Source organism: Lemur catta, chromosome 6 (assembly GCF_020740605.2).
Source record: "Lemur catta isolate mLemCat1 chromosome 6, mLemCat1.pri, whole genome shotgun sequence".
Lineage (NCBI taxonomy): Eukaryota > Metazoa > Chordata > Mammalia > Primates > Lemuridae > Lemur > Lemur catta.
The window spans coordinates 9596316-9657580 of record NC_059133.1 but is presented as its reverse complement, the minus strand read 5'-3'; the positions used below and the strand labels follow the sequence as shown (position 1 = coordinate 9657580).

Here is a 61265-nt window from a genome sequence, read left to right as displayed (position 1 = left end):
TGGGCAGTTCTGTTCGTGTCTTTTTTGCGGTTGCTGTCAGATGGCAGTCGGGGCTGGGGTTATCTGAGGCTCCACTGGGCAGGACGTCCAACATGGCTTTTCACTCATGTCTGGTGCTTCAGATGGGATGGAATGGGATGCTTGCAAACCTGGGGGCTGGCTCGATGCTGCTCTCCCTTTCTCCTTGTGGCCACTGTATGGGGCTAGCTTGGGCTTCCTCCCAGCATGGCAGACTCGGGATAGTCTGTAGTCTGACTTCCTCCATGGTGGTTGACTCCCTTAGAAAGGGAGCTCAAGAGACCCAGGTGGAATCTACAAACATCTTACGAGTTATTCTTGGAAATGCTGAGCATCACTTCCATCACGTTAGTCAATAACAAGTCACAGAGCCAGCCCAGATTCAGTGGGAGGGGACAGCAGCAGGGCGTGAGCGTCAGAGGTGTGGCTCATTGGGAGCCATCTTTCTTCTGTGTTCCTTTCTTCTCCACCTGCTCTCCAGATCCTCCTGTGTCTCCTTTGTGGAATTCTCTTTCTTTCTATTTCTCTAATGTTGTGCTTCCCCAGGATCTGTCCTGAGCCCTCCTGTCTTCTTCTGTGTGCTCTCTTGCGATGACCTTGATCTCTCGACTTTGCCTTTTGTTATGATCTATGCTAACCACTCACATCTGTCTGTAGCCCAGACTTTACTCAGGAACTCCAGACCCGGACAGCCTCAATCTCAAGGCCACGATCAAGGCCTTGTCTTCCCTCCAACCTGTTCCTCTTCAGTGTGTGCTTGCCCCGTGTGTCAGCCTCTGGAGTAGGCCCTGGGGACATAACATGGCACCAAGCATCCTGGCTTCAGGATGTCTCAGTCTGGGAGGAAGGTGAAATTGGAATCAGGCAGTTAATTATAAGAAGCCATAATCGACACAGAGAATGTAGCCAACCCAACCTGAGAGATCAGGGGAGGCTTCTTGGAAGAGCAGGCTGGAATTAAGCAGGCATTAGCCAGGCTGGCAGGGTGGAGAGAGCATCAAAGGCTCAGCAGGGGCTGGGTGCGGTGGCTCACACCTGTCATCCTAGCACTCTGGGCGGCTGAGGCGGGAGGATTGCTTGAACTCAGGAGTTGGAGATCAGCTTGAGCAAGAGCAACCCTGCCTCTACAAAAAATAGAAAAATTAGCCAGGCATCATGGCATGCGCCTGTAGTCACAGCTACTTGGGAGGCTGAGGAAAGAGGATCGCTTGAACCCAGGAGTTTGAGGTTGCTGTGAGCTATGATGACACCATCACACTCTACCCAGGGCAACAGAGCCAGACTGTCTCAAAAAGAAAAAAAAAAAAAAAAAGGCTCAGGAGAGCCCAAAGTCTCTGAAAGGGCAGGAGCTTGGAGTGCACAGAGGGGTTGGCAGGCTGTAACTGGAATCTGATTTTGCGAGGACAGTGGGGGCCACGTGTCCAGGCTCTAGCTTCCTGCTTAATCCAGTGGGGAGCCACTGTGGCATTTTAGGTGGGCAGCGCCCTGGCTCCCTGGTGGAGACGGGGCCTGGGCATCATCAGCATCCGGGGGCGGGGGGCGTGCAGAGCAGAGGGAGGAGGGCAGGGACAGAACCCCAAGGAGGAACAGCAGCCCATAGAGCACCTGAGGGAATGGGGAAAGCTGGGACAGGCAGGTCCACAGCAGCCAGCGGAGCAGATGCCTCCTCACCATGACAGGGAAGACCCCAGGTGAGCGCCAGGCAGCCCTACATCTGTACCCTGTGCCCAGCTCTGCAACCTTGGGCAGATTACATAACCTCTCTGTGCCCCGGTTTCCTCATCTGTAAAGGGAGGATAGTAGCACCTCCCTCACAGAAGTGTTGTGAAGATTAAACATGAGCAAATGGGCCAGGCAGTAATCACACCTGCACTCTGGGAGGCCGAGGCAGGAGGATCGTTAAGGCCAGGAGTTCAAGGCCAGCCTGGGCAATATAGTGAGACCTCATCACTAAAAAAAAAGAAAAAGAAAAACTGAGCTAGTGCATGTTAAGTGCTAGGAAGAGTGCTGAGACCTAGCTAAGTGCAATGCAAATGTTAGCTATCGTTATTGTTGTGATGTTGCTATTGTTACGGGGTGTTGTGAAGATTAAATGAAGTGGTGTATGTAAAATTCATGGCACAGAGCCTGGAATACAGTAAGTATTTCAACAGTCAGCTGATGCCCCTGCCGCCTGCCATCCCTAGGAAATCTGGTTCAACCTGGTCCCAATCCCATGGCCTGTGAGAACCCAGACCTCTTCCTTCCCTTCTGGCACCTTCCCACATGTCACTTTTCAGGGCTTCCTGGGACTTCCTTTCTCCTGGGGTAGGACATGCTTCCAGGCACAAAGCCAGGCCCTTCGGCGGTTCTACAATAAATCGGCTTGCAGAATGTCCTTGTCAGGGCTCCTAACACCTTGCCACTGCACCATCTTGACCCCTGGCAGGTGGGGGCACCTGGCCACTGGTGCTGCCCGGCTCCTCCCACCGCCCCCAGCCCTGGCCACTGACCCCTTCTGTCTCTTAGTGCAGCTGCTTATCCTGGTCCCCGTGGCTGTGACCTGCTTCAGCCCCTTCCCTGGTTTCCAGACTCTGGTTTTCCCTCCTGTCCCATCCACACACCCCCAGCAGGGGCTCTTTAAAATAGGGAGCTACCCTGACCCCATGTTGCCCTTAGGACGAAGACCTGGCACGGGAGCCCCTCCGCCTGCCCCAGCCTCCTCTCCCTGTCCTTTCGGGGCCCTGGGCTCCAGGCTTCCACTGCGTGAAGCTCCCTGCAGGTCCCGAAGGGTCCCAGCCGCATCTGTCCTCGAGGCTCTCCTCCCATGTGCACTTCCCGCTCCCCACTCCCTCCCCCAGTGGACCCCCTAAGACTCAGGACTCAGACAGGTCATCATCTGCCACCTCCAGGAAGCCCTCCAAGATCCCCCAGATGGGGCTACATGCCTACTCTGGCTCCCAAAACACTTGGAACCTGACACGTTCTTTCCATTTGGCTCCTTAAGACTATGAGCCCCCTGAGACCAGGGACCACCTCTGATTCACTTCTTTGTTCCCAGTACCCAGCACAGAGCACACAGAGCCTCAGCTGGATGAGTGTTTGTTGATTGACTAACTGGAAATGAATGACCACTGAGCCAGGCACCCTAGAGGCAGGGCACAGCCACAGCCTCAGCCCCACGCCAAATGGCAAGGGGCTGGGTCTCCCCATAAACCCACTGAAGGGCTGGAGGCTAATGGCAGTTTCCGGTACATGAAAGGGCCAAGCTGTAACTCTGAGTCACCCCTGTCACCCCAGCGTCCTGTCTGCACTTTATGAGGGCCCTGCAGGCGCTGAGGCCCCGGGAGGGAGGAGCTGACTTTGATGGAGCTTCTGCGAGCGCGAACTTTGTAGACGGCATCCCTTCTGATGCTCACAGTGACCCTTTGAAGTACCTATTGCTCTCCCCATTTTACAGAGGAGGAAACTGAGCCTCAGAGAAGGCACATGACTCAGCCAAGGTCAAAAATTTAGTGACTCACATCTTAGCAGCTCTGGCTCCAGAGCCCAAGTCTCCTCTTACTCAGGCTGCCCCCGACGGCAATAATGTCTGCCTTTGCCGGGCGCCTGCCGTGGGCCGGAGCCCGGAGCACACATTTCACCTCGTTATCTCCTCTGGTCCCCAAACAGCCGGTGAGGGAGACACATGATTAGCCCTGGTTTACAGGTGAGGGGCCAGGACTCAGAGCAGCACAGTGAGTCGCCTGTCACAGGGCTGGGTCCAGGCCTGTCGGGCTCAAAGCCCAGGTGGCCTCCTGAGCTGACCAAGGTCTTCTCACTGGAGACTGCACTGAGACCAGGCACCGCGGGTCCCCCTGAGTCAGGGGAGGTCTGCGTGCACCTCTGTGGGGCTGACTTGGATGAGTCACCTGCACACTCCTGCCTCGGTTTCCCTAGTGAAGGGCAAGACCTTCCTCCAAAAGGGCACAGGAAGGCCGGAGGTCCCTGGCGACAGCAGGAGGGGGTTTCAGGGGTGCCTGCGTTGTTGGTGGCCCTTGTCCCTTCGCCGCCCCAAGTCTCCAGCCTCGCCATGTGTGTCGTGGGGGGTGCCGAGCACACGTTCTTCCCAGGGCACCTGAGCTCTCACACCTGTTCTCCCTCCCTGGAACCCCGCCGCACTCCCTGGGCTCCCAGGGCAGCCCCTCCCCTGCTCTGGCCACTCTGGCCCCAGTCCGGCCCCTCTGTAAGCTCCCCTGCAGGTCCTCAAGGCTAGACCAGGGGAGGGGGAAGAGCCTGCATCTTGAAGTTGGCCCCCTGGGCTGAGTCCTGGCGTGGCCACCACTGGCCCTGTGACCTCAACTGAGGCATCTCCAGAGCCACGTCCCAGCTGCCCCCACGTGGCTGTGTCCTCCCTCAGGAGCGGGGCAGCTGGCTGCTCTGGCCAAGTGTGTCTGAAAGGTGACTCACAGTGCTCTCGCCCCGCCAGCAGTGTGGCATGGCCCCATCGGTGAGGGGACGGGAGTGTGGCTGGCAGACCTTCATGCGGGTCCTGGCAGACCCTGGCCCTCTGGATGCAGCAGATTCTCACGATCTCCTTAGGAAGCCAGGTTCATAGATGCTGCCGGCTCCACACCCAGGGTACCCCCCAGCCAGGCCCCAAACTCATGCATTCTCTCACCGCCTCACTCATTCATTCATTGATCCATGCGTTCATCAAAAGTCTATATGCAAGGCATTCATTCCAGCACTGGAAGAAGGGATTGGCTAGAAAAGTTTGCCACCACGTGTGCCAGGCAGTCAGGAAAGCAGCAAGGCTGCTGTCCGTGTGCCGGTGCAGAGGGGCCTCCAAGACGCACTTGGAGAATATACGAGTAAAGCCAGGTGCGGGTGTGGGGGGTGAGCGTACTTGTGTAAAAGAAGGAAAATACTTCACGTACAGACTTGCATGTGTTTATATATACTGAAAACTTCTCTGGAAGGATTCACACACAGAAATGCACACACCTGTGCACACACCCACACATGTGCATGCACACCCGGAGTGAGGGACCCAGTTGTGAAGGGGCTCTGGACATGCCAGACCCTCGAAACAGCGGTTGCCTCCTCTGGGAGGGGGCCAGGAGACGGGACAGGCATGGTGGGACATCAATGTTAGATGCTTTCATACGTTTTGAGTCATTTCCCATGTGCATGTGATATCGATTCCAAAATAAATAAAAGTTCTGAAAAATAATAAAACAGCCCTGAATGGAGCAGGGTGTGGGAGTGGCAGGGCTAGAGCCAAGCTCAGGGTCACGGCGGGGCTCTGCCACGTACCCGCTCCAGTTACTTACCCTCCCTGAGAACTCACTTCCTCACCTGAGCTGAGATTAAGACGTGGGACTGAGGGCAGGAGCGTGGCCAGGCCCCTGAGTGACAGCTGTTACCGTTCCTGCTAATGTGCTGGTCAGGCCTGTTTCAGGCACCCAGGTGACAGGGACATGAAGGGACACGCCCCATCCCTGCCCTCACCCAAGGTCAAGGGGAGAGGCAACAACACCAGGGAGAGCTGATGACGCAACTGACCCGGCCAGAGGAACCAGGGAAGGCTGCACGGCAGAGGTGACGCCTGCGCTGAGCCTCCAAAGATAAACAGGCGTGACAGGAGACCAAAGGGAGAGGACTGCTCCAGGCCAGGGAGCTGAGCTGGCCAAGACTCGTGTAAAAACCCACCCTGGACACACCTATATCCACACCATACAAACAGACATGTAGACGCTGTCGGTCAGGAACACCTGTGCACACACCTGCCCGGTCCTGTACATGCCCTCTGCTCACCTAGTGAGCCCACGAGCATGCCTGCATGTGCCTCCACGGGCACGCAGGTGGACAGCCTGCTGGCTACCTGTGTGACTCTAGGCAACCCGCTCAACCTCTCTGGGCCTCCGTTCCCTCACTTCTAACAAGGGGATAACGACAGTCCCAAATTCATGGGGACGTGGCAAGGATTACATGAGACAGCACCTGTAGGGTACTGAGAACAATGCTCAACAGATGTTCATTGTTAATTTCTAATATGTATATTAACAATATAGCTAATGTATAGTAATGTCATTACACTATGTTCATATTTCATAGTATATGCTAATGTTTTAATAAATGCAGGCTTAATGTGCATATATATTATGTATCATATATACATGCAGATACACACACAAAGCCTATGTGCCCCCACTCACACATCTGTGCACATTTAGCTGCATGTGTGTACATTTATGTGTGCACAAACTATGCATACACATGCATACTCACTGCAACACCCACATGTATGCATACATGTACTCAGGCACATGTATGTGCCAACACACACATTCGCCCCATCTACATGGCCACCCGCCTCTGCACTCTCCTCCCAAACTGAACGTCCCCACAGGGCAGTGAGGAGGTGGCCTGAAATGGTGCCCTAATCTGAGCTGGGCCAGGCCCCGTGCCCCAGACTGCCCGCAGAGCAGAGCCAGACTGGTAGGGGACTAGGAACCACATCCTGGGGCCTCTGGGTCAGAGGCCGGCTGCTCTGGATGGAGAAGGCTTCGGGATCATGCGTGTGTGTTCTTAGCCTGGGAGCGACTTGAAGGCCAGCCACATCAGTGTCCCTGCACCCAGTGCAGCAGCTGGTGTTGAGTAGGAGGCCCAGTTCCCAGACAGAGTTGACTGACTGTGAACAAATGGATGCTTATTGTATGACATCAAAAAGAGACTTGCCCTGAGATTATCCGTTTCATCTTTGTCTCCCCTCAGGGCTATGAGTTTCATGCAGATAGGGCTCGTGTCTGATTTATCTTTTCTTGTTTTAATTTTTAGAGGCAAGGTCTCACTCTGTTGCCCACTCCAGGGTGCAGTGGCACGATCATAGCACTCACTGCAGCCTCGAACTCCTGGGCTCAAGCGATCCTTCTGCCTCAGTCTCATGAGCAGCTGGGACTACAGGTATGTGCCACCACACCTGGCTAATGATTTGTCTTTCCAGGACCCGGCCCAGGTTCGGTCATCACTGAGAGAATTAATTAGGATTTGTTTGGCTGTGACAGTAACAGTAGCTTAAACGAGAAAGATGTTTATTTACATTACCCAGAAAGGTGTGAAGGGGAAGAGCCGAGGCTGAGCCAGTGTCTAGGATCCAGACTCCTTATAGCTTTAGATCGAGGACCTGAGCTTCATCATGCACAGCCTCCATTCATAAATACACCTCATGGTCCAAGGTGGCTGTTCTAGTTCCAGTTAGCACGTCTGCATCCCAGACAGCAGGAAGGAGATATGGAATGAAAAAGAAGGGGCAAAGGGCCTATGCCAGGAAGCTATAGTACAACACTTCCATTTATATCCTTTTGGCCAGAACGTGGTCGCATGGCCACTCCTAGTTGCAAAAGAGGCTGGGAAAGGCAATCTCCACTTGGGTGGTCGTGTGCCCAAGCCAAACACCAGAGGCTGTATCACTGTGCTCCAAGGAATACACGGAGATTGGCTCCATCATTATAAATATTTGCTGAACTCAGCTGCCTAAGATTTAGAGCCCGTCTCAGGGGTTCTTTGTCGGGCTGGGGACACATACGCTGTACTGAGGAAAGAAGGACTCCAGCTGCACCCCGCACTATACAGCCCGTCCAGAGAGGTGCTGGCAGTAACTTCTTTTAGCCGGAGCCCAGAGCAGCGAGGCAGCACTGCCCAATGGTCAAGGACGTGCCCTTCAGCCTCCAACACGTTCGGATTCTGGTTCCAACACCCTTCACCGGTGTGACCTCGGGCACATCACTTAACTTCCCTAAGCCTCAGCTTCCTCGTCTATAAAATCCCCGTCTTAGAGGAAGGTCATGAAGGTGCCACGATGTCATGAACTCCAGGCACTTAGCACAGTGCTGGGCACAGGTGGAGACTTCAGAAAACTGCCCTCTTAGGAAGAGAGGGACACAGCCACCCGGTCCAGCCACACTCGAGGGAATCGTGCTGGGCTCCGGTTCAGCCATGAAGGGACCTGGGTTCTCCAAATACAGCAGGAACCAACCGGTTTGCCACCTCTCTTATACGCGCTTTTAGTGTAAAAAGATTGCTATTTATCATACAAGTGAGAGCTATGCTCATCATTGAAAACGAGAAAAAGCAGATGAGCTAAAAGAAAAAAAAATCATCAATAAATCCACATAAATCTCAGGCAACAGTGACGACATTAACACGGTCATGGGTCTCTGCCGCCTCGTTGTGGGTAAACACACTGTTTCTGTCCAGGTGTCTGTAATACCAACGATGACAACAACCGACACTTAACCTGCACTTACTCTGTGTCAGGGATAGTGAGCTGGATAATGACACATGTCACTTATTACATAGAGATCACACACATATTTGCACACATACATGTACATTCAGGGCTCCTGAAAACTCCATCAGGCAAGTGCCATTATTATCCCCAATCACTGTATTGCCCAGGGGAGGAAACTGAGCCACAGAAGGGCCAACTTGCCAATAGCCTCGTACCTCTGACTGGTATTTGGAATTTGAACCCAGATGACCTCTAGGCCTTGGGTCACCACTGTGCTAGACTCTGTGGACTTCTAAGGGACTTCAGTGTACAGGAAGGACTGCATGGGCCCAGAGAGGATGGTAAGCAAACTCCCTCGGGTCACACACAGCAGGTTGGGTGCTTCTCCCTCCAGCCCACGTTGCCTCCTAAGGTGTGTTTAACACCTTCAGTGCCCATGGGGAAGGGCCCTAAACGTTTCCAAAGAATCCCACTCTTCCCAGTCTCCTGGAGGACAGCTGAGCACAGCTGTCCACCCAGCCAACCCCAAAGCGTGTTAGAACACCTGCAGGGAACGATGCCAGCCCTTGCCAGAGAGCAGTCAGGCCGTGTGAGTGGGCATCCAGCCTCCACTCCAGGTCCCTTTGGCCCCCGGTACCAGTCCGGGCACCAGTGAGTGTATGTGAGAGTGCGGTACAGTATTTGCCCATCTGCCTGGCCACTTTCCAGCTACAAGAGATTGTGGGCTCTAATAGTTTGTATTTTAGAATTGTAACATAAGTGACAACAGATTTCTCAGATTCTGTAATTCTGTTATTCTGAATTCTTTGATTCTGTCAGTCATTGCCCTTCCTTCCCAAAAGCTGGGGCCCGGGAAAGCCATAGCTCCTCCCCTTGGGCCAGGACTCGGGCAGGAGGAGATCAGAGCCTTAGGGGCAGCTGGCTTAGGTCGCTCAGGGGGAAAGGACCACGACCTGTGTACCTCACCGTCTTTCCCTGGAGCTCTGGTTTTGCTCTGTGTTGCGTGTTGTTCTAGGTGCCTTAGTCCCCTGCCAGAGACCCCTCCTTATCTCCTGCTCCAGGCGGCTCTTGCTCACACAAGGGGCCCAAGGTCAAGCTCAGATGACTGTTTGGATAGCAGAGCACATGTGCTAAAGTCAGGAAAACAGCTAGTGCTGACGTTGGGTGTTACTGGTTTTTGTAAAAAACAAAAAACAAACGGCCCCCCACTATGTGTCCCGGGCTCCCCTGGGCACTCAACAGGAGGGCCTCCCCTGAGGGGCAGGGGCAGGGCCTTGGGTTTGGGGTGGGGCAGTCCAGGGGCTCTCCTGGGAGACCCTCACCTCCTGGGGCTTCTGTGACCTCCCTGGCTGTGGTGGCCCATCCACACACCTGCCCGTGGCTGGAAAAGACACAAACCGAGCGTGTTAGGGAGAGTGGACAGGCACTCCAGAGAGGGAACAGGCCCAGAGCAGGGCAAGGAGTCAGGCAAGATCACAGGCCCAGCTGGGACCGGGACCCTGTCTCCTGTCACAACCTGGGTGTGAGTGCCAGGCCCTGGCGCGGAGGTCTGGGTTTGGCCTTATCCTGCCTGATGTAGGATGAGGGATTGAGTGGAAGGGACTGGCTGAAGCAGTGGTCCCAGCCTCTTTGACACCAGGGACTGGTTTTGTGGAGGACAATTTTTCCACGGACAGGGACGGGGCAGGCCAGGGGTGCAGCAGAGCTCCGCAGCCCGATCCCTAACAGGCCATGGACTGGTACCGGTCCTCGGCCCAGGGGCTGGGGACTGCAGCTTTAGTGTACATCTCTCAAGTAAAAGGACATTCACCTACATGACTATAATCCAGTGAGCAGCACACTCAGGAAATGGAACCTCGACACACTGTCATCTGCTATATAATCCATATTCAAATTTCCTCAATGGTTCCAATAGTGTCCTTTTTTTTTTTTTTTTTTTTTTTTTTGAGACAGAGTCTCACTCTGTTGCCCGGGCTAGAGTGCTGTGGCATCAGCCTAGCTCCCAGCAACCTCAAACTCCTGGGCTCAAGCGATCTTTCTGCCTCAGCCTCCTGACTAGCTGGGACTACAGGCATGCGCCACCATGCCCGGCTAATTTTTTTTCTATATATATTTTTAGCTGTCCAAATCATTTCTTTCTATTTTTAGTAGAGATGGAGTCTCGCTTTTGCTCAGGCTGGTCTCGAACTCCTGAGCTCAAACAACCCACCCGTCTCAGCCTCCCAGAGTGCTAGGATTACAGGCGTGAGCCACTGTGCCCGGCCCAATAGTGTCCTTATAGAGCTTTTTTCTTTTTTAAATCAAAGATCCAATCAAAGATCCCACATTGCATTTGATTGGCAGGTCTGTTTTGTCTCCTTTTACCTGGAATCAATCCCCCTGCCTTTTGTAGTTTTTCATGACTTTCACATGTTTTGGAGGATCCAGGCCAATCATCTCGCAAACTGTCCCTACGTTTGGGTTTGTCCAGTTGTTTTCTCATGGTTAGATCCAGGCTGATTTGAATTTGAGGCTCGTGATTCCTAGTGGCAAACTGTTACCTGAGCACATTGATCTGAGGTGGCTCCTGTGGGCAGGGTGCGGGGGTACTTGTCTCATGACATTCTCGTTGTCACTATTATCCTTTCTAAAAATCTTAGTTAATATGAATGGTGAAAAATATGACATTGCTGTTTTTTAAAGCTGCGCACCTTTGCTTAGAAATGAGATCAAACTCGCAATTGGTATTTAGTTATCTGTAGATGATCTTTTTAGGAGATGATCTTTTCTCCAATTGGGGAATTACCATTTTTCTTTTAAGGATTTGTTACGGCGTTCTATATGCTAAGAATATTTTACATTCATCATATTTACTCTGAAAGTGTTTCCAAATTATATTTTGCCTTTTCATCATATGTATATTTCCAACATTATGAAATTTCTTTCATTAAGACAAAAGTAATATGTGCTTATTGTTTATTAAATTAAAACAATAAATAAGTGTACAAAGTAAAAGCCCACCATGATCCAGCTCCACTTCTCAGAGAAAATCATCACTAATAATGCGGAATGTACACGCGCATGCACACACACACACACACACAGACGTTCATGGCCCACTTGACCAGCTTGGAGAATGACCCCAGTCATAGTGTTATTTGGTTGTTTTTTTAACCAATCTCTCCTGCACCCTCATGCATCTATTGGTAAGAAGCCCAGGATCTCCCTCTTGAGGTCTCTTCCAGAATAGTCTTAAGAATCCCAGGGGCTCACTTGGTTCAAAGGAAGCCAGTGCTACTTTCCAAGGCCCAGTGCTGTGACAGGTGGGCCCCAAGGTTTCAGCCATCTCAGTCCATTCTGCAAGCTCAGCCCTTGCCCCTGAAGTGGGAATGGTGCCAAAGTGGGTGGGTCCAGCAGGGCTCCCAGCCCAAACCACGCATGGCATCTGCGTCCCTCACCAGTGCCTGGCCGCTGGCACTGAGCTTGGGTCACCTATCCACAATCCCCTTCCCGTGTTGTGGGTTATCTCCTTTGAGGCAGAGGTGTCCTGTCTGCCAGCTGACCTTGGTCAGGACTGTCCTGATGGGTCAGAGGGCAGCTAATCCCACCCACTGAGCCTCTCAAGGGCGGCACTGGGGCCCAATCTCATTCCTCCTGGGGCTGCCCAGGTTGGCCACAAATTTGCCCACCTCCTCCCCGGATTAAGAGAGGAGCAGTTTTGAGAGTTGGTTAAGAGCATGGAGTTAGACTGCTTTAGGTAAATTCCTTCCCTATCTGTCAAAGTAAGTGATAGTAATAACAAAAAATTAAATGCATTAATACCCACTGATAGATAGATCACTTAGCACAGTGCTGGGCACATAGTACACACAGTAACACATAGTGCTCAATAAATGTGAACTATCTTTTTACTTTATTTTATTTTTTAGAGATAGTGTCTCACTATGTTGCCCAGGCTGGTCTTGAACTCCTGGCTCAAGCTATCCTCCTGCCTGAGCCTCCCAAGTAGCTGGGACTATAGACACACACCACCACACTCGGCTCCCATGCACATCTTTCTTAACTTCCTTTCTCAATTAATATACCATAGACATTTTCCGTGTGTGCACACGCCGCCTCCTCTCCTGTACGAGAGCCGAGTGGCCTTCCAGAGGATGGTGTCCATGCGGGAGATTAAACTATCCTTGTAGGGTCAAAACCCTCAGCCCTTGCCTTGGCGATGTCTTCTGTTGCCTTAAAACTTGGAAATTAGTTAGGGTTCAGTTCAGTTAGATCAGTTAAAGTTTAACTGTCAGCCACATTTCACTTCTTTGTCTGGAAGCGAGTGTTTGCCTTTCTGTTCCTTTGACTCCCAACCCACACAGGATTGCGATTGTTTTCCTAACTTGGGTGAAGCGGGTGAGAGGTCGGCCCCCACGGGCCCAAGCTGCAAAGGATGAAGAGGGCCCAGAGAGCCACTGGTTAGGGCAGGAAAGGAAGAGGTGAGCCAAAGGAAGGGTGCTGGTGTCAGAGCAGGGTGGCCGTCACCATCTCTGAGTGACCCATCTTGGCTTCTGCCCCAGAAACCCAGGGGTCTGTCCAGGTGCTCCCTCACCTGCTGCAGCCAACCCGTCCTGCGGGTTTGTCCTCCATGTTTCTCCCGCTGGCCCCTTTGGTACCACCTGGCACCACTCTGGTTCGGTCCTTGACCACCGGGGCGGCCCCTGCCGGTCTTGCCTTCTGCTCTTCCCTGGTCCGTTGTCCATGTGGCGGCTGGAGCAGGGCACTTTGGAAAGCAGTTGGCACTGCCAGTAAAGCTGAAGTGGGTATTCTGACAGCTCCTTCTCCTTTGCACCGGACGTTTGCAGTCGAAAAGTCACACAGCAACATTGTCTGGAAAGCAAGAACCTGGCCACGACCCAAGTGCCCACCAATAGCAGTGGATTCGTTTCCTGTTGCTGCTACCGCAACCGAGTACCCCAAAGTCGGTGGCTGCAAACAGCCGGCACTGATTACCTTACAGACTCAGGGGTCAAAGTCCACAGTGGGTCTCACTGGACTAAGAGCAACGAGTCCATGGTTTGCATTCCTTCTGGAGGCTCTAGGGGAGAATCTGTTTTTTCCCTTTTCCAGCTTCCAGAAGCTGCCCATATTCCTTGGCTCACGGGGTCCTTCCATCTTAAAAGTCAGCAGTAGTCAGGCGGTTCTTTCTCTTGACGCCACCTCCCCGGTTCTGACTCTTCTGCACCCTCTGCCCCATTTAAGGATCTTGTGATCGCACTGGGCCACCAGATATTCTCTCATCTCAAGGTCGGCTGACGAGCAGCCTTGCTTCCATCTGCACCCCTTGCTCCCCCTGCCACCTCACAGCACATTTGAGCAGGTTCCAGGGATTAGGACGTGGACATCTTTGGGGGCCCTTCTACCACAGTGAGAATGGAGAATGGAGACGAACTGTGTTCTCCTCCTAGAGTGAAACACACCACATTCTGGGACACATTCACTGCAAAGCTGTCCACGCTGAAGCCTTGGGGTCGCTCCCTTGCCCAAGCCCCTTGCAAGCCCCTGAGAGGAACACTAGCAATATGGGTCAGAGAGTTAATTAACACAAATACTCGATTTCTGGATTTTGTGTCACTTGTGATATTTTTCAACTTTTAAAAAAATTTATAATTTGTTGTGAGTATATCTCATTATATCTCTTTCTGATATACATTTGTTGTTTACCTAATGTATTAAAATTTTGTGTTTTTTTAAAGGACCCCAAAATTGTATAAATGTTCCACAAAACCAATGTGTGCTCTGGCCATAGCAGCAAACATGAATGAACCACAACTACTTGTGCCAATGTGGATGACTCTCAAAAATATAGTATTGAAGTCAGGCGTGGTGCCACACGCCTGTAGTCCCAGCTACTCGGGGCTAAGACAGGAGGATCGCTTGAGCCCAGGAGTTCGAGGTTGCAGTGAGCTATGATTGTGCCACTGCACTCCAGCCTGGGTGACAGAATGAGACCCTCTATCCAAAATATATATATATATATTCATACACACACATATATATATATATTTTGTTTTTTTGAGTGAAAGCAGCAAGCCACACACACTCAAAAATACCCACAGTATGGCTGCATTTGTATGTGGTCCAAAAACAGGCAAAACTAAACAATAAACATATTGTGTGGGGATAAGTACATAGATGGTAACACTGTAAAGAAAAGCAAAGGGACTATTACCCCACTGCAGGGTAGCTGAGGAGGTGCAAGCAGGGAGGAGGAGGAAGGGGCCCCCGAGAGACTGGGGTGTTTCTTACGTTAACCTGAGTGACAGGGACACAGGCGCTTATTTCCATATCAGCTTTAGCATTGTACATATGTTGTATACTCTCTTCTGTGAATGATGTATGTCATACATAACATTTTATTTTTAAATAATTGAATTAATTATTTTATGAAGCTTAAAATTTTAAACTTAAAATCCCCCATTGGCTTCTCACTGCACTTAGAAAAAAATCCCAACCCCTTATGATGTGGCTCAAAGCCCCGTGTGCTCTGATGGCTCCCCTTCCATGTCCCCTCTCCAGCCACATGGCCTGGCACCTGATCTACATGAGCCACCTGCCACCCCCTCTCATAGCTCCTTGTTCTCTTCCTCCTTAGTGTTTGTCACAATCATATATTACAATGGTAGCAGTGCCCATCTCCCCCACTGGAGTCCAAGCCTCATGAGGCAAAGGGAGCAAGGCCCAAAGAAGGAGGGGTGGGGGAGGAGGGAGAAGGGGACCGGTGATGAATGGCTCCTCACTCAGGATGGGGGCTGCCATAACCGGGTGCTGGGCCCCTTGCTCTCAACTCAGTTCTGTGATTCCTCCATGTCTGAGGGCCTGCCAGACACAGGGGCTGCCCTTTACCCTTGCCTGGGTAAACTTGCACCTGGCGAGTTTCAGGTTTTTTTTTAGACAGTCTCATTTTGTTGCCTGGGCTAGAGTGAGTACCGTGGCGTCAGCCTAGCTCACAGCAACCTCAAACTCCTGGGCTTAAGCGATCCTACTGCCTCAGCCTCCCGAGTAGCTGAGACTGCAGGCATGTGCCACCATGCTCAGCTAATTTTTCTATTTTTAGTAGAGATGGGGTCTCACTCTTGGTCAGGCTAGTTTTGAACTCCTCAGCCTCCCAGAGTGCTAGGATTACAGGCATAAGCCACTGCACCGGCCCAAGGCCAGGAGTTTGAGATCAGCCTGGACAACATAGCAAGACCCTGTCTCTATAAAAAAATAGAAAAATTACCCAGGCATGGTGGTGCATGCCTGTAGTCCCAGTTACTCAGGAGACTGAGGCAGGAGGATCTCTTGAGCCCAGGAGTCTGAGGTTGTAATAAGCTATGATGACACCACTGTACTTTAACCCAGGGAAATAGAGCAAGATTCTGTCTCCAAAAAAAAAAAAAAAAAAACTTGAAAAGAGTTCTGGTTGCACAACAATGTGAATGTACTTAACACTGCTAAACTGTATGCTTAAAAATGGTTAAGATGAATCCTACCACTGGACGTATATCCAAAAGAAAGGAACTCAATACACTGAAGTGGTATCTGCATGCTCATGTTACTGCAGCACTGCTCACAATAGCCGAAATATGGAATCAACCAAAGTGCCCGTCAATGGACGATGCGTAAAGGAAACGTGGTATATTGATGCCATGAAGAATGAAATCCTGTCATTTGCAGCAACGTGCAACTGGAGGTCATTACATCAAGTGAAATAAGCCAGGCACAGAAAGATAAATATCACTGAAGCTGCTATGATCTTGTGTTACAAATATAAAAAGAAAGACAAACATCACATGTTCTCACTCATATGTGGGAGCTAAAAGTGGATCTATGAAGATAAGAGAGTAGATTGGCGGTTACCCGAGGCCAGGAAGCACAGGGGGTGGGGAGGACGGAGAGAAGTTGATTAACGGCTACGAATATATGGTTTGATAGAAGAAATCAGACTTAGTGTTGGGTAGATCAGTAGAGTTACTACAGTTAACAATAGCCTATTGTATACTTCAAAATAGCTAGAAAAGAATAGTTCAAATGTTCCCAGCATAAAGAAAAGATGAACGTTTAGGGTGATGGGTATCCCGATTAGCCTAATTTGATCATTATACATGAGTGTCTCAAAATATCACACATACCCTGGAAATATGCACATCTATTATGTATCAATTTTTTTTTTTTTGAGACAGAGTCTCGCTTTGATGCCTGGGCTAGAGTGCTGTAGCGTCAGCCTAGTTCACAGCAACCTCAAACTCCTGGGCTTAAGCAATCCTTCTGCCTCAGCCTCCCGAGTAGCTGGGAATACAGGCATGTGCCACCATGCCCGGCTAATTTTTTTTCTATGTATATTTTTAGCTGTCCAAATCATTTCTATTTTTAATTTTTTTGGGGGGGGACAGAGTCTTGCTCTGTTGCCCAGGCTAGAGTGCTGTGGCATCAGCCTAGCTCACAGCAACCTCAAACTCCTGGGTTCAAGCAATCCTTCTGCCTCAGCCTCCTGAGTAGCTGGGACTACAGGCATGAGCCACCATGCCCGGCTAATTTTTTCTATATATATATTTTTAGCTGTCCAGATCATTTCTTTCTATTTTTAGTAGAGACGGGGTCTTGCTCTTGCTCAGGCTGGTCTCCAACTCCTGACCTCGAGCAATCCTCCTGCTTCGGCCTCCCAGAGTGCTAGAATTATGGGCGTGAGCCACCGTGCCTGGCCTTGTATCAATTTTTTAAATGATTAAGATGATAGATTTTATGTGATGTGTATTTTACCACAATTTAAAAAATAAAAACGAAAGAACCTTGGAAAGCAGTGAGCATCATCTTAAACAAAGACAGATCTCCCACCAGGAAGAAAAATCTGCAGAGTTTCCCCCTGTGGTAATACGTGTGACCTGTTTGCCAGAAAGGGACACAGAGAGTCATTTGTTTATTCAGCAAAATTAAGTAAGGGGTCCCTCACCTAAGAACAATGGTGATCATTTATTAACTCCAAGCATTTCCAGAAGGAAAGACAGTCACAGAGCATGTTAAAGGGCCACTGTCCCCTGAGCCACTGGTCTGAGCAGCCATCTAACCCATATCCATTGCTGGTTTCCTTCTGCTTTTGTCCTTTACAAAGCAGCAGCGAGCAAAGCGGTTACTGGACTTTGTTGCCAGACATACCTTAGCGTGAAATCCAGCTCTGCCCCTTACAAGCTGTGTGGCTTTGGGCAAGTTACTTCACCTCTCTGCTTTAGTTTCCCCACCTGTAAATTGGGAATAATAAGTGTCCAGCCCTCATGATGGCTGGGAAGATTTCATGAGTCTTAAATTAGGCCTGTGCTTGGCATGAGCTGGCCATCCCAGGAGGAGGACTTAGCCAAGCTCGCCCTGTGTCAGCTACCATCCTCTGGGCATCTTTGATGCGAAAGCCCCTGTGCTTGGCATGGGGACCAGCAGAGGGCATGAGGCAGGATTCTCCACCCCTAGGGAACCCGGACTCCACAGGTTTTCTTTACACTTGGTTTCTCGGTTTCCCAACCCCAGCACTGTGGACATTTTGGGCCACATAACCGTTGGGGGTGCTGTCTGGCGCCCTGTAGGACGTTAAGCAGTATCTCAGGCCTCTATCCACTAGATGCCAGTAGCATCTCCCAGTTGTGACAATCAAAAATGTTTCCAGGCATTGTCAAATGTCCCCTGGGGGTACAACATTGCCCCCAGTTGAGACCACTGAGCTACACTGCAAGGCAAGGAGCTCTCGCTGAAGCACTAGGCCAGAGGCCGGGAAGTCCACAGGGCCTCAGGGAAGAGGTGGACCAGGGGCTGGGCTAGCTTGGCTAGCATTTCCAGACGGGCGGGGTAATCGCAGTGCTCTGGCTCTCTGCACACCTCCTCTCAGTTTCTTTCTTTCTTTCTTTTCCTTGCTTTCTTTTCTTCCTTTCTCCCTTTCTTCCCCTCCCCTACCCTCCTCTTCTCTCTTTTCTTTTCTTAGCTCCTGCCTGATCCTGAAATGCAGGGATCCTGGGGGCTCACAGTCCCTTCCCATTCTCTCCATACTTCCCTGGGACTCACTCCAAGGAGGGATGACCAATTCTGTGTTTCCTCAACTGCCTACTGGACGGACATCTCCCCCTAGAGCCCTCTCTGGGCTCTGCAAACCCAATGTGGCCAGAGTTGCCCCCTCTCCTTCCCCTGCATCACATCCTGACACCCCTGTGGACACCTGGAAGTCCAAGTCCATGAGCTTTCTCTCCCTCATCCTTCACTTCAAGACTTTTCCATTTGACCTCTTTGGTGTCTCTGAAACCCATTCCCTCCTCTCCACCCCACAGCTGGCTGCACCTCTGCACTAGGCTCGCCCTCTCAAGGCCACCTGTCCCACCACAGCAGAGATCCTTCTGAAATGCCAAGCCCACCGTGTCGCAAGCATTCCTGCCTCTGCACAAACCACCAGTGCCCCTTGGCCCACCTGCCAGGCCTGGCTCCCTCCCCATCAGGCCTCCTGCATGACTCTGGCCTCGGCCCCTTCAGTCACCTCACTCCTGCCAGCGAGGTAACCACCCATCTTCCCACAGCCACGCCTTTGCTCAGGCTCTTCTGTCGGGCTGGACCACCACGCCCACCATTCCCTGTGGAATTCTACTCGGCCTTTGGCCTTCAAAGCCCAGCTCCTGGCCCCCTTCTGGGAAACCTTCCCTCATCCGGCCAGCCCCTTGCCAAGGTTCTTGCTGCCTCTTGTCCCTAAAGGAAAGATGCTGAAAAGCTGGGGGCTGGCCCAGAGCTGGCCCTGCTGCCACCAACATGGAGACTTTGTACTGAGTCCCATTCTTAGTGCTCAAATGTCTCAACCTGAAGCTGAAGAAGCCGCCCTGGGTGAGCATGCCATTGGCTGTGACGGTGTATGCTCTGGTGATGGTGTCTTACTTCCTCAGCACGCGAGGAATAATTTAGGATGTTATTGTTGAACCTCCAAGTATTGCCTCTATGACGATGAACACGGGCATCAGAGGCCTGTAGCTTTCTTGGCCTGCAGAGTAAATGGACAATATATTATGGAAGGACTTGCATCAGCTTCCTGTTTACAACGAGAGGTTTAGGTTCATAATCCTGGACCCATCCAATGCACCAAATATTCCCAAAACTCAATAGATTTCTTCTTGTATTCACTGGATTCGTCTGTGTGCTACTGAGTTTTTTCATGGCTGGAGTATCCACGAGAATGAAACTGCCTGGCTATCTGATGGGTTAGAGTGCCTTTTGAGAAGAAATCAAAGGATACTGGATTTGCTCCCATTGATGAAGTTTTAAAAGCTGTACCAATCCTCTAATATGAAATGTGGAAAAGAATGAAGAGCAGCAGTAAAAGAAGTACCTGGTGAAGTGTATTAAAGCTTGGACTAGAATTTCTTCTCAGTATCAAACACAAGTTTATCACAGTATTTTTTCCTGCTGAACTATACTGATGTACCAAAGATGTTAAGTGGCGTTTTCTTAATTTTTCATTCTTAAAATATACTCCATGTCTACAACTATAATACTAAATAAAATGATTATTTTTACAACCCCCTTAACATTTTTTGGAGATGACATTTCCCATTTTGAGAAATGAATGTGAAATCAGGAAGCAAGAGGCATGAGCCAAGAACTTGGACAGCTGGTCAGCCTCACCTACGGTGCTTAGCCTCTGAACAGAGTGTGATGGTACATTATTTCACAGCTGTGTGCAAGACTGTTGCCTGAACAATAAGATGTATGAAAGCAGCAGAAATAAGTAGTTTTTATAACAAAAAAGAAAGAAAGAAAAGCTGGAGGCTGAACCCATGGCTCCAAGAGCCCTGCTTGCAAGTCCTGGAGAGCTGCAAGGGCTCTGGGACGTCCTCTGGTCAAACACCTTCATTTTCCAGATGAGGACAACCACTACTCCACAGGGATGGACCATGGTCCTTGCTGCCCTGGCCAGTGGCATTGGACAGAGTTGGCCTCTTCCTCCTCACTGGTTGCTCCTTCTTGATCTCCTTTGCTGGTGCCTCCACCTCATTCCCACCGTGTCATGTTGGTGTTCCCAGGCCCTGTCCTCCAACCTCTTTTGTTGGCTTCACTCTCTTTGATCATCATCTCCACTGCAGCCAGCTGGGCCACTCACCTCACCTCATCCAGTGTCTCTCACCTGGATGATGCAATGGCTTCAAAGCCTGTTCCCCCACCCCCTTTGCAGCCTCTTCTCCATACAGCAGCCAGAGTTGACCGTGGTTGACTGTTGACTGTGGGTCAGATCACATTCCCTCCTCTGCTTAAAACTCTCCAATGGCTCTCATCTCACTCAGAATAAAAGCCCAAAGTCCCTACAATGGGCCAAAAACCCTACATGAGGTGCACATCTCCTTCCATTGTCCTTGATTCAGCCACTCTGCACACTCCTGCCACAGCACCTTTGCACAGGCTATTCCCTCTGCTTGGAAGATTTTTCCTCTAAGACTCCCCCCCCCATTACTTCCTTCAAAGCTTTGCTTAAATGTCACCTTCTTGAGGCTTCTCTGTCCACCCTATTTAAAGTTGCAAAGCACCTCCACTCAGCACTGCCTCCAACCCCCTCCACCTCCACCCCACCCCTGCTGCAAGTGTTTCTTTGTAATGATCACCTTCCAACATACTGTCGCATTTACTTCTTTATGTAGTCTATTGTGTATCTGTCTTCTTCACTAGAATACCATCTCCACAAGGGCAGGGAGTGCTTGTGTCATTGATGGCCACATCCCAGTGCCTATACCAGTGTCTGGCACATAAAGAATATGTTAGAGTTCCAAAGCCCAGAATGAGCAGATGTCTTGCCAAAGTCTCATAAGACCACCGTGGTGCAATGGACAGGACATTGGCTAGGGAGCCTGTCAGTCCTGGGCGAGTCATTAAGTGTCCAGGGAGCCTCCTATCTGTAACATGGAGATGTCATGTGTCAAGGGTTCAGTAATGCTTATTCACACACACACACACACACACACACACACACACACACACAAACACACACACAGGTACGGACATGACTCCTGGCATTCTAATGCGATTTCTACTTTTCCACGCAAGATTTTGTTTCACCCTCACACTAACCCCAGAGGTAGAAGCCCCTTTTTGACAGGTTAGAAACTGAAGCCTATGATCGATGGAGAGCGGGGAGGCCTGAGCTGTCCGAAGCCCTCCCCGCGCCCAGGGCTCCCCAGGGTCGCGGGCTGGGGGCGCAGCGCGGGGCTCGGGGCCGGGGACTACATTTCCCAGGAGCAGTTGCCCGCGGCTCGCGGCGCCCGGGTTTTTAAGGGCCTCGCGTTAAACGGGGCGGGATGGGGGGAGTTCTGCCGTCTGCCCGCTGGAAAACCGTTCTGCGCTCGGCGGGGGCCGGGTAGGGCCAAGCCAGAGTCAAAAAGCGGCCCAGGCCCTGCAGTGTCCGCGGGGCGAGCCGAGGCCAAGCCAGTCTGGAGGCAGCCTTTCCTCATCTTGCCCCCCGCGGCCCCGGACTCAGCGCCCAAGCCCCGGGGAACCCCCTCCCTTCCCACCCAATTCCCTGAACAGAAGAAGGGGCGGTGAATCTCGCCGCCAGGAAGAAGAAGGGGTGCCCGCGGGCTGGAAGACCCCGCAACCCAAGGCGACCCCACCCCCCATTCGGGCTTCAGTTCCGGGAAGGAATTTACAGGTCGCGGGGATGCGCAGGCATAAGGAATGTGAGAGCTACAAATGAAGGCCCGGGGTCGCTGGGAGCTGAGCCTCACAGTGCTCCCCCATCCATCCTTCCAAATCCCGCGGCCTCCATGATAAAATGGGGTGATGGAGGCAGTGATCACAGGCAGGAGGCGCAAAGGATCAAGAAACCGGTGGAGAGCACTTTGCAAACTGTAATGCGCTGTTCAAATACAATTATTCATCATTGGTCACTGGATTCATCCAGTCCTTATTCTAAGACACGGCACAGACGAGGGTGACGGGTGGGGGTGGGGAGGGTGACACGTTTACATGTCTCTCTCTGGGAGCGCAGGGTGGGACAACATCTTGGATATGGGGGTGGCTATTTGGGGACATATTTCCCCATCCAGATCTTATTGGGAACCCAGAGAATTGTCTTTGAAAATAAACCAAACAAACCCACCAGAATGTTGTGTTTTCAAGTCAGGAAATTTCGGGGTACTTGACATCATCAAAATAAGAACCTTGACCTTCTGAACTAACTTGGCCTTCCCTTCCCCGCCTGTGCACGGAGATAAGCCCAGGGAGAAGGCATCTGACACCAAGTCTTGAGCTTCCCTTCCCCCTTCCTCCCCCAGTCATTTGGATTAATCCATCCCTTGGTGGGTGGGGTGTGTGTGTGTGTGTGTGTGTGTGTGTGGCATTAATTTGCCCTGGCCTCCGAGACTCCCAGGTCCAGTAGGAGCCCCACCCCCACCCCCGCTAGGATCCTGTCCCCCCCAGCTCAACCCTTGAACCTCTTCCCCTCCCCCGTCCCCAGCAGGCCACCTTGTCTGTAAACAGCTCTCAGACCATACCGGAGATGTGTTCATCATTTTGACCCACAAACCCCCACTCCCACGGTATTGTTTAAGAGTGACGGGCCCCTTTGCTTACGGAATAAAAGGCGGGTTGTTGTGGGAGGGGGCACAGGGAGCAAGCATCCCAGAATTTCAGCCCAGGGCCGCTACCAAGTGGGACCTTGGCCGCAGACAAGGGGTCCAAGGGTCTCTGGGGTCCCTTTCGCTGGCCTCTGGGCCCCGAAAGTCCCTCAGAGCCCCAAGCTCCCTACAGTCAGTGGCGCCCCGTGTCCGCCTCATCTATACCTGCTGAGCCGCCCTGGAAAAGATGTATACATTTTAACAAAGACCTTGCATCTTCCCAGCAAAATGGCGGTGGTCCCCGCCATGGCTCCCTGAATAACTACACATTCTGAGGATTAGTCACAACCTAAGGCACATGACCCCCCTCCTCTCCCTCAGCGCCCCGTTTTCCCAAGTCCCCCAAGCACTCAGGGACTCTCATCCTAGGGGCCCCCAGGACGGTCCCTGGTTAGAGGCTTTGGGGCAGCCCCTCCACTGTGAACCGCACCCCCACCAAATACACGCACACTGCCTTCAAGGAGCCTTGGGAGGGGGACTAGACCCCCAGAGTGGGCCTCAGGGGTGAGGGGCAGTGAGCTCTGCCTCTGACACCTCAAAACTCCCAGGCTGAGGGAGACATATATATGTATTTCCAGTTAGGATAGATGGGAAATATGGGGGTCTTTGACGAGAGGACGCCACCCGGGAGGCCCCTCCTCATCTCTCAGGGGGGCCGGGCAACACTGGGGGTTTGGTCTCAGGAGGGAACCTGGATGCAGAGGTCCGGGGGGCCGTACTGGGGGAGAGAGGACAGAGGAGGGGGAAGGGACAAAGTTTGAAAGTGCCCTTCCAACTCTTCCAGGGAATGTTTTCATGGGGGTCTCATGGACAGAGAAGGGTAGGGGTATGGAGGGGCCGGTGGCAGGGTGACCCCCGAGAGGTGACTGGACCCCGGGGGAGCGACCCCTCCCCCCTGTCCCGGCTGGGCCGGGCTGGGAGTCGCCCAGCTCCAGGCAGTGTGTGTTAGTTGGGGTCACTTTCCGGCTGCTCCACTGGGCTGGGGGGCCCCGCAGCGGGCCGGGAACGGGGTAACCGGTAGCCCCAGGAGAGAGCTTTGCTACGGGGGGTTTCCCTCACCAGGGCTCCCCAGCCCCGCAGAGCCAGACCCCCGCAAAGGAGAAATGTGCCAACACACCAGCGGTCCTCGGCGCCGTTTGGGGCGCGTGGCGGGCGCGGGGAGCGGCTGCCGGGTCGGCGGGCCGCCCAGCAAGGAAGCCCAGGGAGCCAGGCAGCGGCCCGGGACGGCGGCAGGGAGCAAGAAGGCCGGGATCGGGGGGAAAGGTCGGATTTGCTAGGCGGAAGAAACACAGATGGCGGCGGCGCGGCGCCATTCCGGGCCGGGAGCAGGCAGCCAGCAGCCCTGTCCTCACCGCGGTCCGCCCGCCGCCGCTAAATACCCGGATGCGCCGCCCGAGCGCCAGACGCGGAGCTGGGAAAAAGGAGGCACAGGAGGCGGAGGCAGACGCAGAAGCGGAGGCAGAGTCAGGCGCTGAGACCGAGAGACATACCGGCTGGGTTGGACCACGCAGAGCCGGTCCAGCGAGCCCTCCCGCCACCCAAGCCGGGGAGGGGAAGCAGCGACTCCTCGCCCGCATTCCGGGGAACCGGACTCCGGACTGGCTCTGTAGTCAGGGGCCCGAGAGCAGGTCCCCAGGCAGGCTACGCTCAGCCTCCGACGAGGGCTGGCCGTTTGGAAAGCGTTTTCAACAGCCAGACCAGGCAGGCCACCATGACCGAGAACTCCACGTCTACTCCTGCGGCCAAGCCTAAGAGGGCTAAGGCCTCCAAGAAGTCCACAGACCACCCCAAATATTCAGACATGATCGTGGCTGCCATCCAGGCGGAAAAGAACCGCGCCGGCTCCTCACGCCAGTCCATCCAGAAGTATATCAAGAGCCACTACAAGGTGGGTGAGAACGCCGACTCGCAGATCAAGTTGTCCATAAAGCGTCTGGTCACCACTGGTGTTCTCAAGCAGACCAAAGGGGTAGGTGCCTCGGGGTCCTTCCGGCTGGCCAAGAGCGACGAGCCCAAGAAATCAGTGGCCTTCAAGAAGACCAAGAAGGAAGTCAAGAAGGTGGCCACTCCAAAGAAGGCAGCCAAGCCCAAGAAGGCTGCAGCCTCCAAAGCCCCAAGCAAGAAACCCAAAGCCACCCCAGTCAAGAAGGCCAAGAAGAAGCCTGCTGCCACGCCCAGGAAAACCAAAAAACCCAAGACTGTCAAAGCCAAGCCAGTCAAGGTATCCAAGCCCAAGAAGGCCAAATCGGTGAAGCCCAAAGCAAAGTCCAGTGCCAAGAGGGCCGGCAAGAAGTGACAATGAAGCCTTTTTTTGTGGACACTCCTTCCTATTTTCTGTAAATACTTTTGTCCTTTTTCTCTTGATTCTCATCTGCACCCCTTTGCCCACTTTTGTTCTGACTTTATAAGAGACAGAATTTGGATTCCTCAGAAATTACAGAATAATCTGTTTTTCCTTACCCAGTTGTGCAAGGACAGCAACAAGTCTCACCTCTGTAATGATGAGAATGTATTTACATTTTGTTTTGTTATTAATCTACTTACGGGTTAGGGATTTTGGTGTGTTTGTGTTTTGTTAGATGGTTTGTTTTTTATGAAGATGGGGAAGAGAGAACAAGCAAAGCAGTTTGTTCTGGTGAGATGAGAGTGAGCCCAGGAATTGTGAGGTTAGTCGGAGTATCTTTAAGGCCAGCAAGCTTCAAGTTGGGCACCGCTTGTGGGTTTCACAACCTTTGGGGGAGAGGAGAGAGGTGGCAGCAGCTAGCGGGCAAAGGAGGGAGGTGGAAAAAAAACCGTCCTGGGGCTGACTTCCATCTCCCAGTGGTGAGCAGAGGGAGTCCAAAACCCAGTTTCCTTCTCACTTCGGTTAGTCTGCCCTTGTGACCTCTCTGTTGTTTTGGGGAAAGGGCTGGGGGCAAGGGAGGCAAAGTGACAGCTGGTTGGAGAAGCTGTAGCTTCTCCCAGTCAGCTTAGGAACTACCCATTGGGGCGCCCTTTGTGGCTTCGGCAAAGTCTCCTAAGAACCGGGAGTGGAAACTTTGGGGGAAGGGTGGGGAGTGTCAGCCAAGTGCCTCAGTGTGCCCTGTTGAAACTTGGGTTTTTCCACACAGTTGGTGGATTGCGTCCCAGGAAGACTTTTTATTTTCCTTTAGTTTTTTGCTACTCCTGTACAAGCGGTGGCTTTGCTTGGTCTGGGGAGGCTCCAGTCCCACCAACAGCCACTTAACCTGCTGAGCCCTTTTTACTTAGTCTTTTATAAGTAGTTGTAGCTGGGGAGGGGGAGGGGGGACGGGGAGAGGGGAGGGGGAGGGGGCGGGGAGTGGACAGTAAGACATACTGCAGTCAATTTTGAATTTGCTAAGTAGCTTTACAGAGCTAGGTCTGTGTGCATGTGTATATTACACACACACATATGTATACACACATATCTAGGATTAGTACTTATGTTACACACCCGGGAGCTGGGAGAAAAAACTTGTACAGTTGTCTTTCTCTTAATTTTAATTATATACGAAAATCGCGCACTTGCGCGTCCCCCCCCCCCTTTTTTTTTAAACAAGTGTTATTTGTGCCGGGAAAAGTTTGCTGTCTTTGTAATTTAAAAAATAAAATAAAATTGGAAAAGGAAAAAACCTGACTGGTGTATTTTTTCCTTACTTTTAAGACTGGAGCAGAATGCGGAGCGGTCGCGTGGGCGGGCACCGGGGACCCTGGGGCTTTTTCCACCTGAGAACGGGGGGAGGGTTCCAAGAGCTGGGCAGAAACCGGGAAACCTTCGGGCTGGAAGGAGCAGAACGTTCCTCAGCCCGCTTCTACACTCCTGCCTTCGGGGTCCAGAAAGCACCCTATTTCCCCCTGAGAGGTGGGTGTGTGGGAATGGGGTGGAGAGTCCGGTGGGCTGGGCCCTGACGCGACTTCCTCCCCCACCGGGACCTCGCCAGTCTCAACTTACAAGTCAATCCACTTCGTCCTTGGCGGATCTCGCCGGGCCCCGCCCACCCGTCCTGGCCCGCCTCTCGCTCCGATTGGCTGCCGGGGCCCGGCCCCCGGCCACGTGACCAGGCGGTGCGCAAGGCACTGCGGCGGGCAGGAGCGCCGGGCGAGAAGGGCGCGATGTGGGCTGGTGGCGTCTGGCGTGCTGCGCTCTCCGGAGCCCCCCGCGGCCACCGCGCACAGTCAGCGCTGGCCCAGCTGCGAGACATCCTGGAGGCGGAACTGGAAGGGATCCGCGGGGCGGGCACCTGGAAGAGTGAGCGGGTCATCACATCCCGTCAGGGGCCGCTCATCCACGTGGTGGACGGGGTCTCCGGAGGTAAATCCCCCTTCCGGAAGTCGTTGGACCTGGCCGGGTGTTCCAGGGCCCTTCCCGGGCTTGCGCTCCAATGCAGCTCCTGGAGACGGGGGTGGGTGGCTGGGTGGTACCTGCACACATAGCTACTGGTCCCCTTGCGACCTCTCTGGCAGGTTTTATGGCTTCCCAGTGTTAAGTCTAACCTAGTTAAACCCATTTCGAGGGAGGGAGGTGATGTGTCCTTGAGCACCTTTTTGGTTCAGAGGCAGGGCTGGACCAAGACCCAGCCCCAGGAGAACGTGAGAGAAAGAGAGAGACACCCAGCTGGCTCCTACTGTGCCGCTTCAAGGGAGGGTGGTAGGAAAGCAACAAAAGAAACCCCGCGTTTCTTAAACAGCTGCTTTGTGAAGGCCTCTCCTAATTGCTGCAGGTGGACTCCTGCTAACCTCTAAACGTAGGAATGACTAATTCCACTTTACAGACAAAGAAGTTGAAACCCAGAGGTGTGAAGTGGCTTGCCCCAAATCCCCCAGCTAGCTGCAGGCAGAGCTGGGATATTAAAGCTGCAACATAGCCTAACTCGCCAGAGAGGCCAACTTCCTGACCAAAGTCACAATGAGCAAGGGGTCCCAGGGCTGCCATAGAAATCACATGATGAATTGGCCCTGCCAGGTCTCCCTCCTTTCATTCTAACCAGCGGTCACTGTCCCTCTTACTTATGTTGAGCTGCAGCAGAGTGCTGGTTATCAACAGGCCCCCAAACCTGCCTTCTGTCCAGGAAATAAGCTGGAATCTTTGGTGCTGTTGTACTCATTTGTAAAGTGGAGTTTCCAGGAAATCCCAGGGGAAGCTTGGAACAGGCCAAAAGATGGGAAATTAGGACACTTAAGTCCTCATCCTGTTTTTGCCTTTGTCAAGAAGTGTGAACCTTCCCCTCCTTAGTCAGCTGTGTTCACTTTGGGCTTTAAAATTCAGGGCCTAGGGTCTCAGAGGCACCCCTACTTTAGGAATACAATTCTGTACCAGACGGCACAGTATTATAAACTATGTAGTTCAAAGACTGCAGTGGGCATCTGACCCAGCTCTCTTTTACCCAGATGAGGGGCCATGGTGGTCTTCAGGAACAGGAGAAGCCTGTGAGGAAAGGCTGGGTTCCCCTTTGGGTAGAATGTGATTCAAAGCCAGAGTTTAAACTTTGCATTCTGCAAGGTGCAGTGCTGACACTCCCTCTCATGTAGCTGTTGGATTCATTGCCTCCCGGAGACTCCCAGCTCCCCATTCTGGCCTTTGTCCCAGTATGGATCATACTGTGTGGTTGTCGCCTCCTTAAGGGTGAATCTAGGTTCATTTCCTTTCTGGACCATTTCCTCAGGGCCTGGCACTATCATCTTTCTAGGCCTGCCCCTGCCCTGCCTGAGCTGCTGTGTCCATCTCTCTTCCACCTCAGGAATCCTTAACTTCTGTGCCAACAACTATCTGGGCCTGAGCAGCCACCCTGAGGTGATCCAGGCAGGGCTGCAGGCTCTGGAGGAGTTTGGAGCTGGCCTTAGCTCTGTCCGCTTCATCTGCGGGACCCAGGTATACAGTGGGTGTTGGAGGGTGGGGGAACTGACCCCAGCTGCTTGCTTCTGACAGTCAGCAGGGCTGGTTTAGTCAGCTCAGCTCATCCCGAGGCTCTGGGCCCGCTGGTAGCTCAGAGCTGTCCAACAGAAAGGCTGGGGAAAGGCCTCTGTTTTGCTGAGAAGCCTGGGGGCAAGAAACTACCTTTTTGAGGATCTGTTTCCTCACCTGCAGAACAGAGTTCCTTACACCCGTCCCTCTAGAGGGAAAGAAAAGTAGAGGGCAAGGATTGAATGGAGAGTCCTGGAGCTGTTCTGCCCGACTTGGTTTCCAGTGCTGTCTTAATTATTGAGTCTGTTGCCATGGGCCAGAGTCCTAACCTCCGTCTCAGTTCCTTCACTGGTAAAATGAGGATAATAGTACTTAACAGGATCACTACAAATTAAAAAGTTAATACATGTATGAAATGCTTAGGACATTACCTGGTACATAGTAGTACTCAATAAATACCATTATTTTGCAAATGTTATAAAATAAACTTTTATAAACATGAAACTTATATAGTGCTTACTATGTGCCAGGTACTCTTTTTAACTACATTGTTAAGTATTAACTCATTAATCCTTATACAAATCCTAAGTGATAGGTGCTATTCTTATCCCTGTTGTTGAGATGAGGCCACTGAGGCCCAGAGAGGTTAAAGGACTTGCCCAGAGGCACACAGCTTGTCATGGTGGGATTTGAACACAGTAGCTTGGCTCAATAGTCCCTGCTCCTGACTACTTGTGATTATTATTACCTGTCCTCTCAGAAAGGTGCAGGTGAGATGAATGTCAGAGGCAGAACTCCTGACTCCCATCCAGGCACTTTCCAACAAAACCATCACCTAGACCAAACAACTTTGAATCTAAGAATTAGAAGCCCAGATGAACCCAGAGTTACTTATGTAATCCTTTTCTTCACCCTTAGGCAACCAAAAAAGGCACTCAGTTTGATATTAGGAAGATACATCTTCCTTCCCCATCAGTACCCATAATTCCACCATTAGATGCCCATTACAAAATGAAGATCCACCTGGGAAGGGAGACCTAGCAAGTCCCTACCTCCTCAGCGGGCACCACCTGCTAGACTCCAGTCAGCTCTGGGGTAACCTGTCTGGTACAGAAAGATGGGAGAGGCTGAGGCTTCGGGCCTTCTGGGTTGGGTCTGTCTGTGGCCCTCTAACCCTCTGTCCTCTAGGACTCGTCCATTGTGGCCCCACAGGCATTAACACCTGTCTCACTCACTTCTTCAGAGCATCCACAAGAATCTAGAAGCAAAGTTAGCCCGCTTCCACCAGCGGGAGGACGCCATCCTCTATGCCAGCTGTTTCGATGCCAACGCCGGCCTCTTCGAGGTATAGGGGGGCTGTGGGCGGGAGTTGGAGGGGCCGGCTAGGCTGTGGAAGGTTCGAGGGTGGGCAGTCAGGAGAACCTGGCAGGATGCCGCTGCCGTGCCTAGAGGCTCCAGAGCCCATTTCTTATGGAGATCAAGGTTGGGTGCTCCAGGAGGAATCCTGGGGCTTGCAAGAAGTGCAGCTTCCAAAGCATTTTGTGGGCAACCTACGTCAGCTAAAGGGCTGGAGATGGCAGGGGCCTGGCACTCACCAAACATGTTCTTACCTGCTCTAGTGAAGTAAGAGCAGGGCCCTGGTCCAGCTCAGTATTGGGGAACTGGGGACCTATATCAAAGCAGAGGAATGCCCTGGCTGGCACTGACTCAGGGAGAGTCACGGGGGAGGGTGAACCCCAAAGCGGTTGGGTGATGGCTCCACCCTAACTGCCCCTCCAGGCCCTGCTGACCCCTGAGGACGCAGTCCTGTCAGACGAGCTGAACCATGCCTCCATCATCGACGGCATCCGTCTGTGCAAGGCCCACAAGTACCGCTATCGCCACCTGGACATGGCTGACTTAGAAGCCAAGCTTCAGGAGGCCCAGGTGGGCCGAGGTCCAGGGGTCCCAGGGCAAGCCCTGGGCTTACCGTCAGCTTCCTGCTGGTGAAGAAAAGAAGCTTGGAGAGGTTTCCTCCGTACTCACAGATCAACAGCCTAAAAGTTTGAAACAGCCAAAATTTGAACCCAGACCCCTCAGACCCAAAGCTGTATTCCATTGCACCATGCTGCCTTGAGTTTTAGCTGGCACCTGCTGTGTGTCAGGCCCCTGCTAGGCATAAACTGGGGTGGGCCTGGGGATAGGACCTCACCCAGGAGAGCGAGACCTGAGACCACCCTCACTGCCCAGGGCTGAGTGTGAGGATGGTGAGGTGGAGAAAGGCACAAGTGAGAGAGAGGGTGCCCCAGATAATAGTGCCTATGTACCCTCCTCTGTGCTGGTCATTGGGGAAGGTGAGCTCTCAGAGCCCCAAGTAGCACAAGGGACAGGTAGTTTGACCCAACTCGTGACACTACCCACCAACTGCTCACGTCTACCCTGTAGAAGCATCGGCTGCGCCTGGTGGCTACCGATGGAGCATTTTCCATGGATGGTGACATCGCACCCCTGCAAGAGATCTGCCACCTTGCCTCTCAATATGGTGCCCTGGTCTTTGTGGACGAATGCCATGCCACTGGCTTCTTGGGGCCCACGGGACGGTGGGAGCACATGGCACCTAAAGCCTGGGGTCGGGCTTCTGAGGGTGGATGGGAAACTGAGAGGCCAGCCCTCAGCCTGACCTATGACCCCTGGGCTCTCAGGCAGTCAGTGGCAGCAATGACGACTTCCCTTGCAGGGGCACGGATGAGCTACTGGGCGTGATGGACCAGGTCACCATCCTCAACTCTACCCTGGGGAAAGCACTGGGCGGAGCAGCAGGTACCTGCTGGGTCGTGTCCTCTTACCTACATGAAGGGCCCTGGAGGGATCGTGGGGAGGTGGGGAGGGCAGGCGTGGGGCTGCAAAGAGGGCAGCATGGACTGTACTCAGGAGGGCCTCGGGCAAGGCACTGGCTCCTGAACCCTGACTGACCCCTCCTCCCACCACCACCTTTCCCCTTGTTCTCAGGGGGCTACACGACAGGGCCTGGACCCTTGGTGTCCCTGCTACGACAGCGCTCCCGGCCCTACCTCTTCTCCAACAGTCTGCCACCTGCTGTTGTTGGCTGTGCCTCCAAGGCTCTGGACCTGCTCATGGAGAGCAATGCCATCGTCCAGTCTATGGTTGCCAAGACCCAGCGGTGCGGGCCCAGCTGGGGTGGGGCAGGCTGGGGTGGGGGACACGGTGAGAGCTGCCCTGTGTGCCTGCGCAGGCCCATAGATGGCTCAATGCCCACAGGGTCTGCCTCTACTTGCCCGCCTCCCTCTTCTCTCTGTCTCTGCCTCCTTCGTGCACTGGTGTCTCCCTCTTGTCAAGCCTGTCTTCCTGCCTCCTTTTCTCTTCTGCCTGGCTCCCATCTGCCTCTTGGGGTCTGTAACTCTCTGTTGGTCCCTTTTGCAGACTTGAGCACAGATCTTGGGCCTTGGGCCCATCAGGAGCTCGTGTGAATGCTCTGTGGCCCCCTAGTGACCTGTGACACTCGGCTTGTGCCCACAGGTTCCGCAGTAAGATGGAGGCTGCTGGCTTCACCATCTCAGGAGCCAGTCACCCCATCTGCCCTGTGATGCTGGGGGACGCCCGGCTGGCCTCTTGCATGGCGGATGACATGCTAAAGAGAGGTAAGGGCACTGGGATGAGAGAACCGGGGGTAGGTCCTAATGAGAAAAGAGAGGGAGTCCCCTTGACTGTGAATATTCCCCGTTTCTCCCACCCTGTACCTCTCTTAAACCTGCTGTCCAAGCTCGAAAACCCCAGGCCACGACTCGCGTCCAAGTCTGAGAACTTGGGCAGCTCCCTTGCCCTCTGTGCACCTCAGGAAAGTAGGAGTTGTGCGTCATGTCCCCAAAGCCTGTCTGGCTCTGGCATGCCCTTGCTCTCTACCCTCCAGGCATCTTTGTCATTGGGTTTAGCTACCCAGTGGTCCCCAAGGGCAAGGCCCGGATCCGGGTACAGATCTCATCAGTACACAGCGAAGAAGACATCGACCGCTGCGTGGAAGCCTTTGTGGAAGTGGGGCGGCTGCATGGGGCACTGCCCTGAGCTCTGGCTAGGGACAAGCAGCGCCGAGGGCCATCTACCATCACAGAGACAAAGGAGGTCTTGATCAGCCCAGACTAGAAGCTCTGAGCCCTGAACCAGAGTCCTGGGGCCAGGCAGGGACGAGGCCTGTGCTCATGGCTCTGAGTATGTGGAACAAGCGTGAAAACTGGCTGTCATGCTTTGGTCTGTTTTATTCTCTCCAAGTAGGCCCTGCCCTGTTGAAGAATCAGGCAGATGCTCAAGCTCTAGGGGCAGGCTCCTGAGGACTGTATCTCTCAGAGCTGACCTCCTCCCCCAAATTAAATGGGACCCAGGCATCTGGGAGTTGGCAGGGGCCACCGTTTGGCTCAGCTGGAGTCCGTGTTGCTGTGCTGTGGAGAGTAGCTAAGAACCAGCCTACAGGCCCTTTCCCTGCCACCCACCTGCTACTCTGCTACCTGGATCCTTGGCCTTGGGGACCACTGGGTAGCTAAACCTGATGACAAAGATGCCTGGAGGGTAGAGAGCAAGTTCACCCAGGTCTAGCCTTGGTGAACGCCACCGCCTCTGCTCCCCCATGGCTGCCCAGATGGAGACAGCTAGCTGGAGCCAGGTGCCCAAACCCATGTTTGGGAGGAGAGGCCGAGGATTCAGGCCCCAAAGAAAAGAATGTGGATCACCACTGGGGAAGACACTGACAGTCGAACCCTGTGTTCTCACCCGCTTTGTCCCTGCCTGACTTTGGCGCTGGGGAAGCCCCAAGCCTGTGTTGCTTCAGCCCCCACACCCCACCCACTCCCCCACGTTGAGATCTGGGGCCCTTCCATCTTGCTCTTTCCAAGGCTATGGCCTGGTGGTGAGCCGCCAGGGGGCGCGGCGAGCTCAGGTCCCGGCCGCCGGCTCGCCCCGCCCCCGCCCCCTCCCCGGGGCCTTGGACAGCGGTTGTCTGGGCGGAATAATTTGCTGCTGCCAAGGCCCCATTCTCCCTTTTCTCTCACTACGGCTGGCCGCTCCACTGGTCCTACAGGCACTGCGCGTGGGGGGGACGGATCTCTCCATCGCCCTCCCTGCTCAGCGCTCTGGGCACCCGGTGTGGGTGGGGGTGGAGAGTGGGTTCTGAGTCATTGCCGTTCCAACTGGGCGTGGCGTGGCCTTCGGAAGCCCGTAGTTTGCTTGGGGCAGAGAGGGTGAAAAACCTATCAATAACGACCGGAAACCAGACCTAAGTCTCCGTCCTGCTCCTCCGGTCGCCCCTTTGCCCAGACATCTTGAGAGAGACGGTCTGGGCGGCTCCAGCCCCGTTCTGCGGGACCTCAAACCTGGGATTGTAGGAATCCTAGCCTGCGACCTGAAGGAGCTTGGGCCTGGGTCCCAGAGCTTGTGAGGGTGGGGAGTGGAACGCAGCCAGGCCGGGGGCAGCGGTGGCGACATCACCGGTAGGAACATTTGCAGGCCTCCGCCGGGTAGGACACCTGACAGCAGCCCGGGACTCAACCAGCAGTGCGGCCTTCGGCTTCATGTGTGGCCTGCACAGGCGACAGGTTATGCCGGGTGGCCAGGTGCGGGTCGACGTGTCTCAGACGGTGTGGCGTACGCAGCGTGGCCACGCCGACATGAGGTGGTGCGAGGCGAGGCCCCATCGACCAACGGTGCAGAACGCGCCCTGCATCCTGCGGCAACCCCCAGGCGCCGCCGCTGGCCTTGCGTTCGCCGGCGGGCAGAGCCGGCAGCGGCAGCCCCGTGACCTCCAGGGTCAGCGGGCCAGGGTGGTGCTGCTCGCCGGCGGCCAGCTCGCGGTTCAGAGCGCACAGCCAGCAGCCGCGCTCTCTCTGATCGCCTCCGGCTTCCCTCCGTCCTTCCCTTCCACCTCTGCTCTATCAGCTCAGCCTTACCGCTGCTGGGAGCTCTTTGCCCTAGTACTGACCAACCCTGGGCGAGGAGGGGCCTTGCAGGCAGGGTGCTCCCAAGCTGCAGAAGGACAAAGTGTCATGGTTCTCTCAGGGGCTTTCCAGCTCATTCCACGGTTCAGGCACGCACGTTCGACCAGGCTTCTGGGAGTCTGACGGTGCATTACTTTCAGGCAAGGTGGTTGTGAATCTCTGTCAATAGTTCTCAGATCCCACCACATTGAGTCTAGAATCCTACAATTCTGCTGTTCAGCAATCATCAGATTCTACAATTCTAATTCCTCAATTCAACTCTGTTGGTTCCGAATTTAGGTTTGGAGAGTCCAGATCAGATTCCTAATAGTTTCAATTCTATGAGCCTCTGCTTCTAAAAATTCGAGGATTCTTTGCATCTGGAGTGGGTGACATCGGGCTGGGTGACAATCCCAGGGACCTTCAAGGAGCTCATTCTGAAGAGTCGCCTGGCCGGCCGGTGGCTCACGCCTGTAATCCGAGCACTCTGGGAGGCTGAAGTGGGAGGATCGCTCGAGGTCAGGAGTTCTGAGACCAGCCTGGGCAAGAGCGAGACCACGTCTCTACTAAAAAATAGAAAGAAATTATCTGAACAACTAAAAAATATATATAAATTAGCCGGGCATGGTGGCTCATGCCTGTAGTCCCACCTACTTGGGAGGCTGAGGCAGAAGGATCGCTTGAGCCCAGGAGTGTGAGGTTGCTGTGAGCTAGGCTGATGCCACGGCACTCTAGCCAGGGCAAAAAGAGAGAGACTCTGTCTCAAATAAATAAATAAATAAAGAGTCTCTTGCCCAGCTCCTCAGACCTTGAATGCAAGTCCTGGCTCCATCTGTGCCCGGCCCTATTTTCCCCTTCACAGGCTCCCTCTTGAGGTGCTCCCCCACCCCACCCCCAGCTTTTAAAAATACAGACATTCAGTCCCTGCCACCTCTTCTCTCCCTTCCTTAACTCATTGTGGACTGCCTTTTGCCCTCACTACACTTGTTCAGTTTTTTAACAGTCTCCATGTTGCTAAATCCAGTGCACCTCACTCCCCAGGTGCTAGCCTCCTTCACCCTCTGGAAGCCTCTGGCCATGTGGGTTCTGCCTGAACCCGGTGACTGAATCACACAGCCATTCACCAGGACTTATTTGGCTCTTGGCTGGACAAGAGGCTCCTAGCAGGTCACTCATCAAATCTCTTTCTATCCATCCTTTTCATCCCATAATAAACTTGTGCAGGTCACCTCCCTGCTCTAGAACCTTCACTAGCTCCCTGCTGCCCTCAGGCTGAAGCTAGACTCTTTGGGCAGGTACATAAACCATCTGGTCACCAGCTGGACTAAGCCCCTAGAAAGAGCTTAGGGAAGGAAATGGGTATCTGGGGACTTGGAAGGCCTGAGGGGACAGGTTCTACCTGAAGTCTGTAGAAAGAGGACTCGTCCTGGTTTCCCAGCCTAAGAAACCTCATTCAAGACTAGGAATCCTTTTTAAACTTGAACTGGAGCCCTGCTCAGAGTCTCGAGGAAAAGGATACGGGGTGGAGTCACCAGACAGGGCCACAGGAGGTGGGAGTGCCCAGAGTTGACTGGGCCCTGGCCACGGAGGGGTTAACTACAAAGCGAATCTCAGTGAGATCAATGGGTTACTCACTGCAGAAAGGGAGAGAGAGGCAGCAGCAACGCAGAGAGGCAGAGAAGAGACAGGCAGAAGAGCATGCCACCCAGGGAAATCAGAAACAGGAAGAGGTGGTCAGTGGCTACTCCAGAGGGAGTGCCCAACTCTGGCTCAGCAGAGGGGGCCAGAGGAGAGGAAGTGCCTTAAAGGCGAAGAGGGGGATGTAGGAAGCAGACCTGTACCTGCATGGAGGCGCTGAGGGGCAGCAGCTGAGCCGCGAGGCAGCCCCAGCCTGGCCGTTCCATCCAGGATCAAGTGGAGTCCAGTGCCCAGGGTTGAGGTGGGTGTTGCCCATCCTGAGCTTTGGGGACCTGCTGCATGCCGGGTGCTGGGGTGGGGGCTGATATTGCCTTTCTTCCCTTCTGTCTCCCCCCCAATTTTTCCCATCACCCCAGCGATCCCAGGCATGTCAGGGGATCCACAGGTAGTAGGCTATGTGGGCTGTGGGGTGGGCCAGGGGTAAGAATGGCCACGGTGTGCACGAATACACACACACACACACACACACACACACACATGCAGGCTCAGAGGCACCACCTGTTACAGCCTTTCAGATGAGCGCTCTAGGCTAGAAGTCAGGATACCAGGGTGGCAACAGCCCCACATTTGCCATTCAAAGTATGATTATTACCCCACCACCATCCATGTACCCTCTCTGGGCTCCAGTTTCCCCATGTGCAAAAAGGGTTCAGTGGCCTATATGGTCTTCCCAGCTTTGCCATTGTAGTCATCTCACTAGACTGGACTTTCCAACGACTTGGGGATGCCACCCATGTTTTGCTGAAGCTACAGCTTGTAGCTAGAGAAAGTCCTGAACCCATGTCCAAGTGCTGAGCTAGGTGCTGAGCTTCAGATTCCCATTGAAAAGTAAGGAAAATATACCAGCTCCTGGGGTTGGAGCTGCCCCTCCCCCATCTGCCATGTCTTCACGCTACTCTGCCTGTGTCTCCATCTGCCTCATGTGTTGAAGGTAAAGGTGTCCACTAACTGCCTAAGCAGCCCTCCATGCCCTGGACAAGAGGGGTGTTCCCTAGGAAAACTGAGAAATGCCCCCCAATACCAGCGTGACTGTGCCAGGGCTTGCTCACACAGTGGGTCTGAGTGATGACTTTTGGTTCTGCTTTCCTCTCCCCCACCTCCCATGAGCTTCTAGCCCAGGACACCTGGCCAGACTCAGGCTAGGGGGGCTAGACCCCTGGGTCAAGTGACCAGAGCTGGGGGGCCCTGCCTGAGGACTCCAGCTTCTCTTCCCCAGGTGCCTGTCTGATGGGGAGATGGCTGATGCCCAGAACATTTCGCTGGACAACCCAGGGAGTGTGGGGGCTGTGGCAGTGCCTGTGGTCTTTGCCCTGATCTTCCTGCTGGGCACAGTGGGCAATGGGCTGGTGCTGGCGGTGCTGCTGCAGCCCGGCCCCAGTGCCTGGCAGGAGCCAGGCAGCACCACGGATCTGTTCATCCTCAACCTGGCCGTGGCCGACCTCTGCTTCATCCTGTGCTGCGTGCCCTTCCAGGCTGCCATCTACACCCTGGACGCCTGGCTCTTTGGGGCCCTCGTCTGTAAGGCTGTGCACCTGCTCATCTACCTCACGATGTATGCCAGCAGCTTCACGTTGGCTGCTGTCTCAGTGGACAGGTGCGCTGTGTCTAGGGCCTGGCCGGGGAGGGAAGACCTGAACAGATTGTCATTGGCCTTAGGAAGGAGAGAATGGGGGACCAAAAAGGGAGGTGGGAGGGAGGGAAGGAAGGAAAGCTCTCTGGCCCCCTGCAAGCAGCCTCTGGGCACCTGCACTGAGTTTCCAGAGGACATCTCTGTTTCTCAAGTGTCAGCACAAGGCCTGGCACATAGCAAGTGCTCTGTAAGTGTGAAATGAATGGCTAAAGAAACTCACAAATGCATTCATCAGTTATATAATTGCCCACACCTGGCCCAGGTTATGCTCACACCTGCTTCCATGGCATGAAACTTGGGGTCAATTCCAAGCTCACTCCCTAGCTGATGATGACCTTGGGCAAGTCACTTCTCTCTGGGCTTCGTTTGACTGGTATGTAAAATAATTCCATCAGTAACACGTAACAGCGAATCAGCCCTAGCTGGGTGCCAGGCACTAATCTAAGCCCTTTGCTTAAGTGTTCACATGCTTAATCCGCACAACAACCTCCATTGTTCAGAGGAGGGAACCAAGGCCCCCTGGGGCCACAGGGACACCAGTCCCCAACTCTGGGCGCGGACGGGGGTCCCTGCGAGAGGGCGCCCGTCCGCCGCGCTGACTCGGCGTCCCGCCCGCAGGTACCTGGCCGTGCGGCACCCGCTGCGCTCACGGGCCCTGCGCACGCCGCGTAATGCCCGCGCCGCCGTGGGCTTCGTGTGGCTGCTGGCGGCGCTGTTCTCGGCGCCCTACCTCAGCTACTACGGCACGGTGCGCTACGGCGCGCTCGAGCTCTGCGTGCCCGCCTGGGAGGACGCGCGCCGCCGCGCCCTCGACGTGGCCACCTTCGCCGCCGGCTACCTGCTGCCCGTGGCCGTGGTGAGCCTGGCCTACGGGCGCACGCTGCGCTTCCTGTGGGCCGCCGTGGGCCCCGCGGGCGCGGCGGCGGCCGAGGCGCGGCGACGGGCCACGGGGCGGGCGGGGCGCGCCATGCTGGCGGTGGCCGCGCTCTACGCCCTCTGTTGGGGCCCGCACCACGCGCTCATCCTCTGCTTCTGGTACGGCCGCTTCGCCTTCAGCCCGGCCACCTACGCCTGCCGCCTGGCCTCGCACTGCCTCGCCTACGCCAACTCCTGCCTCAACCCGCTCGTCTACGCGCTCGCCTCGCGCCACTTCCGCGCGCGCTTTCGCCGCCTGTGGCCTTGCGGCCGCCGCCGCCGCCGCCGCACCCGCTGCCCGCCGGGCGCCCGCCGCGCCCTCAGGCGCGTCCGCCCCGCGTCCTCGGGCCCAGGCGGCTGCATCCCCGGGGATGCGCGGCCTCGCGGGAGGCTGCCGGCCCGTGGCGGCTGGGGCGGGGAGCCCAGGGAGGGGCCCGCCCACGGCGGAGAGGCTGCGTGAGCCCTGCCTGCCCAAGAACCGGAATAAACCTTGCCCGCCTGGACTCTGCCGGTGTCCGTCTGTCTGTCCCCTTCCCCAAAGGTAGGACGCCACTGGGCTAGGGGCTGGGGCCAAGGCCAGGAGCCCTCAGAAGAGAGCTCAGAGTGGAGTGACTTGTCCAAGCTCCACCGCGGAGCGGTGGCCGAGCTGCACTCCAGCCCAGCGGACAGCCCGGGCGGTGAAAATGGTGCCGCACAGCCCCCTAGCAGGGCAGCCCCCAGACTCTGTCCATAGCCAGTCTGGCAGGAGGGTAGGCCCTCTGGCTGAGTCAGCGCCTTCTAGGCCCCGCTTTCTCCACCACCCGTTGCCAAGCCCCTTCTTGGTTCTGAGCCCTGTCGTAGGTAATTTAACACTAGCAACTAATATCGCAAATATTTATTAAGCACATTTATTAAGTGTATGTTTCACAGGTGCTATATTCTTTAATCTAATTATCAAAACAGCCTTGCAAGGTAGGTATGATTAGCCCCATGTTACAAATGAAGAAATCAAGGATCAGAGAGGTTTACTGATTTGCTCAGGGTCACACGGCTAGTGTTTGGCAGAGGTTGGATTCAAACCCTTGGCTGTCTAACTTTTTCTTTTCTTTTTTTTTCTTTGCTAACCCATTGTATTTTAGAAGCTAAGTTTTTCTACTCAGTGTTCTTCCTTTTCTACCTCTGGGGCATCTTCTCTCCGTTTCCATGGTTTCCACAGTTTTTCTTGGTTCTTCCTGATTCTCTCTCTCTTTTTTTTTTTTTTTTTTTTTGTGAGACAGTCTCACTCTGTTGCCTGGGCTAGAGTGCCATGGCGTCAGCCTAGCTCACAGCAACCTCAAACTCCTGGGCTCAAGCAATCCTTCTGCCTCAGCCTCCTGAGTAGCTGGGACTACAGACATGCGCCATCATGCCCGGCTAATTTTTTTGTATATATAATTTTAGCTGTCCAGATCATTTCTTTCTAGTTTTAGTAGAGACGGGGTCTCGCTGTTGCTCAGGCTGGTCTCGAACTCCTGACCTCCAGCAATCCTCCCGCCTCGGCCTCCCAGAGTGCTAGGATTACAAGCGTGAGCCACCGCGCCCGGCCTTTGCTGATTCTCTTTACCAAAACTGCAGCTCCCCACACAACTGGATGCCCTGGAAACCGCAGAGAGTTCCCAGTGCCTTCCTTAAGAGACTTCTGTTCCAGTACTCAGGCGAGCAGGTCCTGACAGGCTTCCCCTGGCTATAAAGTCCTGGGCCCATTCCCTGGTCCAAACACCTTGCATTATTCCTTCAGCCTGTTCAGTGCCCCGGCTCAGGACAGTCACTGAGACACACTTGGCGTCCAGCTGGCCTCCCAATGGCCCCCTCCCTCCCTATGCCTGCGCACAGCTGGGGAAGTCTGTGGCTGTAAAAACCCACTAATTAGCCAATAAATCAGTCTCAATGGTTTCAGAGCTGCACTCTTTCCTCCCTCCCTCCCCACATGCCAATAATGTTTATTAGTTTCTGGGCTGAGGCCTGAGACACCGTGGCCTCCACATCTCCTTGGCATACCCCCTGGCTGCTGAGGCACCCTGGGAAGTCTCTTCCTTAACAGGAGGCTGCTGCTGAGTCCCCATCAGTGTCTGTCACCTGCCACAGACCCAGAGGTAAGAATGGCAGCAGACGGCTGAGACCCAGCGCTGGGAGCAAGGCCAGAACTTAGCCTCCCAACACCTGGCCAGTGCACTTTCTCCCGTGTCTGCAGAGGTTCTTGTGGCTGAATCAGGCCATAGCAGAGGGCGTTTCCTGAAGGGCAAGGAGTATGATGCTGCCTTCTTCACAGTGCCATGTGGCCATTGCTCACACCTCTGTGTCTCACACCAACCTGGCAGGCAAGGGATACTACCTCCATTTCCAGAAGAGACAGCTGGGACTCCAGAGGTGAGGTAACTTGGCCACAGTCAGACAGCAAATGAGTGTCGGACCAAGTTCACTGCACGACAAATGGCGAGTGTCAGAAAAGTAGAAATGGGAAACAAAGTCTTCCAGGGTTGCCTTAGGCTGTGGTCAGTTCAGCCACCCCACGGGGCTGCTGCACCTGTACTGTCACCTCTGTGGGCACGGACAGGTGACCCTGATTCAGAATAGCCTCCACCTAGGTTGGGCAGAAGACAAGACCACCTAGCCAGGGAGTGGCAGAACAGAGTTTGGACCTGCCTGAAAGCCCAGGCCCAGGAGAAGGGGTTGATCAGTGGAACCCTCCACAGTGACCTGGCTTTCTGGGATTCTGCTAAACTGGCAGAGGGGCTGTTGTGCAGCCCAGGCCCCTGGCTGGAGCACTGAGGCCTCCTGCTTTTGCAGCAGGTCTCTGATCCACTGGAGCCAGACAAAGAGGCCCAGAGGCTCTAATGGAGGACAGCCCAGCCTGGCACACAGTAAGCATGCAACAGATACTTGATACATGAGGACACAGGGGCCGGGGAGGGAAAGACATGACCCTTTCTTTCCTTCTTTCCTGAATGTCTGTCCTAAGTGAGGCTTGAGGAGAAGACAGAGATGCATGAGTTCAACCTGGTCCCTGCCTTCCAGGAGCTCTCAGTCTGGTGGGACAGCCAGACACCAAAAGAAGGAAGGACGACTCCATGTAACGGGGCCATTACAGAAGAACACACACAGTTCTGAAAGGGCACAGAGCTGGCAGCTCCTGCCTTCCTGGGCAATCCCAGCAGGAATCCCAGCCAGAGGTGACATTTAGCATGCATTTTCCTAGAGAAAGGTAGGAAAGGGCGAGCCAGGTGGAGAAACAGCCTGTGCAAGGCAGGGGTTGGGGCCAGGGAGGCCTGCAGGGCCTCCTAGGCCAGCTGAAGAGCAGAAGCTTGTCCCTCAGGCAGACAGTGATGCCATTGCAGATGTGCAGGAGAGGAGGGCCCCATCAAACGTGCCGCTCAGAAGACCCAGGGTTGCTGGCAGAGGCCGTGTTGGAGCTGCCAGGCTGGAAGTGAGGAGGCCGAGAAAGAGGCTGCTCTGCGGGCTCTATTAAGGGAAGCCAGTGAGGCTTGGACTGGGGCTGGGCAATTATCTTTGCCATGGACTTGGCAGGAAGGTTGATGACCTGCTCCTGGGTTTGCTTCAGGGGGCTAATGAAATACTTGGAAGAGCAGATGGTCATAATATTAATAATTTGCGATCTGTAAGCCGAAGAGACAGATTCAGAGGAAACCAACCCTGCTGGCACATTGATCTTGGACTTCTAGCCCCCAGAATTAGGAGCAGAACACGAAAGAGCAGGATTTTGGCAGAGATCAACCCCTGGGAGGCCTGGAGTCCAGCGAGAAGGGTGGGTGGAGGGCTTACTTCTCCGTCCCCACATCTCTGCCAGGCAGTGGGCTCCAGAGCTGCTGGAGAGCTCTTCCACCCTCACAAGCCAAAGGCTGCCGCTGCCAGTGAACTGGGAGCTTCGAGGGGATGAAGCCCCAGGCAGCCGGGTCACTTCCCGTCACTGCAGACCCAACCCATGTGGCTTCTCCACCCACCGTGCACCCTTGTCCTCCCCAGGGGGCCTCAGCCCTCAGTTTTCGTCTCACTTGTTCCCACATAAACATTTCCCAACTCCAGCCCAGACTGCGGGAGCCACAGGGGGACGATGGGTCCGAGGGGATCTGTGTGACCCCAGAGTCTGGACATTCTGGGTGTGCTGCCTTCTGGAGAGAGGGACAGAGACAGCCAGGGCTAGCTGTCTTCCACCCAGATGCTTTTCCTCCCGTTCCCATGCCCACCATGGCTGCTGAGAGACGACTGAGCCGGGGCTCGCAGGAGCTGCTTCTCCTCTCTGTTGCTGCGTCTACCACACCGGGCCTTCCACAGAGAGTGGGGCTCAAGCCTTTCCAGACTCTTGTACTCCCCTCCCTCCCCCACCTGCTGCTGCCAAGACAGACAATCGAGCCACCACGCAGAGGCTTCCACAGAGAATGGGGCTCAGATTTTTCCTCTAGGGGGTCCTGCTGTGGAGTGAGGGGTGCTCAGACTCTGAGCTCCCTGCCTGCTGGCCCTGGTGCCATTTGCCCAGCGACTCCATCAGTGTGGGGCACACCCTGAGGCAGAGGGACATTGAACTTGCTTGGGCACCCTGTGGACAACTTGGGACCAGTGCACTTCTCCCTGGCATGGTCAGGGATTGAATCTTTGGGACCTGGTGACAGGCCCACAGGCCAGATCCTGTACCCTCTGGTCTCAATCACATTGCTTGGGGACAAGGAGGGGAGATTTGTGATTGGGTGACACCACTACAGCCTTTGCCTCGTGGCTTTCCCTAGAAGCTGGGAGCAGACCTTTGACCCCTGCTGAAACAGATACCTTGCCAGCTTTTGTGGAGCCTGAGGGCAGTCTCACCCAACACAGCCCCACCCAGCCCCACTCCCCTACCTGCCTCTGCTGTGGCAGAGAATAAGGACTCACCTGAAGTTCCAGGGCCCCACCCACCACCTGGGGCAATCAAGTACTTCTCTGAAGGGACTAGAGCTGGTCACAGGATCCCAAAATAATATTGCGGCTTGTTCCTGCTGGCAAGCACCACCTACGGACAGGGAGGTAAATTTGCACACCCTTTACAGCATTTACTGACTGGATCATGCAGGGTGTAGTTGAGTGCCCCCCACAAGCACCACTCACTGTCTCAGAGATTAAACTGGGTGCGCCATTATCTCATCAAAAGAAAGTCCAAAAATAAGAAGCAAAAGCTGCTCCAGATGAGGAGGATTCAGTGAAAGATCTCCAGATCTTTCAGAATGAAAGGACCCCCCAAAAGAAAATAATAACTCCGTACTAATGGAAACCAACCAAAAAGAGAATATTGAAATGACTGATAAAGAATTTCAAATATGGATTGTAAGGGAGCTCAATGAAACACAAAAATAGAAACCCAACATAAAGAAACCACAAAAACAATGTAGGAAATGAATGAAAAATTCACTGAAGAAGTTGAATTATTTAAAAAAAAATCAAGCAGAGCTTCTGGAAATGAAAAAAATCATTCAAGAAAATACAAAACACAGGGGAAAGCCTTAAGAATAGGCTAGGTCAGGCAGAAGAAAGAATCTCAGAACTAGAAGACAATACCTTTGAATTAAACAAGTCAGTCAAAGAGAAAGAACAGAGAAATAAGAGGTATGAACAAAGCCTACAAGAAACATGGGATTATGTAAAGAGGCAAAACATAAGAATTACAGGCATTCCTGAGGGTGAAGAAGAAAATACACAAGGGCTGAAAAACCTATTTGAGAGAATAGTTGAGGAAATTTCCCCAGGTCTTGCTAGAAATCTGGACATCCAGGCACTAGAAGTTCAACAAACTCCTGGGAGATTCATTGCCAAAAGGCAATAACCACGACATATCATCATCAGATTAGCCAAAGTTAACATGGAAGAGGAACTCCTATGAACCGCAAGGTGAAAGTGTCGGGTAACTTACAAAGGAAAACCTGTCAGACTAACTGCAGACTTCTCAACTGAGACCTTACAAGCCAGAGGGGGCCTCATTCTCAGTCTTCTCAAACAACCTAGAATTTTGTATCCTGCAAAAGCAAGTTTCTTATGTGGGGGAGAAATAAAGACTTTCTCAAACAAGCAAACGCTAAGGGAATTTGTCAAGACCAGACCTGCTCTCAGATCTGCATTATACACTGATCAGCACAATGGACACTGACCAGGGTAAAACCATCCAAAAGCTAAAGTTCAGGGCCCAGATACCACAATGGCTAGAGGTAAAACAAAGCAATATCCTGTTCTATGCAACAGGATGAACAGAAATCCATCCCACTTATCAATTCTTTCAATAAATGTGAATGGCTTGAACTCCCCACTGAAGACACATAGGCTGGCTGTGTGGATAAAAAAATATAGGCCGAGTATCTGCTGTCTCCAGGAAACGCAGCTAACCCACAAGGACTCATTCAGACTCAAGGTGAAGGGATGGAAAACAATGTTCCATACAAATGGAAACCAAAAGAAAGCTGGTGTGGCCATTGTCATATCAGATAACACAGACTTCAAATCAACAAAAGTAAAGAAAGACAAAGACAGTCATTATATAATAGTGAAGGGAACAATTCAACAAAAAGACATAAGAATTCTAAATATCTATGCACCTAACACAGGTGCACCCAGATTAATAAAGCAAATCCTACTTGATCTAAACAAAATGATAAACAGCCGAATTGTAACAACCGGGGACTTCAACACCACACTGACAGAATGGGACAGATCCTCCAAACAGAAGACACAATGGACTTAAACAGGACTCTAGAACAAATGGGCCTAACAGACATTTACAGAACATGCTACCCCAAAACTACTGAATATAATAATTTGGTTAGGAGAGAGCTGTGTGTCCCATAGAGCCTGAGGTAGGCAACAGAGGCTGGAGTAGAGGCTGAATGAGCCCTCGCCACTGCCCCCCAAGGCCCAGGACAATCCACGTGATCTGAGCCCCCTGGCAAGTCTAGGGCTGAGCCTGGGGCAGCTGTGGGGGTGGGGACTGAGAAAAGAGCTCCTCCTAGTTGGAGGGATGTTTGGATTCTACAGCCCTCTCGCCTTCTTGTTTGTGCAAACCTCTTAGGAAGGGGCCTGCAGTATTCATGTCTGAATGCCTACTGGGTACAAGCTTCTCCCTCGGGCAAGAAAGACAGAATGGGGGGAATTGCAGAGCCCAGAGGCAGCCCCTTCCTGGAGGAGTTGGCATCCAAGCCAAGTCCTGAAGTAGAGGTTCATCAGGGCAGATGGGGAAGGGATAGATGGGAGAACACGTGCAGGCCACCTGGAGTCAGGCACAGCATGATGCCCTGTGAGACTGGGACTGGGACTGGGACGGGCCCATGGGAGCCCCAGCAGGGAGGGAGGTGAGAGAAATGGGGGGAGTCATGAAGGAGTCTGTAAATCCCGCCTGAAACTGAGACTGCATTAATACTTTGCCCCAAGGGCAGTGGGAAGCCACTGAGAGGTTTTGAACAGCAGAGTGTTTTGGTAAGATTTACTCTTTCGGGAGGTCTTTCTGGCTGCCAAGGCAGGCTTTTGTGGGAGGAAGAGTAGAGCGAGACTGGGGGCAGGGAGACGAGTCAGGAGGCTGCTGTGAGAATCCAGAGGTGAAGATATCCAAGATGTCGGCAGTGGGTGGGAGACATGGACTAGGAGGTACAATTGTCAGGACTCGGTGATTGTTGTGTTAGAGCCGGTTCCCCTCGGCCCCAGGAACAGAGAGACAGAGTCACCAAGGCTGCAAAAGGCAAAGGAGTTTACTGGCTAGCTCGGGCTAGGGTCCAAGTCCCAGAGCACCAACGCAGTGGCCTCTCCACGAACCAGGACCCCGCCCTGGGGTAACACTAAGCTTTTATACTTTCCAGTGGGCTACATACCCTGGGCACACCATCCCCCTCCCTCCCTCAGTTCATTTGTTCCTTCAAGACTGGCTGACCGTGTCGGCTCCTCATTGGTCGGTTCCATGGTCGTGTTAACTCCTGATTGGTCGGCTCTAAGTCTCGGGATCCTCTGGTGGTCATTAGCGTCATTTCGGGAAAGGGGAGGGCCCGCGCCCGGAAACCGAAACTTAGGCTTATTCCAGGAAGCCTAGCCTGTCATGGAGTCACCTTTGCTCTTACAGTTGGAGGGTAAGGAAAGAGGTGTCCCAAATGACACCCTGGACTTCTTTCTTGGGCAGTGGAGGGGGCAGTGGGGATGACCGAGGGTAATAGGTTGGGGGGGGCATGCCGAGAGTGACGGGCCTGTGGGACATGGTGGGGTGTCCAGGGAGTAATGGTGTGCTGAGTATGTGCCACATTTCAGGCCTGTGCTTGGCCCTGAACTCATGTCTCCTCTGCTTTAGGGCGTGAAGATGGAGAAACTGAGGCTCAGAGAGATGGAGTAACTTGCCCAGGATCACAGAGCTAACCCGAAACAGCTGGGTTTTTAACTCAGGTTTGTGTGATTTTGGTTCCATGATCTTTAAGGGAAGCAGTGGGAGAAGAGGCATTTAAGGAGTTGGTTGAGGGGGTGGGAAGAGCTTGAGCGTGCAAAGGTGACCCCCCCACCCCCACCCTGGGCAGTGACTGTGGCAGGGCTGCAACTCAGTTAGCCAGCCCCTCCTCCTGCCTGAGGCTGGCAGGAACAGCGTCATCTATCAACTCCGAGGTGTGTATCTGGGGAAATAAATACCAATTTACCACCCTATGGTTTCCTATTAATGAACATCAGTTCCTCAGCCCTGACGCAGAATTTATTTTCGAGCCACTGGCTTGATCCAAGATGGCATGAAGCCAGAGGGAGAGGATGAGCAGGGGTGAAATTGCTTCTGGTTTAAGAGGATCAGACTCTGATTTATTGAGGCCTCTGTGTGATGCAGAGGCTCCAGCTCTGCACAGAGGGTGAGGTTGAAGCAGGAGGAAGGGTGGTGAGGGGCAAGGGTGTGAGGACCAGGTTGGAGTATCCGAGGGTGCGCTGAGGCTCCCGGAGCTTCCCTGGTCCTGGACCGCTGTGGTGCTGGGGGTGCGCTGGCCTGGGCATCTGGTGGGCCTGCTAGGGCAACTCAGAGAGGCCATGTCGTACAGGGGTTAAGGCGTAGACTTTGGAGCCACGCTGCCGGCTTTGAATCCCAGCTCTTGCACTTTGTAGCTGTGACCTCTCTGTGCCTCGGGGACCTGCAGAACTGAGCTCTGCCCTAGCCAGGTCCCATTGGAGGCACTGCGGACACACCCAGAGGCAAACAGCCCCGATTGCTCACCATCTGCTGCCAGCTTTGTGTGACGTCCCAGGGGCTCTCCCAGGCAGATCCTCGTCTCCATCAATGCCCTCACAAGCCAGCTGAGATGGCGCAACTCCCCTGCCTCTGTCCGTCTGGGCATGCTTGACCGCTGGGTGCTTCTACGGACACGGGCCATCTTCCAGAGCCAGAGAGAGTCGCCAGGCTCGTGTGGGTCAGAGCAGCTGCTGCCCTCTGTGAGCTCAGGGACAAGAGAACACTCTGGGCCTGGAGCCCCGGTCTGGGGCGTTGGGCAAGGCTCCTTACTTCTCTGAGCCTGTTTCCTCATCTGGACGGTGAGCAGAGCATATCTCCCCACAGGCACTGGGCCCTCAGTGCTAGCTGCAGAGCCAGCATCAGGGGCTTGGGCTGTGATCTCCCTTTGGCCCCATAGCTGGGGGAACCAGGGGCTTTGTTGGGTTCACTGCAGGTGTCAGTCTAGTTTCCTGACCCTGGCTTGGGCTCCGCATCTGAAGCAGTCTGGGGAGCAGGTGGTCCTGGTGGGGGTAGGGGCTTTCTCCAGACTGAGGTCATACCCAGAGCCAGAGCTCTTGGTACCTGCTTTGGGCTAAGGGTGCATTTGGCCCCCAGGGTAGAGGTGAGCATCTGCCTTACCTGGTTTCTGCCTGCCAAGGCAAATCTTCAGACCTCAGGACCTCCTCACCTGTGCAACCTCCCTCTCCGGCCAGCCTCACAGCCTCCTGGGCCCACGGCCAGCTCCTGCCTGTCCTCCAGCACCAGTTCATGCTGCTCCCTGCACCCACCCACCAAGATCCGCAAGGACCACTCCACACCCTGCTCAGCCCCAGCCTCTCACATTGTCCTCCCCTTTTCCCGTGGTGACCCAGTGCATGCCTTGTCCACTGAGCAAACAGCATCAGGTGCTCCGTGAGGAAAGGGCCAGATCTTCCCAGCTCCTGAGCCTGAGAATACCTACTGGCCACAGACACAGAGCCATTTACTCAGTAAGGTCCATCGGTTTCTACCAACTGTGTCCCAGGAATACTGGGGACATTGTGCTTTGGAAACCTGGCAGAGAGAATGCTAGACCTGGGCTGGGCCCCACTTAACAGCTGTCTGACCTCAAGCAAGTTACTTTCTCTCTCTCAGCCTCAATTTCCTGCATCTATAAAACAGGAGGAGCAATAAATGGCATGACTATTTAATTCTTTATCACAAACACTAACTCAAAGGGCTTGCATAAAGTCCCTGCTGGCACTTAGTAGGAGCTCAGCAAATGCTGTTGCCCTCTGTTTTAGGGAACCGTTGTGAGAAGGCTCTAATTTCAGGCATGGTAGAAACAGAATGAGCTTTGGGGGTGGACCCAGCTTCCAGCCCCAGCTCCCTGGTTGGATGCCCCTGGCAAAGCTATGTCTCCTTAGCTATAAAAGGCATCTTGCAGGGTGGTTGTGACAACCTGCAAATATTTCTGAGCACGTACCACTGTTTGCCAGGTGGGCAAGGGCAGGGGGCTTCCTCTTTTGGTCGCTGCTGTACTTTCACCTAGAACATGGCCTGGTGCATAGCAAGTGCTCAGTAAATATTTCTAACGTGAAGGAAATGTGAGGTATAAAGCAAAGGACTTTAAGCCAGAAGAACAAGTGTGAGTTTTTTTTTCCTCCCACCTCCTACCCCATCCCTCCCTGCCCCTCCTCTCCTTCCCACCTCTACTATGTCAGTAACTCCCGGAGCAGCCAGCAGCAGAACTTACTACTGTGAGGGCAACCTCTGCTGAGCGCTCTTTCCTGCCCCACCCTGGCCAGTCCAGCCGGCTCAGGGCCCACTGGGTGTTTTCTGACTCACTCCAGTGTCTGGGGCCGACTTTATCTGGCTGGCTCTTCAGACAGATTTGGGGTTACAGGAAATATCCTGGCTGGAAATGGGGCAAGGCAGATTGGCTGGCCGCCTGGCTGTCTGGCAAGTGTTTGATGACTGATCTATAAGCCACTTTCATTTGTCAAGCCCTTCAATCACTGTCTAAATATGGCCAGGGAGGAGTCAACAATACCCCGCTTCACATGCCCCAGCGGCCAGTTCTCATGGCCCCAGGGCTCCAAGGATGGAGTGTGCTGCCGGAGAGGCTCCCCACAGCCAAGGACTGCGAAGAGTTAGCTAGTCAGTCCCTGTGTCAGGTTGTCCTGGAAACACTCCCAGTCATCTCAGAGCAATTTCAGTCCCAGCCCACCCCACCCCCTCAGCTCTGCAAATACAAAGCAGCCTGCCTAGGGGATCGTGGGGCCCAGGAGCACCCAGGCAGTCCCCAGGATGCCCTTTCCTACCTGCTCCCACAGCTCTGGAGCAAGAGTTCCGAACCATTTTTGAGCTTGGACCCTTTTCCCAGAAATGCACATGCACTCTCCATATAAAACCTTGCATCGTTTCAGGGGGCCCACTAATTGAAGCCCCTGGACCTAAGGCTGAGAAACCCTGCCACAACTCTCTCCTGGGTGGTCAGCCTGGGGGTGAAGTAGGGGGACCCAGGATAGCAGGTCCCAGGAGAAAGGGCATCCCTGAGTTGGAGGCCTACTTCCTCCTGCCCCTGCCCTGTCCCAGCCCCAGGGAGAAAAGTCACCCCATGAACAGCAACTCTGTCCCTCCTTACCTCCCTTGGGTGCAGTCCCTCACCTCACTCGGGCAGCGCCTGAGTTCCATGGGAGTCCTTTCCTGCTCCTCTCTCTTTGGTCTTTTTTTTTTTTTGAGACAGGGTCTCGCTCTGTCACCTGGGCTAGAGGCTAGAGTGTAGTGGTATCATCATAGCTCACTGCAACCTTAGACTCCTGGGTTCCAGTGATCCTCCTGCCTCAGCCTTCCCAGTAGCTGGGACTACAGGCATGCACTACCATGCCCAGATAATTTTTCTATTTTTTGTAGAGACGCAGTCTTGCTCTTACTCAGGCTGGTCTTTTTTTTTTTTTTTTTTTTGAGACAGAGTCTCACTCTGCTGCCCGGTCTAGAGTGCTGTGGCGTCAGCCTAGCTCACAGCAACCTCAAACTCCTGGGCTCCAGCAATCCTCCTGCCTCAGCCTCCCGAGTAGCTGGGACTACAGGCATGTGCCACCATGCCCAGATAATTTTTCTATATTTATTTTAGCTGTCCATATAATTTCTTTCTATGTTTAGTAGAGACGGGGTCTTGCTCTTGCTCAGGCTGGTCTCGAACTCCTGAGCTCAAATGATCCACCTGCCTCGGCCTCCCAGAGTGCTAGGATTACAGGCGTGAGCCCCTGCGCCCGGCCTCAGGCTGGTCTTGAACTCCTGGCCTCAGAAGCAATCCTCCCGCCTTGGCCTCCCAAATGCTAGGATTAAAGGCACAAGCCACCATACCCAGCCTTCTCTTTGGTCTTGAGGCTACCACAACACTTTCCCTTCCCCAGCCCTGCTGACCTGGTGGGGTGCCGGCAGGTCCTCTAGTCAGACCCACACAGAGACCCTTTTGTCCCCCACAGTCTGAGGAGTGGCCGGGTTCCATGAGTTCAATGCAGATCCATACTGAGATGGAATGTGGGGACAAGCTCTCCTCCTCTGAAAAGGAGCCAGGCATTCCAATTTGGTGAGAGGGAAAGTGGGACAGGGCCAGACAGGACATGGACCGATCACCTAGAAAAAAACTGTAGTCAGAGCCCTGGTGGAGGAGCAGGCCCAGTGGTGCCTTCCCCTGGGTTTCCCTTCATGGCAGGCCCCTACCATGAGGGGCTTCCTTTTGCGTGTCTGTGGCCCACGACAGATGTCTGCTCCTGCAGGCTGGGGTGGGGCACTATGGAGAGGCCGGAAAACCTTCCTTTCGGTGAGTTTTGAGCCTTCACTACCACATTAGTTTCCCATTTTTGCTGCAACAAATACCACAAACTTAGTGGCTTAAAACAACACAAATTTATTCCCTTGCAGTTTTGGAGGCCTGAATTCTAAAATCAGTCTCATTGAGCTAAAGTGAAGGTGTCAGCAGAGCTGGTTCCTTCTGGAGGTTCTGAGGGGAAAATCCACTTCCTTGCTTCTGGAGGTGGCCTGCACTCCTTGGCTTGTGAGCCCTCCTGGACTGAATCCAACTGCTTGCTTCCATCACTGTCTCTCCCACTCCTCTCTCAGCTCCTGCTTCGCCCTTGTAAGGATCCCTGGGATACATCAGGCCCCGCTGGGTAATCCAGGATCCTCTCCCTGGCCAAAGATCCTTAATGTAATCGCATCTGCAAAGCCCCTTTTGCCATGTAGGGTAATGTTCACAGGTTCCTGGGATGGGACATGGACATCTGGGGGCACTAACAGCCTACTGCGCTAGGCTGCACACCTATTACACCCTCCTGGGGTTTCAGTGATTGGGAGAAAAAGGGTTGGTGTTTTTGCTTTGGGGTACTTCCTAGCCTTGTATTTTTAAGGTCTAGGCTTTACCAACCCTCTCCTTATAACCAGAGAAACCCACTGCAGTGCCTCCTTGAAAGGCTAAATCTAAGTGCTGGTGAGAGGTACAGGGTCAGCCACAAGGCCCCCACGGCAGTCCCCTGGGCCAGAGGTTGCCTGCCTAAGCCCACACCTGCTGACTGCGACAAGCCCAGGACTAGGAAGGAATACAGAGAAGGGTCTGGGTCCCAGGGAGGGTGCCATGGAGGCCATGGGGCAGTGAGGCCTGCTAGGACAGTGCAGGTCAGCCGGGGCTGAAGTGTGGCTGCAGAAGCTGGCCTAGTGCTGCAGGAACCGGAGGAAGAAGCTGGGGGCTATGGTCCCAGCCCAGAGATGATGATCATGGTTGGCAGTGGCTTTGAGGTTGTGGGGAGAACATCTTTGTCCCACAGCATCTGGGAATGAGGGCAAGGTCCTCACCAGACAAGTATAGCTCCAAAGTCCCAAACATTGGGCTTTTTCTTTGTAATGAGAGCAGTGGGGGCAGGGGGGCGGTGGCAGAGCAGGAAGGCAGGGAGCCTCTCTTGCTACCTCTTCTCCATGCTCTGCATCTGCAAACTGAGGGAGGTGAAGCTGGCCAGGAGGTCAGTCACTTCATCCACCTGTAGGATGAAACCGAGGCTCTGTTACAGGGTGCCAGGGCCCCCAGATCTCCTCCCCACTACTACAGGCATAGAACACAGGCATTGTCTCTTCTCCCAGGGCAGGTGGTGGCTTCTCTCTGACTATGGAACAGCTGACCAAGGTTTAATCCTTGACACCAGGTGGTCTTGGGCTGCCCCAGAGGGCAGGGCCATCAGCACACATTAGCCACTGACAGCTTCAAAGGAAGTGGACAGAGGTATTGGGAACCACAATGGGCTGCAACACACAGTCCCAACCTCCTAATACAAATGTCTGGCTGCATTGGAGCAGAGATGGATTGGCCCTGAGGCTCCTGCTAGGCTCTGGGTCTGATCTGTGACTGTGGCTCACCTGCTCTTTGGTGCTTGTCATCTGGAGGCGGGTGCAGAGGTCATCCAGCCGTTCCTTCTGTTCATGCCGCCCTAGGCGCTCCAGGTACTCCCTCAGCATATGGATGATCTGGAACAACAGGATCAACTGAGCTGTGTGGGTTCCAGCTAGGAGGCACAGAGAGGCCTGATCTGCTGCCAAGAGGCACACTGGGCCAGGCATGGTGGCTTACGCCTGTAATCCAAGCACTTTGGGAGGCCAAAGCGGGAGGATCACTTGAGGTCAAGGGTTCAAGACCAGCCTGGGCAACATAGTGAGACTCCGTCTCTACAAAAAATTTTAAAAATTAGCTGGACATGGTGGTGTGCATCTGTAGTCTCAGCTACTCAGGAGGCTGAGGTGGGAGGATCACTTGAGCCCAGGAGTTTGAGGCTACAGCTATGATCACGATACTGCATTCCAGCTTTGGTGACAGAGTAAGATATGGTCTCTTTATAAAAAAAGGGGGGGGCATAGTGGAGCAGGTACCAAATCGGGTGGTGTGAAACAACCCAAGAGTCCTGGGGCTAGAGGCAGGTGTGTCTGTGGTCAGGGCTGCTCTGTCCAGTGCTTGCTTAGTGCCATGGGCTCAGCCTAGGAGGGCTACTCACCTGCTTCACCTCTAGCTGCACAGCCTCCAGGCACTGGGAGTGGCCCTCCTGCAGGATGTTCAGCTTGGACTTGGCCAGGTGCAGGGGCGTGCGGCCAGCTCGGTCCAGGGCATCTACACGGGCCCCTGTGGGTACAGGCAGAGGTGAGCATGCTGGGGATGAGGGTGAGAGAGAGGAGGGAGACGGGGAAGGAACCACATACCTCCTCGTAGCAGTGTGGTGATGACAGGAACATGGTTGGTGCAGGCCGCTGAGGAAGAAGAACAGAGACTTAAGAATCCAGGGCCATCAGGCCTGGCTCTGTGTGGCCACTAGAGAGAGCAGGGCTGTGTGTCCGACTGTGCCTATGCCAAGTTATGCCTCCTGAAAAGGTACCACCAAAGCAGCACCTGACAGGAGTCAGCAATCAAACCCAATGCCCTCCCTGTACAGCTGGTTAAACTGAGGCCTAGAGATGGGACCTGCCTCACTATAAGCCACGGTGTGAGTCAGTGGCAGAATTGGAACCTGTCAAAGCTCTCATATGACACCTCTCCTAGCAGCGGTGCTGCTGAGCCAGTCTAGGTTGCTAAACAGCTCTGCCAAGGGCACAGCCAGCTGCTGAGTGACCATAAAGTCCATGGGACACAGGTGGGCGGGGAGTGCAGCTCTGGGGGCTCAAGATCTCTTCAGACACTGGGAGATACTGCTGGGAGCCTACAGGACCCCAGGCTCTCCATCGAAGGAGCCTGCCTAGGCTGCAGAAAAGTCGCCTTGGTGACTTTTGAGGCACTTACCCAGGTGCAGTGGCGTATTTCCCAGCCCATCTCGCTGGTTGGGATCAGCCCCGTGGTCCAGAAGCAGCTGCACTGGAAATAGGAAAACCAGAGAAGAACTGTCAGAGGCTTCCATAGACTCGAGTGTGCACCCATAACCAAGCTAGAGAAGCCCACTCAAAGCGTAGAACACAAAATGCAAACATGGTCCCCTATGTTGTTCCATTCACTTAATTAATTCACTCACTCAGGTTTATGTGTCAGACTCTGAGGGCCAGGAGCTGAGGAATCCAGAAGGCCATCTTGGCCTAGGCAGGTGTTGTGGGACTGGGATTTTAAGGGTTAAGGAAAGTCCTTCCAACAGCAGTAGCTACTAGTGAAGGCTTTCAAGGCATTTTCTGCTCTTCCCACAGCCAAGTGCTATAGCAGGAATTAGGCCAATAGATGACGCTGAGCTCTGTGACAGAGACTGTTTCCCTCCTTGACAGTCTCTAGGCCACCTCAGAGGTGGGCCGTGGTATCACCAGGGTTTACCAACTACCCAGATGGATGCGCAGGCAGGTAACCTGGGTCCAGCACATCACACAGAGAGGCCAGACTGAGTCTCATGCCATATACAAAAACTAATTTGAGAGGGATCATGGACCTAAATGGGAAAACTAAAACAGTTAGGCTTCTAGAAGAAAATGAAACTAGGATATGCAAAGATTTAATAAGTCACAAAAATATAACCATAAAAATATTGATAAATTGGATTTATTAAATTAAGAACTTGTGTTCGTCAGCTGGGCATGGTGGCTGATGCCTGTAATCCTAGCACTCTGGGAAGCAGAGTGGGAGGATCCTTGAGACCAGGAATTCAAGATCAGCCTGAGCAACATAGTGAGACCCTGTCTCTGCAAAAAATGGAAAAATTAGCTGGGTGTGGTGGCACACACCTATAGTCCTAGCTACTCAGGAGGCTGAGGTAGGAGGATCACTTGAGCCCAGATGTTTGAGGTTGCAGTGAGCTATGATAATGCCACTGCACTCCAGCCTGGGCTACAGAGCAAGACCCTGTCTCAAAAAAAAAAACACCAAATGGCCAATAAATACATGAAGAGGTGCTCAACATCATTGGCCATCGGAGAAATGCAAATTAAACCACAAGGAGATATCACTATACCAGAATTGCTAAAAATTAAAAAGAAACAATTCCAAGCACTGGAAAGGATGTGGCAAAATACAGAACTCTCTTACATTGCTGGCAGGAGTAGGACTGTATATTAGTATATCCATTTTGGGAAACAGTTTGATAGTACCTATTAAAGCTAAATATATGCATACTCTAGTGACCCAAAAATCCACTCCTAGGTTTACACTCCACATAGATGAGTGCTTATAGCCACTAAATCACACATATGAGAATATTCACAGCAGTTTTATTCATAATAGCTAAAAGCTGGAAACAACATGAATGTCTATCAACAGTAGAATGGATAAACTGGGGTATATCACAATGAAATACTAACCGGCAGAAGAAAGAACAAACTACAATCTTCCCTCCTCCACCCATCTGTGGTTTCTGCATCCACAGATTTAGTCAACCCTAGACTCAGAACCCCAAGACATGGAGGGCCAACTTTAAGGGACCTGAGTATCCACAGAGTTAGATATTCAAGTGGGGTCCTGGAACCAATCCCCCTGGGATACCAAGGGATGACTGCAGGATACATGCAACAATCATGGATGAATCTCATGGATATAATTTTGAGTGAAAGAGTATACACAAATTTGTGCTTCCATTTGTGTGAAATTCAAAAATAGGCAAAACTAGTCCATGGTGAACAAGGTCCAGATGGAAGGACTGGGCAGGGATGAGGGTTCTGGGGTGCTGAAAATGTTCTATATCTTGATCTGGTAGCCGTTATACCAGTGTATACACATACATAGTTCACCATAGTTCATTATTTGGAAGCTATACCACAATTAAAAAAAAAAAGACTCCTAGGAAAGAGCAGCCCTGCTGATGTGGCCAGCACTGAGTAAATGTTCCCTGAATGTCTCCAGGGCCTGGGCCCTCTCTCTCCTCCAGTGGTCTCCTGATTGGAGACCTCCCTTCACCCTTAGAGTCAATCATATTCTTTCCCCAGGCATATCCCTTCCCTGGGCTGGCAGTGCCAGCTCCACAGGCTAAGGGAGAGAGAAAAGCAAGGCACTATGGTGCCATGTCTTCCTTATATCCAGTACAACTGGGCATCCCCAGGCTATGCAGACAGCAGCTGTGGAGAGATGCTACTTGCCTGGCTCTGCTCCCTCCTCCCCCCTAGAACTCACCAATCTGGTCATTGCCATTGCAAGAGGCAAAATGTAGAGCTGTGCGGCCCTTGTCGTCAGCTGCACAGGGATCCGCACCATCTTCCAGCAGCTGCTGCACTGACACCACCAAGACGGAGGGAGGGAGGAGGAGAAAGCAGCAATGTTAGCTAAGTTACAGTCTCTGAGGGCTGGACAGGGATGCACAGGGGTCCCTCCAGACAAGATATCAATAATGCATGGGAAAGCAACCCTTCATGGATACTGATCCCAGGGGGACTGCCACAAGAAGGGACTTGTTCTCCTGAGTGCACAAGCAAGGGCAATGGATGCTGGGAGCTCAAACATGTCTAGGAATAGAATGTTGTAGGAGGCTCTTGGCCCTTAGGGTCAGGATTTATAGAGTCACAGAAATCCCCAGCACAAACTGTGGCCCCATCCCTCTACCTCATCTTGGCTATACATCCATTCCAGCTGGACATAGCTGCCCAAGCTATTGGCCAATACTAACTTTGCTCCCAGAAGCAGCCTTTTAGAGTGGACAGGGCACAGGTACTGGAGCCACACAGACTTAGTCCCAGGTTAAGCTAAGTAAAAAAGAAAGGAGGCCAGTGCTGTGCCCTGCCCCCCATGGGTAGACTCACATTTACAACCTGACCCCTTGTGCCCAAATTGCTAGGGAGTGCCTCAGAGTCACAGATCCTGGCTCAATGGACAACCTACATCCAACTCAACCACAGAGAGCAAACCTGTTCCCCAAGACCCAGGTGCTACAATAGCTTTGCAAGACCCTTAGACTACAACCCTGGCCCAATAGCCAGTCTGAGCACTTGCACCTGGAACCCAGCATCACTGTAGCTGCTTGTAGGCTATGTCAGCCCTGACACCAAGTGGGATCCCCTTGGCTAAGTCTCTCCATTGTGGGGAAAATGAGAATAGGAGAACCCCAAAAGCCCTTGACACCAAGGACATTAACAACCTATGCTTCCACAAACTTCTATAGCCTATGCCACTGAGGTGCTCACAGTTATTGCTGATGTTAAATGCAATTGAAGAAGCTGCATAAAGATTATTCCACTGCACCTATCCAGAAACAGAGTCACCACACCCTTGCTAACTGGCACACTAAAACCCAACTGCAGGTGAAAGTCTTTTCCTATGAAAGGCACTCTAGAAAGTTTGGAAGAGGAAATCATCCCACCAGATGCACAGACATCATTGCAGGGACACAAGTAACACGAAAAAGCAAAGAAATATGACACCCAGAAAAGAATATCGTAACTCTCTAGTAACAGATCCTATTGAAAAGGAAATCAACAAATTGCCAGAAAAGGAATGCAAAATAATGATCTTAAGGAAACTCAGAAAGACAGAGGAAAATATAGATGGAAAATTCAACAAAATCAGGAAAATAATTCGTGAAATGACCAAGAAATTCAACAAAGAGATAGAAATCATAAAAAAGCAGCAAATAAACCCTGCAGTTGAAAGATTTGATGAATAACATAACAAATATAACAGACAGCTTCAACAGCAGACTTCATCAAGCAGAAGAATGAATGTCTGAACTTGAAGATAGGTCACTTGAAATTACAGTCAGAGAGAAAAAAAAGAATAAAAAAGTACACTGCTAACAGCATGGGTCAGTGGAAAGAGCTGGATTGGGAGTATGAAGGCCTGGATTTGGGTCCCAGTTCATCAGCAAATGGAAATAATCTCTGCCCTGCTAATTTTCAGAGCTGCTGTGATGAAAATAATGGATATGAAATTCCTGCTTTGAAAAGTAGGGAGGCACTATATAAAATGTGAGGCATTTTGTACTAATGTACATGGTCCAGCTGAAATATAGAAAATTGCTGCCAAATGCCATTTTAGAGCAAACAACGTTTTAGTCTCTTCTCCCCAGAAAACCTATCAAGGACTTGAGTCCTTCCAGATGAAGTCCACATAGCTTCCTCTCCAGGAATCCTTCCCATCTCCTCCAGGTGAGTCAGCCCTTCCCTCTTTCACACCTCCTTAGTGCCCTGTTTAGCCTGCTACTCTAATATTAATGTTAACATCCTGTGCTATTTTAGAGTAGTAATTGTCACTGTACACTGAACACCAGCCAGGTATCAGGTACCTGAATGCTAAGCTCTCAATGACTCAGCAAGGTATTACATCCATTTTATAGACCAGAAGACTCAGACCCAGAGAGATTATAAAGGACCTAAGCTACATTTACCCAGATAACAGGAAGCAAAGCTGGGATATAAACCCAGTTTTCTCTGACTCCAGAACTTACACCTTTCCAACTAAACCCGTAACTTCAGTTTTTTTCATTTTTTTGTTTTGGAAATGGTATCACTTTATATTCTTCCTCTCTAACTATATTGTAGGGTTTTTATTTTGTTTATAACATTGGTACCAAGCACAGTGTTCTGAAAGTAATACTGTACTTAATGAATATTCCTGATTGGTTGAATAAACAAAGTGGCAAGAAAAAGTTGATGAGAATGAAGGAAAAATAAGAGCTTCAGGTCATCTCAGTGTTCATGAAGACATTCACCAAAAGAGAGACAGTATCAAAGAGATAAAATAAAGCTAAAATAGCCAGTTCTATTTTTATATTAATAATTTATGCAGTTATAGTCTTTTTAGAAAGCACTTTAGCAACCTCTATCAGGAGCCATCAAAATATACATACCCTTTGATGTAATAATCCCATACCTGGGAGTAATCTTAAAAATGAAAGACTAATGTGCAAATATATGACTAATTAACTCTTGCTTTGTCACTCTGAAGAAATAGTATGCATCTACTAAAAACTGTGGTGCCGTGGCACGTACCTGTAGTCCCAGCTACTGGGGAGGCTGAGGCAGGAAAATCACTGGAGTCCAAGAGTTCAAGGCTGTAATGCACTATAATTACACTTGTGAATAGCCACTGCACTCCAACATGGACAACATAGTGAGATCTTCTCTTTAAAAAAATAAATTAGGCTGGGAGTGGTGGCTCACGCCTGTAATCCTAGCACTCTGGGAGGCTGAGGCGGGAGGATCACTTGAGGTCAGGAGTTTGAGACCAGCCTGAGCAAGAGCGAGATCCCGTCTCTACTAAAACTAGAAAGAAATGATCTGGACAGCTAAAAATATATAGAAAAAATTAGCCGGGCATGGTGGCACATGCCTGTAGTCCCAGCTATTCGGGAGGCTGAGGCAGTAGGATCACTGGAGCCCAGGAGTCTGAGGTTGCTGTGAGTGAGGCTGATGCCACGGCACTCTAGCCTGGGCAATAGAGCGAGCCTCTGTCTCAAAAAAATAAATAAATAAATAAATAAAAATTAAATTGTGGTTATAATTGGAGAATGGAATTATAAAGTGATTTTTGCTTTCAACCTTGTGAGCTTTTAAAGAATCATACAGCCATGTATTATATTTATTCTATAAATAGTAAAATGATGTTTCCATTTTTAAAAATCAACTGGTTACAAAGACTATGGAAAATGTTACGATATACAAAAAAATTATGCAGGCTACAAAATGTGTATACAGCAGTTTGCAAGTCTATAAAGAAAATTCCTATGCATAAGAAAAAGGACTAGAAGGATATTCACCAAAATATTAACAGATATTAGTTCCTTTGCTGACATTATAGATGTTTTTCTTGTATATTTACCTAATTTTCAAAATTAGTGTGAGCCCCTGTGCCCAACCAGGCTTTAAATGGCAAAAAGGACTTTGCAGATTTGAGCAAGGTTAAGGACCTTGAAGCCAGGCACAGTGGCTGATGCCTGTAATCCTAGCACTCTGGGAGGCTGAAGCAGGAGGACTGCTTGAGCTCAGGAGTTTGAGGCCAGCCTAAGCAAGAGCAAGACCCTGTCTCTATAAAAAAATAGAGAAATTAGCCAAGCATGGTGGAGTGTCTTTGTAGTCCCAGCTACTCAGGAGGCTGAGGCAGGAGGATCGCTTGACCCCAGGAGTTTGAGGTTGCTGTGAGCTACAATGACACCACTG

General features: G+C 52.7%; 4 protein-coding genes and 1 pseudogene across 6 annotated transcripts in view; 4 read left to right on the top strand and 1 right to left on the bottom strand.

Annotated features, from left to right (window-relative positions):
• Positions 1-19042: 19042 nt before the first annotated feature.
• LOC123639277 lies at positions 19043-19496 on the top strand (annotated as a pseudogene).
• A 4670-nt stretch (positions 19497-24166) lies between these two features.
• On the top strand, positions 24167-26171 carry LOC123639276 (histone H1.0). Its single transcript, XM_045552910.1, has one exon. The coding sequence runs from the start codon at positions 24605-24607 to the stop codon at positions 25187-25189; it is 585 nt and encodes a 194-aa protein (XP_045408866.1). The 5' UTR covers positions 24167-24604; the 3' UTR covers positions 25190-26171.
• A 790-nt stretch (positions 26172-26961) lies between these two features.
• GCAT (glycine C-acetyltransferase) lies at positions 26962-33025 on the top strand. Its single transcript, XM_045552909.1, has 9 exons — positions 26962-27205; positions 28632-28762; positions 30039-30140; positions 30575-30721; positions 31220-31374; positions 31512-31594; positions 31784-31955; positions 32312-32433; positions 32703-33025. The coding sequence occupies exons 1-9, from the start codon at positions 27007-27009 to the stop codon at positions 32852-32854; spliced, it is 1263 nt and encodes a 420-aa protein (XP_045408865.1). The 5' UTR covers positions 26962-27006; the 3' UTR covers positions 32855-33025.
• A 4564-nt stretch (positions 33026-37589) lies between these two features.
• Positions 37590-39508, top strand: GALR3 (galanin receptor 3). The gene is made up of 2 exons (XM_045552907.1): positions 37590-38044; positions 38699-39508. The coding sequence occupies exons 1-2, from the start codon at positions 37686-37688 to the stop codon at positions 39453-39455; spliced, it is 1116 nt and encodes a 371-aa protein (XP_045408863.1). The 5' UTR covers positions 37590-37685; the 3' UTR covers positions 39456-39508.
• A 12290-nt stretch (positions 39509-51798) lies between these two features.
• The window catches only part of ANKRD54 (ankyrin repeat domain 54), a 12911-nt gene continuing 3444 nt past the window's right edge, over positions 51799-61265 (bottom strand). Inside the window, exons 3-9 of one of the 3 annotated variants that reach the window (XM_045552905.1) lie at positions 57292-57390; positions 54997-55068; positions 54423-54470; positions 54221-54345; positions 53592-53699; positions 53148-53218; positions 51799-51821 (exon numbers count right to left, since the gene is read on the bottom strand). In XM_045552905.1, coding sequence (XP_045408861.1) covers positions 51818-51821; positions 53148-53218; positions 53592-53699; positions 54221-54345; positions 54423-54470; positions 54997-55068; positions 57292-57390 — 527 coding nt within the window. In that variant the 3' untranslated portion in view covers positions 51799-51817. Of the gene's footprint in view, positions 51822-52079; positions 53219-53591; positions 53700-54220; positions 54346-54422; positions 54471-54996; positions 55069-57291; positions 57391-61265 lie in introns of those variants that run through there. The other 2 variants (XM_045552904.1, XM_045552906.1) reach the window with 2 other exon arrangements.

Bases quoted from the DNA above. Each gene is read 5' to 3' on its own strand.
- GALR3 (XM_045552907.1), top strand. From the start codon at position 37,686: ATGGCTGATGCCCAGAACATTTCGCTGGACAACCCAGGGAGTGTGGGG. The intron at 38,045-38,698 runs GTGCGCTGTGTC...TCCCGCCCGCAG, and splicing joins GCTGCTGTCTCAGTGGACAG to GTACCTGGCCGTGCGGCACC.
- GCAT (XM_045552909.1), top strand. From the start codon at position 27,007: ATGTGGGCTGGTGGCGTCTGGCGTGCTGCGCTCTCCGGAGCCCCCCGC. The intron at 28,763-30,038 runs GTATACAGTGGG...TCACTTCTTCAG, and splicing joins GCTTCATCTGCGGGACCCAG to AGCATCCACAAGAATCTAGA. The intron at 31,595-31,783 runs GTACCTGCTGGG...CCTTGTTCTCAG, and splicing joins AGCACTGGGCGGAGCAGCAG to GGGGCTACACGACAGGGCCT.
- LOC123639276 (XM_045552910.1), top strand. From the start codon at position 24,605: ATGACCGAGAACTCCACGTCTACTCCTGCGGCCAAGCCTAAGAGGGCT.